General features: G+C 40.6%; 3 protein-coding genes across 5 annotated transcripts in view; 1 reads left to right on the top strand and 2 right to left on the bottom strand.

Moving 5' to 3' along the window:
• The first annotated feature begins 13,166 nt into the window (after positions 1-13,166).
• Positions 13,167-52,420, top strand: LOC149285949 (serine/threonine-protein kinase tousled-like 1). Its single transcript, XM_089494637.1, has 21 exons — positions 13,167-13,290; positions 37,646-37,764; positions 39,620-39,691; positions 40,058-40,133; positions 41,439-41,485; positions 42,190-42,282; positions 43,321-43,410; positions 44,082-44,174; positions 46,050-46,160; positions 46,710-46,846; positions 47,277-47,465; positions 48,107-48,173; positions 48,600-48,697; positions 49,300-49,381; positions 50,189-50,280; positions 50,353-50,442; positions 51,002-51,171; positions 51,309-51,444; positions 51,830-51,941; positions 52,039-52,146; positions 52,244-52,420. Exons 1-21 carry the CDS (start codon positions 13,167-13,169, stop codon positions 52,418-52,420), a joined length of 2,283 nt encoding a protein of 760 aa, XP_089350763.1.
• Positions 52,421-56,687: 4,267 nt separating this feature from the next.
• On the bottom strand, positions 56,688-64,050 carry LOC149285948 (Golgi reassembly-stacking protein 2-like). The gene is made up of 10 exons (XM_089494667.1): positions 63,988-64,050; positions 62,216-62,296; positions 61,564-61,767; positions 61,019-61,105; positions 60,326-60,456; positions 59,906-60,038; positions 59,294-59,417; positions 59,051-59,134; positions 58,501-58,572; positions 56,688-56,938 (listed from the first exon to the last, which is right to left on the bottom strand). Exons 1-10 carry the CDS (start codon positions 64,048-64,050, stop codon positions 56,688-56,690), a joined length of 1,230 nt encoding a protein of 409 aa, XP_089350793.1.
• Positions 64,051-71,737: 7,687 nt separating this feature from the next.
• LOC149285947 (glutamate decarboxylase 1) overlaps positions 71,738-72,089 on the bottom strand; it is a 24,319-nt gene continuing 23,967 nt past the window's right edge. For all 3 annotated transcript variants that reach the window (XM_089494746.1, XM_089494747.1, XM_089494748.1), the window contains one exon: positions 71,738-71,911. In XM_089494746.1, coding sequence (XP_089350872.1) covers positions 71,738-71,911 — 174 coding nt within the window. The remainder of the gene's footprint in view (positions 71,912-72,089) is intronic.

Here is a 72,089-nt window from a genome sequence, read left to right as displayed (position 1 = left end):
ATCGCTGTTTGTAAAAACATCATAAAAGAGTCCTGTTTAAAACACACAGCTTTCTTGAAACCACTAGAAAACCAAACATGGCAAATGGTTACAGTCTAGATGCAAAAAGACGGTTCCTTTTAAGCACTTGTGTAGTATGGATGGCCCTGTACACTGTATAAAGCAAATGTAGGTTTGCGAGACAGCTGTTGGAGTTTAGCTGTATATGGCTGTATGCGTACAATGATCAATCAAACAATTTTAGCATGTTCCTTTCTAAATAATTCATCTGCGCACAAAGAAATCTTGTTCCTCTCATCTTGTCTGTAAATGGGACCTTCTGTTAAAGAGAAACATGACCTTTAAGGGCTTTTAGCATAACTACCTTAATGTATCAAAATTGCCTATTTTTGTTTTGGTTTTCAGTCTACGTAATTATTTGTATTTATTAAATATTATTTATTTATTATTGTGTACAGTACCGGAGATTGTATCTCCAGAAGGATAAAGAGAAGGGCTACTAAAATGGTTCATGGATTACAGGATAAAAAAACTTACCAGGAAAGGTAAAATGATCTTAACATATATATAGCCTGGAAGAAAGACATGACAGGGGGGATATGATAGAAACATTTAAATACTTAAAGGGAATCAACACGATAAAGGGAGAGAGTTTACTTAAAAGAAGAAATACTACTACAACAAGAGGACATAGTCTTAAGGTAGAGGGACAAAGTTTTAAAAGTAATATCAGGAAATCCGTAGGGTCATGCAGGCGACCAATAGACTCACTTGCACACCCCTTTAACTACTGAACTTGGCCTGGGGAGACCCCGCTTTAAGAGTTAAAGGTCCGTACGAGCAACTCTATTGGTCGTTCGTACGGATGTTTAACTCTTGGAGCAGGGAGACCAGTGGTCTTCCCTGGCCAAGTTGTGGCACCAGGATTTTAAAACTCTGTACGAGCGACTCTATTGGTCGCCGACAGGGGGCTCGTCTGCCATCAACCAATAAAGTGTAGGCCAGGGACTAAGGAAAGTATTCAGAGGTTGGGCAGACTACTTGGGCCGAATGGTTCTTATCTAACGTCACGTTCTGTGTTTCTATTTTGGTGATATTTAGTTTGAAATTAGCTTCAAGGAACCTGAGATATGTGGCATACGGTGGTCAAAATAGCATTATTAAATCAATCATTTTTTAAAGATTAAAAATAATATGAATAAGGAATATGAGTTGGATGTTGCTGAGGACACCTCTGGGTGTACACGGAATCAGATGAATATGTGACATTTGAAATGTGCATTTCCCGGAAAATGAAATGTTGGTGCACCTGTCACTTGGCTTATTTAATGAGGAATCTCTTGCATTCCTGTATTCTTCATAGCATTCTCATTCTATATTTGACTTTAAGACTGAGGCTTATGCTTTGATTACCCAAGCTTCACTGCCACTGCCTGCAGAATAGAATATGAATAAGTAAAACACGTATTTGCATAGTAAATGCTTGAAACGTGTGTTAAAAAGTAATATGTCAGTCCTTTAGCACACCACTTACCAAACAGGTCATCCACATCGAAAAAGTGTCATCACCACATCGTGAGTTTTTAGAATCTCCAGTTTTACTTCTGATTTATGATCAGTATAATAGATTGAAAAGGGCAAGGAATGAATAGTAAGATAAGCCAATAACAAAATCAAATTAGTCGAAATTATGTTATTAGGAGCATCTATGAACTAGCCATAAAAAGTTTTCCCAAATGTATATTGAAATACTTCAGTATCTGGTGATCAAACATTTATGGTTGTATGGATGTATGCCTTCATCTATTTATTCTTTCTGTTATTTAAAAAAAAACCATAGAATTTCATAAAGCAAGGTTTTATACAATTTATTATTTATTGTTTTATATAGCGCCATCAGATTCCATAGTGCATTATGAAGGGTAGACAAGACATAACATAACAAGATGAAAACAGTAACAACAGGTAAGGAGGGCCCTGCTCAAACCATTTTACATTTTAATAAATAGAATATAGGATAACGCCAGAGGAAAAAAAGATGAGTACTATTATATTCATGAAATCTTGGTCCTCCCATAGAGCATACTATAGTTAATATATGAGGAAGAACTCAAGTTCTCATGGAGACCTGTAAGAATACATAGCAGTTTCATTCTCGTTCATCATAGTGACAGATATTATATGATGAGTAGGCATATATTCAGAAATATATACATTCATAAAAAGTGAAGGCTGACAGAATAAACAATACAAGTCAAACAAAAAAGAACAAGTAAGGTCTTTAGATCCATAGTGACGTGGGGGCAATGTAATAAGTGGCCATAGCACTTATTTGAATGAGTTGAGTAGCATCTTAGTGTCTCTACGTGTCACTTCTTGATAGGGGTGGAAAGTGTGATCAAGAAGAATTCAGTAACCGCTTTAGTCATTAGTATAGGGGAATGGTGTATGTTCTCCTCAAAATAGATCAACTGGGATTTTCTGGTTTGTGTCATCTGTTCATGCTGTAATGAATACAAACAAATTCCAGCATTCAATAAAGGTAATGTAGTTATCTAAAGGAACAGCCAAGGGCTTGCTAATGTATTGGCACTGTGCTGCGTGCATGCATATTTAAATCATCCCAGGGCCCCACCCAGGGCCGGCCCGACAATGGAGCCAAGTGGGGCAACCGCTCCAGGTGGCACTTTTGAAGGGGCGGCACTTTGCCGCCCCAAGCCCTTTTTTTTTTTAAAAAGCGAAAGAGAGAAAGGGGCGCCGAGTGGTTTTCGCTTACCAAGCTGTCAGTACCCGCTCGGCGCCCCTCTCTCTCTCCTCTGCGACGAGTCTTCCTGTTCGGTCTCGGTGCCGGCTTGTAATGCTGAGTGCCGGAAGATTTCCGGCGCTCAGCATTATAAGCCGGCACCGAGACCGAACAGGGAGACTCGCCGCAGGACTGCTGAAAGGTAAGTACAAGGGGGGGGGGGGGAGAGGAAGGGTAGATAATGGGGGGGGCGGCAGGGACGAAGGGAGAGGAAGGGTAGATCATGGGGGGGCGGCAGGGATGGAGGGAGAGGAAGGGTAGATAAGGGGGGGGCGCCATTTTAAAATTCGCCCCAGGCGGCATTTTGCCTTGGGCCGGCCCTGGCCCCACCTAATTATGACTCCTGAATATGGGGTCTACAGTATTGTTTAATTTTTTACACAATGCATGAATGACATAATGGAAATTGATGTGAAGGGGTGGGGCTAGCCATGCAAAGGAGGAGGGAACTGGGGCGGGGGTAGTGGTTGGGAGCAGGTGTAGCCAAATGCTGATCTGCTGCCCTGAGAAAGAAGAAAGTGACCTGGAGAATTACCTGGTATACCCATGACTCCACTAAAATTACCGGCACTAAACAACATATCTTATATGTATTAAATTGAAAACTGCCTCCACTTATGGGAAGACTGATGTCATGCCCAAAGCAAAAGGAAATACATGAAGGAGACCTAAAAAACACGATACGATCATGCCTATGGAACAGGGGCTTAATTAGCAACTGCTGAGCCCCCCAACTTCATCATGTGCCATGTTTGCCCCAAACAGCTTGTCTGTGCCATCATTGTTCCTTTCCCCTCCCCTCCAACATACACTATGGCCCCCATTTGTAAACATGCTTACACAAATTTACACATGCTAACACACACACTTACTGGCCCTCACACCAAAATCATGGTTATTAATATGGAGTTTTGCCCTCCCTTGCAACTATTACAACCTCAACTCTTTTGAGAAGACTTTCTACAAGATTTTGGAGTGTGTCTGCAGGAATTTATGCCCATTCAGCCAAAAGAGCATTTGTGAGGACTCAAGAACTTCTCCTCCACCAAACTTTACATGTGGTACTATGCATTACCGTAGGTAGTGTTCTCCTGGCATCCGCCAAACCCAGATTAATCCGTCAGACTTCCAGATAGTGATGTGGGATTCATCACTCAAGAGAAGACGTCTCCTCTGCTCCAGAATACAGTGGCGGTGCGCTTTACACCCCTCCAGCTGCTGCTTGGCATTGTGCATAATGACCTGAGCTGCTGTTACTTCTAGACGCTTCCACTTCACAGTAATAGCAGTTACAGTGGACCGGGGCAGATCCAGCAGGACATTTCAGGAATGGACTCGTAGCAAATGTGGCTTCCGATGGCGATTAAAGTCACTGAGCTCCTCAGTGCGACCCGTTCTACTGCCAATGTTTTCCTATGGATAAGGCTGCCTATGCGCTTGATTTTATATGCCTGTTAGCATTGGGTTTGGTGGAAACACTTAAATTTAATAATTAGTTGGGGTGACCTCATATTTTTTGTTATTTAGTATATTTTTATTAATACTGATTCTATTACATTATTTTAAGCAGCAAAGTATCAAACCAGGAAATTACAAAGGAGACTCGCCACTTATCAGCACATATCAGTTTACATTCTGTATGCTACCATTTATGCTTTTGTGTATTCTTTTCCAACACGCGCTTAAGCTCCACTTCCATACCGGCTGCTAATTTTCCATCTTTCTTATTTATTTTACAGGTGGTGCAGGAATCAGCATAAAGAAAGTGTCAAAGATCTTTTGATAAATGTATTTTAAACATTTTTTGACTTTCATGAGGTACAAGATGACTTAGATTCAGGAGCCATAAACTATTCAATGCATGTTTAGATTCTCTAACCTCTACCATTTCTCTGGAAGGCTGTTCCATATCTCTACCACCCTCTCAGTAAAGTAAAACTTCCTTTCATTACATCTCAGCCTCTGACCCCGGGATTTTAGCTAATGATCTCTACAGTTTCCCCTAATTTGAAATAAAACCTGAATCATGGCAGCTACAATGGACAACAGGACAGTGCTTGAAAATCAGGACTGTTCTGCGAAAACTAGGACACTTGGGAGGTATGTTATCCCATTTTTGCTTTACTGAACATGCTACCCTTGAATTTAGGCCACATCGTCCATTCGGTTGACCTTGGAAGTAAACAAAGGATTTACCTGGGACACTATGTCACGGTCCTGAATCAAGCCCAGCCGTTAGTCTTAGGATATTGATAAAAGGTGTCAGCTTTGATCTCATTGGAGGATGGCTTAGCCCCGCCTACAACACCAGTTATTTGTTCTGGGTAATTTAAATACATTAAAGAATTTGCTTTTAATGTAATTTGGTTAAATTGATTAAATGAACATTATTTTTGATCATGCATAATACTTTAGGAGTATATTGGATTTTAGCTGGGTTGATTTAACCCTTTCTGCTGATGAAAGGACCGATTGCATCACAGCAGTTATCTGCTGGTTTAGTATCTGCCAGGAGTACCTTCCCCGTAAACCCCGCATCCAACTCGCTGGGACATTTTTGTTTTTTTTCTTTCTTCTGTGCCGTTTGATGGTTCTTTGCACTTTTTATATTACCTCCCCATAGCAGTGAAAATATTTGGACAATCTCTCTTTTTGATGCCGAAGTGCTATGACATCATAAGAGCGTTAGCCCTGTGTTCCATTCACACTCATGTTTTGATACGGTAAGAACAGATTCAAATGAAAACACACAAGAGTTTGCATTAAAAAAAAAAAAAATGTATTTAAGTTATAACAGAAAACAGCATATTGTTTCACACTAAAGAACAGAATAAAACAGTAAGCAAAAAAAATTAAATGTCCCTGAATTGAAAAGGGAACGCAGAGCCTCACAAACATTCATCAAGAGCTGATAATGAGTTGTGCTCCCCGAGAGCGAGATGGACGGATCCCCCAAACCCTAACTCATGATTCTTTTGGCCTAACTGAGCTCACAAACTGCTGGCTCCTGCTATTATAGCTCCAGTCTATTATGACACGGCCAAGCTTTATGATGTAAAGTGGGTGTGGCTCTAGCAAGCCTTATATGGAAAACCTGCTTATATAACTCCAGCCTATTATGATACACTGAGCTTTATGAGTTAAAGTGGGCGTGGCTTCAACTTAAAAAATAATATTCATGTGCTGTTGTTTTAACCCAGTTAATAACCAATGTGGGGAATTCAGCTCCCTATAGCACTGTTTGCCTCTAGGACTCCCTCCACAAACCCACAGATTAAATTGTGTTTTATAATTAAATATTTAAGAGTCTGGGCCCAGCTTCTTCCTTTATTTCTATATTACAAAAGCAAAGCAACAATGTTTAGATTAAATCAGAGAAATCTTTTAGATGCATATTTACCATCTTGTTCACTGGCATATTTTCCATACTGTCTGTGTGTGTGAGTGTGCGTGTGTTGCTGTGTGTATCTAAGTGCAGGGGCGTAACTAGAAACTGCAGAGCCAAGGTGCCAAAATTGCCCCTGGGCCCCCCAACTTCACCAAGCAAAATGTCCCACAGTGCCACCTTGTGAATACCTCGTTTGCCCCAAGCAGCTTGTTAGTGCCACATTTGCCCCAAGCAGCTTATCAATCGGCCCAAACAGCCTGCCTGCGCCATCTTTACTCCAGCTTGTCAGTGCCCCTAAACAGTTTATCTGCGCCATCTTTGCACAACATACACTATGACACACATCTGTAAACACGCTTACACAAATTCTCACACTTATTCCATCTCACACCATTTACTCATACATGCTCACACAAGCTGGATCGAAATTGTTTAGAAAGGAAGGGCCTTTTTTGAACAACTTTGAAGCAGTACGGAGAGACCCGCACAAGGAGACAGGAACAAGTGGTTGCAGGGGTCGCCCGGGCCCTCTAGAGAGCTGGGCCCTGTCACAGTTGCGACTACTCCTGTAGTAAATCCGTGGAATTAGTGTTGAAAAAGTTTGTTGAAAACTCCTGCCCATAATCTTTCCAATGTCTCCATTATTAAAAAAACATCTTGAGGGCAGTTTTCGTGTGCCTTGTTCTCCTCACATTATTTAAACGGAAAAAAAAACACATTTAGGTTATAAATGAAGAGTTTCTTGGATAAAAGCAATAATACTGCTTAAAATGGATTTGAGTGCAATCCAGGAAAGTTTTAAAAATTGGTTTAAATCATGACAAAAATATGAGGATAATATTAAAATAATCTAGTTTATGCTTCTAAAATAAAAATGATCATGTCCTTGATCTCTAATGTCTGAAGTTACAAAAGCCCAAATTTCCATTTGACCTGGGCTAATATTTGATGGAAATACCATTCGCATTCTAATGCATGTGAAGTGAGTTACATATATATGGAGTACGAAGACATTTGGCCAAAGTCATGCAACACATGCCAGTGCTTTAACCATTTGAGTGTCGGGCGACTGGATACACGTTCCTTCCTTTGGGGGATGGGTAATATTTTTTTCTTTAGTTATATTTAGGTGACAACCTAATAAGCAGCAGGTCCTGGGAGTGGAAGCTTCAGTGCAGATGTCTGTGTCGTCAGCTAACTGACCTCCAGCCCCAGATCATGGTAACTGTTGAGGGGGCCCAAGGGACAGCTATTGTGGGCCTCTAAAGTAAGCCTAAGCTTATAGCATTAAAGATGGCGCAGAGTTGCCATATAGAGGGACACATATACACTTCACATGTTTTCTGACCAGCACATGTAAAGTGATGCCCTGCGGTATGCCAAGCGAAATAACCAATCTAACAACAATATTTTTCTGAAATACCCGACCACAACATGGGAGTCATGGGAGCTCCAGAACAGTTCATATGCCTTTTCTGCTGTTTAGTTAGAATGGGTATAAGCAGGGATTGGATCATTTTTCTTGTATGTCGGCAAGCTGATCTAGGAAGGAATCAGCATGCTACATTAAGCCTGTATAATGGTAGTCTCAAATGTGACACTTTGTATAAAGATCCATCCTTTGCCAACTATGTTTCGAATGAAAATGACATTTTTTAGGATAGAAGTGTCATCTTCCTGTATGTTGGCATTGCTTGGGGCAACCACTTGACCTGATCTACTTAATTTATCCTAATGACAATTAAAACGATAAAACATTATACGGGCTATATATAAAAGTGTCTCTGTCATAATTACAACTGTAAATTATATTTTAAGAATAATGTTGGCACTCCCTGTATTCATTCACTATCTTGAACCTTAACAGCACAATAGTGATCTACCATTAGATCATTAGGAGGACTGTGACCTACAGTGTCATTCATTTAAGCAGCATGTCACCGTGACCATTTCCTGTTTGTTTATGTGAAATCCGATAGGTAATATAAAAAAATTAACATAGAAAGAATGTCTCAATCTTTTTTTGGGAAATTAGTAATTTAGGATAGCTTTGCAATTATTGTTGTCTTGGTTTTTTTTAATTCTGCTTGAAAAACAAATGTTTGGCCCAATACCAAGTCTGATTTTACAATATAGTCTTCCAGAATGGCCATGTGTAGTTACCCCTCTAAGGAAGTTACAGATTCGGTAGTAAATTTAACTCAAACGTAAATAGCAGATACTAAACCACTGTGTGTTTAAGGAAGTGGAGGCTACTGGGGCTAAAAATAGTTTGGAGCAACAGATGAAATGGAATGCTATACAAAATGTCCGTCAGGTTTAAATATTTGCCTGGGACCCTCCTTTCAAGAAAATTTTGTAGTGTTCTGCTCTGCGTTACGTAGAGAAAGCCTATCTTAATAATGATTTCCTTCATAACTCAGCAGTCAGCCCTATTCTGGAATCAGTTATAAGGATCTTAGTCCAATTGCTATGATTTCGAGAACGTTCCCATTAAAGTATCCAAAATTTTTTCGTATATTCCGTATAATACACTGATAAGTATAGTTAATTGAAATTTACATTTTAAGAAAAGGTTTACAAGTGCATATTGACTAGTTTTTATACGTGTATATGATACGAGCCCCCTTTTGTGAAGAGTATGACCCCCTTTAGTGTCTTAAAAAGGTTCTCAACCTTCTCAAAAAGTGCCACTACATACAATGTTGGTAAAATATAAGCACTGCATTTATTGAAATTGGCGGGTGCGTATAGGTATAGATCAAAGGAGATAGACCAGAGAGGATGAGGTCGCCATAATAATTTATTGAATATGACACGTCTGCTTTGCATATGAAAAAGGAAATGAATCTGTATATTGTGGTCGTCAATCTTATATGTAACGTGTAGTTTTTCCTAAGGTATTTCAGTATAAGATTGCTATGAACTGGCCTGTGTGCATATAATTGATATGATTTATACCTCAAAAGCAAGGGTATAATTATTATTATTATTATCTTATTATTAAAAATATATTTTATTGACAGCACGCAGAGGTACAGAGTCCAATGTGCTATACTTTGGTGGGCATTGCAGAATTATGACATTCCGATACATCTATAAAAGAAAGTGCAGGGGCCCTGATCCCCGGGGCTTACAGTCTAAATGGGAAATGGGAGTTGTGTTGATGTGTTTTCAGGGAATGATTAAACATATAGAAGCAGAAGAGATTCCGGCTGGGTTGAATATTCCACATCCTAATGTATCGCAGTGCGATACATTAGGACACTACAATCTGCTGACATGTTACCTTTGTACAGATTTGCATTTAACCAGGAAGTTCCTGACACAAAAGAACTTACAATTTCATGTATGTATAGTTAGATACCTTTAAAGTAATTTAAACTATACAAGATCATTGCCTCTATTAAAACACATATGAAATGCAATTTGTTCAATTGCAATTGATTCATTTAAGTAACAAAATACGGTAACTATGTAACTGCATTAAAGACGGGTCCAAACTTAAACCATGGAGCCAAAGGTAACGGACAGTCAAAGATCAGTCATGGGATCCACATATCACTATGATACTGTCATGAACCTGGTTGACATGTCCCACATGATGGATCTCCTACCTGGTCATCTGTGTTTGATTGTTGATTTCTGCTCTTCATACCTCCTAGTGTTTTCTGTTTGACCTTGGCTTGCCTATGACCACTCTCTTTGCCCCGTGCCACCGTATCCATGCCTCCTTGTTCCACATATCTAGTGAAATGTGACAGATCCATGGGTACATGAGACAATGGAAAGCTTTGGTCCCCAATGAGACACGAAAGAAAAATTATAATTCTTTCCAGAAAAGGAAGTAACCACCAGTCATCAGATTCCAGAGTTGAAAACCAAACACGGTGAAAAAAAGCCATTGGAGTCTGTAACCAATCTGCATGAGCGAGAAGTTGAGCTAATTTGTATTATTTGATTACTTGGAATGATGTAATGAAAAAATTATTAATCAAGATTTGTGGATACAATGAACAGCTTTTCAGTAGGGGTAGAGGTTATCAGGAAGCAGGGATTCTAGAATGTTTGGGATATTATTAAGATTGGTGTGGTAGCCTATACTATGCAATACTTTTTGCATGGTTTTGTATTTTAAATTTACTTTGTAACATTATAAACAATATTGTAATTGTAATAGTGTACACCTCGGTTTGCTCATAACATTATTATGTTTGGTGTTTTATCTTATTATTTTAAAGGAAGCTAGCATCTTCATTTTTGTCATCTTAACAACAGAGAATGTTTCCAACAAAAGAGAAACTCAACAAGGAAGAAAGACACCTTCCTCCTTTCCTTGTGAAAATGACAGTGCCCCCTTGGGGCGGAAGTATACCCTTATATTTCTGCTAAGATCATGTTTCCAAAAGCTGTTCCATGTCTCATAATATCAGCAGTGTATATGTGTATAATCTGTTGGCTAACGCCAAATGTAATTTCCTCTAGTACATGGGGTAGGTGATTTGGTTTAAATTGCCGATTCGGTGGTTTGAATTGGCTCGGACAGCTGGCCGGGTTAGTGATGTGTAGTGGCACGTTGCACCTCCCCCGCTGCACGTGTTACAAGGCAACCACAGAAAAAGGTGAGGAGGTGGTGATAAGGTGGCAGACAACAGATCAGGAAGACCTTATATCTCATTGATCTATGCATGTTTGCATAATAGTTGTTTTTAATATGTAATTTGAGATTCACTGGGCCCTAATCCAAGCCTCTTGATGGCCAGCTGGCCAGGGAGCTACTCCAGCAAGCGCAGTCAAAGATCCTTCTGGGAAAGGCCAGGACTTGTCTTCTTCACAAATCACATCATCGTATTTTCACAGACACTGCAGCTCTGAATCTTGGGTTTCAAAAGAAATAAACAATATATATATATCGGTCCCCCTATAAATGGCCGCACTCCATTGTTGTAGCTTTTACGCGCTTTATTAAATATTAAAAATAAATCAACTCCAAACCACGTAGGGATTAATTTATGTCTAACAAATCCCAAATGCAAAGTTTATAACGGTATACCAGCAGTGTCATTAGTCCCCCTGGAACTCTTGCACGAGCCGGCGCTGGAGCTGGAGCTGTTTGCCGGTGAGTACAATGTGCATGCTGGCAAGCAGGGGATGCGTTTGGCAAGTCGAGACACTGGGGCATGAACCCATGAGTTCGCAATAGGGAAAAATGTTAATTTAAGAGGGACACCCCTCTAACACGTGTTCATATGATGGCTGGAGAATCACTTCTGTAGCAAAACGTTGACTAAAATTGTGCTGAAAACCTAAATTGCTTTCTGTATTGATCGCTTAGAACTTAGCACTTTGGTTAGAATTACCTGGTAACTCTCTGTGTTTTACCCAGGGACGCCGGAATCATGAAAACTCCGGATTGTGGGAGCAGCGCCCCTTTCCCCACCAATTTCCCAAACAACTGCGTGTCCCTCGACATCACCGGGACCCCCCACTGCCGTCAGCGAGGCTTGCTGCCCGCATCCCGCATGGGAGGGCATCGAGGAGCCTGAGCCATAAAGCTCCCAGGTATGACTGTACAATCGGTAAAAAAGCCATAAAAAGAGCAAGATAAAAAAAGGAAACAATCGACATAATTTTAATAATATTTTAGGTGTCGAGGGTGAGAAGTCCTTCAGGTTTTGCATGGGGTGCTAGTTTCCAGAAGTCATGTTTCCTGTACGTAATTGTAAATGTATCTAGGAGACCATCGGGGAACGTTGTTGAGACCTCGTTCCTATGAAGACAACTCCCTGATAGACCTCCCAGTGCACGTGTCAGTCGGAAATCAAGGAACAGGTCTCTGCAGCAAGATTTACAGGCCGAGGGAGGGCTCTGTGTGATTGCAAAATAAATAAAGATCTCAGCCGATCAAACAGATCGACGTAAACATAAATTATTAAATCCACAGAGTATCCTGAAAAATCCCCTAATTTAATATAACTGCTCAATATACAGTGTGAACATTAGAAAATGCTGATTCAAGTATATTTATAAAATTCCATTTATTTTTTCTTCTTCAAGATGATACACTGAATTTTTATTTTGCTCTAAAATCTGTATCTTTTCAATATTGGTTCTTTATTTCAAATGTACATTTTTTAATGTCTTATAAGACATTCAATATGTGCACAAAAATATAAAAAAATTTAATATTGTTTTACATTGAATTTGCATATTAAATTTAGCGGTTAAATCGTTATTATGAGATTATTAACACCCCCCCCCCCCCTCTGAAAGTTGTCTTCACCTCTATGTCCTTCACATAAAAACCCCCAAGCACTAAAATTTAAAATGTCATCCCCAGCCTCCTCCTCGCCAGGAAAAGAAAATCCAAAATGTCTTCTTAAAAAAAAATAAAAATGAAACTTTCCTCATGCACTTGTTCAAATAAAAAAAAAAAATGCGCATTTCAAAAGAGCATCCCACTCGTGCGAACGTGAAAAAAAATGGGAGAGGGTGGGAAAAAAATGGTGTGAGGAGAGGCTGAGTGAATGAAGTGTGCGTGAAAGTGTGTGGAAGAGAGTGTGGAGACGGCGCTGAGTGATGGAGGAGCGGGCGGTGGATGAGGAGGATACTCGTGTGTGATTTTTTGAGTGTGTGCGCTGCTCGTGTTGCCATTTTTATCAGTGGCATTTTGCCGGAGGTGCACGGGCCTCGCGATAGTGTTTGCACAAGCGGAGCGTGACGCCGAACTGATGCAAAGGTTACACAGGCTACTTGAAGACGCAGTGCAGAGGTGCGGGCAGGTTGTGTGATCAGCACCCGATCGGAGCCCAGCCGAGGGGGGCCCCGAGAGCCGGGAATCCGCTGCCCTCCCGCAGCTCTCCAGCCGGGTGGCTTACCTCGCGTGTTTATTGAGACTGTTATTATTACACGGGGAGACCCGGCCATGACCGGCCTGGCCCACCGGTGCCTCCCCCGATCCAAGAAAGTAGCTTGATGAGTGTCCAAAGTAACAGTGGAAGTTTGGAGGGGCCGCCATCTTGGTCCCAGCTCTCCACGTCCCCAACGCAGGGCTCGGTTTTCCTGCGGAATAATACACCACCTGGCAAGGCCAAAGAAGGTAAGGTGAGCCGGGGGAGATCGTGGCAGACTTTCCCAGGGGACTGAGGCCTGGTTTTGGGGGCGTTAGAGGGCATAGGGGATGGTGGGGGAGGCGGCGTGATGTGGGTGCCCCCGGGGGTGGAGGGGTTACTCCGAGGCCGCGGGGGTAACTAGGACTTGTGAACGGCATGTCAAAAGGTGTCTGCTGCACCGATCCGGCGCCTCGTCCCCCCGGCACCCATGACAGGCAACTTTTGCATGGGTGGGAAAAAAAATGGGGATGGGCAAAATTAATCTACGGCCCCCCCAATCCCAGCTACCGACCGACTACAACTCCCATCATCCCCGGGCAGGCGGTGGCAAGAGATGATGGGAGTTGTAGTTCAGCAACAGATGAGGTCTCCCAGCTGTATTTTGCGTGGAGGTCCCCGTGGAGGCTTCATGGCAGAGGCCGGTGTGTGCGCTGCGCTCCTTCCCATCCGGTCTTCAGCACAGCCGCCCAGCACCATCCTCCCCCTGCCTGCACAGACATCTCACATCTGGGAAGTTCAGTCCCCCGCAGAGTCTGCAGCGATCAAGGCCATCCATGCCCATCAGCTGTGATCATTTCACCGGAATACTTTTAATTACAAACTAACGCGCCTCTAACTTACATCTGCATGTTTTTAATGGGATTTTATCTATAAATCTGTTATTTTGGGCATATTTTTTTTATTTTTATTATTTGTATTGATTTAAAATGATTTCTTTGAGATTATTATTACTTTATTATTATTATTTTGCTGTGGGCATTAATATTCCAGTTTGCAGTGTGTTCACTTCCTGAACGTGCGGCGGCGGCGGCGATGCCTTTCTGACGGTACAGAATGGCTTTCATTCATCGGGCTGCCTGATTCATGGTCTGACCCATTGTCAGTTCCTGCTCTTTATTCGTTTAGCAGCGGAGTCTCCCGGGGAGGAGCAGATCTCACAGATTCCTGATCTAGTAAATCCACCCGCCCCAAAGCGGGGATTCAGGGAGATTGAAGTCCAGGATGCTTTCGAGTGTAGGAATGGAGCATTAATCAGCCGGTGTTCAGCGGGTGATTTAGGCCCAGCTGCCAAGACCTTTGTCCTCCCGTATATCACAATTTAACCAGTTTGCCGGCAAAGCACTGCTTTAGCCCCTTTGTTTGACAAGGGTTAACCCTTTCAATGCGACGGGGTCATAACATGGCATTAGGGCGCTGACCCTACTCATTAAAACGATGAAACTGTTGCTATCGCTTTAGCACCCAAGAAGAATGGCTGCGTATCGGACGTATATGAAACATAATGCATGCGCTACAGCTTTTCCTTCAACTTTTGCATCTGTTAATATTAGTGATTTTAATGATCTCCATGGCTTATGCGCTTTGGGTTTTCCTTGTGCTTGAAGTACTAGGAGTGAATTTATTTTTCTAAAATAAATAAAAATTATAAATATATATTTTTATATATAGGATACTTGTTACTTCTATAGATTGTATATAGAAGTACAAACTGAAGGTTTCCTAAAGATTTTATATTATGGCTGATTTAGAAACATTTTTTTTCCTCCTGACTCTAAATATCTATCTATCTTGTAATCGCCAAATAAATTTCAAAAAAACGTGGCGTTTCCCAAAATAATGGCTGCTGCATACTTTAAGCGCTTGTCATAGAAAAATATTTGACTCAAGGTAACGCTGACCTGGCGTTAAATGTGCTTTGCACGTGTACCCGTGATGCACTATTTGCACTACTACGTGCTGCACACAACCTATGGACTTGTATGTATAAGCCATGAAAACACGCGTTACCCGTGCATGCACTCTCCAAACAGTTGGCTTTTGTTTATTAATAGTGATCAGAATTATGTCGCCCAAACAAGGATATCGGCTTATTAGAGAGAGAGAGTTTAGAGGAGGGCGACCAAAACGGTAATCGTTTGCAGGGTAAAAAGATCAGGAAAGACTAAGGGATCTCCGTTGTATGGCTTATATACCTTAATGTGGTTTAACAAAGTCCAGGAGGGAGGAATATTACAAAAAGAGGCCATGGTCTAAAACTACAGGTTCAAGGTTTAGATATGATGTACTGATGATTATTTTACGGAGAGAGTGGTAGATAAATGGAACAGCCTCCCATCAGAAGCAGTAGATGCTAATACAGCGAGGGACTTTAAACACGGCTGGGGTAGGTATAAAGCTGCCCTGAGACAGGACCAACGACCGATGAAAGTCGCTTCCACGTCGGGGAATTATGGGCAGATTAGGTGCGCCAAAAGAACTTTGAATATAACACATTTATAACTAAATGCAGCTCTAGAAACATCATTTTAGTTAAATGTTAAAACCCTTCCTAGAAATCGGTATTCTGTTTTAATCATATAAATTTATATTTAAGTCTCATTTAATTTTTGCTGGGACACTTAATTGTCATGTGATGCTAATACAGTTACAGTTGCTATAGAAACAAATTTATTAAAAAGCTTCTGTGATGATGTCAGCAGATCTGATCTTTTCTTCTGGTTTAACATATTAGAGTACAATGAATCTTTTGTCTTAGTGGAACATGGCTTTAAGTGCTATACATCTCGCTCTTTATTATTTCGTGTTCTGAGGACCCTTACTTTAGCGTCTGCTTTTGGCCAGGTTGCCATTCAGGCTAACAGGTGTAACGTAACTATCCGTGGCTACAAAAGGTGTGTATAAGAGGTTATAAGATATCCGCATTAGGCCACTTTTTGTTAAAGCGGTATGTTAATGTTTGTGTTTATAATTGATCCTATCCCAACTTACATTGACCATTGAATAGTTTTTTTATTTTTACATTTTTATTTATTTTTTTTTAGTATCAGGGCTCTACACTTTGTGAAATATTTCCGCTGTTATGTATTATTATACATGGATATACGTGTATCTAGAACGGGGCGGACCAAGTTGTCGAGACCTAAACTGGGCAGCCCAAGTTTTTGGAATATAAGTAAATGTCTGATAGATTTTGTCAGTAGAAGAAAGCTTCTCATTGATTCACGGCGATGTATCCAAGGTGGTCCTACAGATGGTCCCTAAAGAGAAGCTGACACCATCTCAGCTTTAAGCTTAATTATAACTACCTATAGTTCCTGTAGACAATCAGTATATTTTTTGGAGATATTTGGTTTAGTTTCAAAAGGAATATTTTACTACTTGGATGTTCTTACATGTGTCTCAGGGTGGCAGGGCCAGCATTATCGAATACATTTCCTGTCCTTTGTCTACATCCTACCCTTACAAAGGCTGCCTGAACCAATCAACAACCAGCAACTTATCAATAGAGGCGGGATAATCATAGAAATCAGGGGAAGAGGAAATTACATTCCCCATTGCATAAATATAAGGTTGGTTTTTTAGCACATATGTATGATATATTTCAAACTGTAAACCCCTATACATGAGTTTTATTTAGGGAATAGATCTAAAAATTCTAAGACCTGGAAGAGTGACTCCTAGACCCACTACATTGCCATTGCTAGCTTCAAAACTTGAACCAAGTGACCTAAAATTCTCAAAGGTTCATCAGATTCGTCACTTGTGGTGTCGCAGGGGAGAGACCTAAGCTTAAAAAAATCATTTGCAAAAACGACCTTGTCTTATAATCAAAGTAGTCTTTTATTCAGAACTTAGTTCCATTGCACAGCCGACTAATCCTAAGGGCGTTTCACTCACACTCTCTCCTGCCGTCTCACACTCTCATTTACTTTCTGAATGTCTCCCTACGTACTTCCCTCTTGGTCTTCTGTCTCCGTTCTTCTTTCACTTCCCCTTTGAACCAGGACTCTCGGAGCACTTCTGCAAAAGGGGCGGAGCCTCCGGGCACACCCTTTCCTCTGATTGGAGGAACGTTGGGGAGGCTGTCCCTGTGAATTCACCCTTTTGTTTTAGTACTCTGAGGGGCCAGCATATTTCTGGCAGATTCGTGGAGAAAGAAAAGGGGAGAAACATTTGCAGTATTCTGACTTCGGTTCATTTGCACATATTTTTGGATACTTAAATATTTTAATATAAACTAATCCGTTGGGTTGGGGTGAATAAGGAAATCTAGTGGATGAAAGGAAATAGTCTTTTTTTTTTTTTTTTTTTTTTTTTAAATTGTGGCGACTTGTAAACTTTGCGTGTGTCTTGTCGTAATTTGAGTCGTGTATGAGGAAATTAGGTGCACTCATGGCGATTATTGTGGATTGCTTTGACTTGGCATGGTGGCACTGAACATTTTCTTCTCTCGGATGATTCACAAAACTTATGAGGTGAACCATTTGGGGGGTTATTGACTTGACTACGCTATATGAGCCCACCCTGGGAATATTTGTCTTGCAACGGAAGGCATGTTAGCCCAGCATAATGCATAACAAAATCGCTGAGATTTCCTAAAGTTTTTAAAGGAACAGTCTATGCCTGCATGGACGACAATGCCTTTTTTGCATGTCAAATATCGCATGCATGCATTCTTTTGTAATCATTCTTTATTATCTTGCTTAACATCTCCCCTGGCTGCCTGCACTGAAACCAGGAAGTAGACGCCATGCACATGCTCAGCGGCAGCGGCCAATCACATGTATGTGTGCACAATATCAGACCAGTGTTCTGATAGCATGCATGTGATTGGCTGCTGCTATTCCTGGTTGAGCTGAGCTGCTGCTGAGCACGTGCAAGAGGTGTACTAAGGTATGCTGCCTGCTTTCAGTAGAGGCATTTGATGGATGGTCTCCAATATTCATTTAACAATAAATGAAATGGGCTTATGATCTAGAAGATCTCCAGGAGTTGTGGATCCAGTGGCAAAGAACTATAAATGTGTATAAATATGCTTATGTGTTTAGTATGTGAAATGCTTGTTTCTGTACACTTAAAAGACAGCTCTGTGCCTCGGCAGATTAAATGCTTTCCGTGGTACGCACAAGACTCTTTTATTACTCCGCTTGTCGTGATCATGTGGTGGAAACGGGCAGCCTAATCAATCTATGTCATGTTATTGTCAATAAAAATAGGCATTGAAAGAGGTTATTATTTTGCTTAATCTAATGATCTGCATGCAACACCTCTTTAGTTGCTCTGGAGATGCTTTGAGGTTATTACGTTGGTGATATTTATCAAAATAACTAGGATTCGTGTTATTTGTCTTTTACCGTGCATTTATTAAAGCTGGAAAACACTAAAGCACTTTTAGGAGAAGCTACAGCTCCCCACCTCCTCCATGGCCCAACCTTCATGCATCTGATTGGCTGCTTGAAGCAGCCAGTCAGTGTCAGGAAAGCACACTCATAAAAGCGATTGGAAGCTCTGCGCAAGCACACTGTGGAATGTTTCCAGAACCAGCACTAGAGCTGATGGCGACAAGTATGTCAAGTCTGCAGAATCCCACCATGGGTCTGCTAAGGGGCGCCATGCACCTCAATGCTGTCACGTGCTTTAAAAAGTGCATATGATGGCTGGAGTGTCCACTTAATTGCAAAAGTGCTAAGTAGGTGGAGCTGAAAACACTTATATGAACAGTATCTATTATTATTAATTCTATTCTGTATGTCCTACAAAATAAGTGAATTGCTTGAATATGCATAGCTTAAGCCACCCAACTGTTGAGATGTCCCGAGGTAGTGACCCAAGTCTAAATACATTTCCCTTATTAGTTTATTTATCGTTATTATTGAAATATCACTCCTCCTGAGATTATATACGGCATGCGATTCCGGTCCGAAGTTTCAAGAGTGTTCTTAATGCCATAGCAACATGTGGAATAGACCAATTAGCTGGACAATGCATTTGGTTGCCATGGCGATAAGAACCTTTGCACAGCATTACTTTTCTATACATATACCCCCGTAAGCAGATTATTGATGGGTTTCTGCAGTAGTTGGGACAGATTCCCCATTGCAGTAGAAAGCAATTCTTCTGTATCGTGGATGGGTTTTACTCCAATGCCAGTAAATTACGTCGGATGAGCACTTTTTTTTTGTGTGTGCTGTAACTATGGCGTAAGGGAAAAGCTTCTATTTAAAACAAAACTGGCTATTTTAAAAACAATCGTATAATGAGCAGCACATATTGGTCTGGGATAGCGATGCAAGGAAAGTGTGAATATTTATTAGTTATGCAGCGTTAGATGAAAGCCAGGCCCACATAGCATTCACAGAACCTATTAATGTTCCAAGATATTTTTACTAATCTTCTTTTGCTCATAGTTTTGATATTTTAATGTTAACCGATTAGTTACCCAACATCACTTATTTATGTTTTATTAGGCATGTAACTTCTCTCCATCATTACGAAGGGTGATGGATCCAATCAAGAGCGGAGAGGGGCAGGAGCTAAACAATGGGGATAAATGTCCATCCAAACGGGGTTTCTTGGTTTCTCACGTTAGCTTTCTTATGAGATCCTGTGGGAAGGAAGCTATCTCCCACTCCTTTTTCAAGTTTCTGATTGTTGTTGATTGGTTCATTAACCCTGTAATGTGGGGAGGAGAAAAGTGAGAACTTTGGCACAGGACGCTGATGGTATAAAACTAATAATGTCACTTTGAGACCCAAATAGAAAACAAGTTAAATGCTACCGTTAAGATGGACCTGCCTCTTAAATTTCATGTAAACAGTAGAATGGCTCAGTTTTAATTACCCAGCCTGACACTCGGGCTAATGAAGGTCCTATGGAGGAAAGGATTTCATTGTACAAGCAGGACTTCATTAGCGTTGCCATAAAGTGTCAGCTCAGTGCAGTGTTTGAGCAGGGCAAGCCACCCAAAGTATTACGTGGCAATGGCGGCCTCCAGGTCTGACGGCAAAGGAGGTTTATTGGAGCAATATGGAGTCGGGACAAGGTTTTTGTCAGTCCTACCCTACGTTTCTGTGCACAGCCCAGGGACTTCACCTTTAAGAAGGTTACATCAACCAGAGGGACATAAAAAATCTTCCATTTCTAGTGTGGATGAGTAAACACTAAGTTTATCTTACAGGGTCACAAATGATGTACTCTTTTTAGACCATTTGTGGCCCTGTAAGATAATCATTGATATTTATAGTAATGCAAACAGGCCTTGCTCTGTTCCTTTCGGCAGAGAAGGACCCGTTCACTGTCTGCATAGGAGTTCTGTGCATAATACATTTGGGACCTAATAAACCAAGCACGTGATGCCTTATTGCAGGGTTGAGTAAAGGTACGAGTTTAGTTTATATGGAAGGAGGCTGACCTCCTGTAGAAAATCTGTGATTTATAGTTTTCTGCTATTTAATATGTTCATCAGGGAAGATAATACCACGTTTTGGGCTTTGGTTTCACCTACGTGTTTTGTATCGTTCCGTGTTTTTGTTATATATTCTCTTCGACTCCTGGATTTATATATTTTCTCTGACAAAATGAGTCACTCCGCGTTTTCTATGTCTGCACCAAATTGCCTTTTGTTACCAGGTAATCCTTTCTTGCATCAGACCTGCCCATGTATTTATTCCTTTTCCACCAAGGTGTTAAAAGAAAACAAGATAGAAAAATCCCTAAGATGGTTCTCGTTTAAAGGGGAAGTACCATTAAATATTATTCATAAAATCCAGTGCTGTATACTGAAATGTAAGTCGGCGTTGGCAAAAACTGTTTCTCGTTTTGTTCCAGTAAACTTCCTTTATCTGCAGACCCCGAGGCTGCCATTGTTAGTCATGTGATATCTTGGGTGACTTTCCCTGCACTGAGTTGATGCTTTATGGCAATGCTAATGAAGTCCTTTCCTCCATAGAGTTTCATTAGTTAGAGCATCTGGCTGTGTGATTAAGACGGAGCTATTCTACTATTCACCGTAAGCACTATAAGAAGTGGTCAGGTGTTTGTTGAAAAGATTGTGCCAGGATAATAGGGCTAGAACATATGCAGATGCCTGAAAACATTATATTCCCCCATGTTTGATGGGGAAGAATTTTGCAAGTTAGAGTGAGGGCATGAGGAGTCCCTCCCCCCGCAACTTATCTTTACATTAATTGCATGCAAAAAGTTGAATATATCTTAAATTGTCTGGATCTCTCTCTTCCAGCAAAAATAAAAACCTGTGTCTAATCAGCAGCATTTCTTTGACGGATTATTTATGAGCTGCTTCTTGATTGACTTTACTGTGTAAAACCTCACTAGCAGCACAGCCATAAAATTAGATCTGCCTGTAATTCTTCGAGAACAAGACAAGGGTCACACGAATAGGTTACAGGATCTTCGGTAAAAGGAGCATAATGTTTACCCGTCCAATAGTAAAAAGCTCCAGTCTATGGCACCCAAACGGGTCACAGTTTATTTCATCATAGAGGAACAACACTTACATCATTTTTTTTCTCAATAGATTTAAAATGTTGTGATTCTTTTATATATTTATATATAAAAGATCCAGGAGCATCTTCCGTAAAAGCATGTACCAGTATTTCTTTAAAGGCAGCCTCATAAACAAACATGAAAATACTTTGTAAGTTCTGAGTATTCTCATCACTGATTGGCTGCTTGAAGCAGCCAATCTGGCAGGAAGGCACTCCCATTGAGTGGGAGAATTTTTTTTGCACGTGGGCATGAGGGTCTCAATAAACTCTTGCCCACGGTGTTGATCTAGTCATTGCTGGTGGCAAGGGAGATGTGATTGGCCGAACACACAGACTATAGCAAAGGGTGGGCAAATGCTTATGGAGGCTTTCTGCTAATGCCAATGAAGTCCATCCCTTGCAAGACTTTCGTTTGTAAGAGCATCCGGCTGGGTGATTAAAGGGACTCTCCAGCCATCATGTGCTCTCAGTGCCAAGCAGGAGCTGGACAAGGCTCATAAAATATCACAACTGACAATGATGGCAGCCGACAGGTCTGCAGATAAAAATTCCTTAGGACTTCCCCTTTACAAACAGTGCATTGTATAAAGTACAATTTTGTAATATTGAGACCACATAGAGAAATGTTTTTTTTTCTTTAATTTTTATTGGTGCTGTTATTTTAAATTTAACCCATTCCTAATATCCGAGCAGACCATTAAGGAAGAAAGGTGCATTATCTCCCATAGGTATAAATGAATATTTGCATATAGGCTGCCACCCCTTCAGCTATAAGGATTTGCACTAGACATAGTAGAATTTATTTTAATTCTCTACATTGATACAGTTCTTGGCTGTTTATAACATGTATCTTTTAAAAAAAAATAAAATACATTATTCGGCCGCTTTTCTTGGGCGGAATAATGGTGTGTAATGAAATCCTATTCCTTAAATAGATAACAATAATGGAAAACCACAAGCTGGTATGCCAGACTTTCCTCGAGAGATTTGGCTTCTCGTTACGAGGAATAGACAGGTGTTAACGCAGGAGCTGAAGGCCGAGAAAGAGATGTGGCTTTAATGGCAGCAACCCCGGTGTGTTAACGAAGTCATTATGTGAATGTGCCGGTGAGGAACCCTATACTCATCTGATAAATAAAACCCCAAGCTTTATCTTCATACATAACAATTCTACTTGGCCCTAATGTCAGGGCGTTAAATGTGTTTCTAAAACAAGGAGGCCAAATTCGTTCCTAATGTCGCCATGGTAACCGGCAGTGTAGGCTCTTTGTTATTGGGACACGTATCCTTAAAGGCACAAAGCCGTCACAAGGATATCACGTACCTGTCCTCTCTCTAGTGACGCTCTTATGTCTTGTGAGGTGGTAACTAGCAAACGCACCCGGGAACTCCCTAAATGAGCTGCCCCGGAGACTCGTATTAACCCTTGACTTGTCGTTATTGGAAGATGCACTTAATCGAGTAACCTGCGTTCAAGTACCGCTATTCTATTTTCTGTCAGATTCAGTTATCTTGTGGAATTAAACAGATATTGGAATGACTTCCTCAGCCTGGTAAAATGTCAGTTCTGTGTTACCTTTGGAAACAGAGGTTCTCAATATCGGTTAGTCTGAGAGTTGTGAGAGTGACCAATATGGCGGCAGGGCATTGATAGAAAACATGGTATATTTTGCTGTATGTTTCTACAGATTTATTGTTTTAACAGGGAATTTAAATGAAATATAAAAATGGACAGCGCTCTATATATTTCACGATGTCCATTTTTTTTTCTTTGTCAGATCCATTATTAAGAGTTTGTGCTCCAAGTATTTTTTCAGTGTATTTAAGTATTCAGGGTCTGGCCCCTTGTGAAGAATAAGTCGATTTCATTATTTTTGCCTAACTGTTTGTGGGGATCTGTAAGGTTTGTCTTTTTATTAATTTATTTCATTTTTGTTTTGTCAGTGGTTATTTAGCGCTGTACGATATTAGATTTATTTAACAGGGAGTTTTCAGTTGTAGGTGAGTAACTTATTAGCAGCCTTTTGTTTTGGAGGAATATGTGGCGGGCACAGCGGGGGGAAATACCACAAAAGAATACTAGGTACGTAGCCTCGAGCCGTTTGGCATTGTGTGCCTTCATACATACACCTTTTGTCTCCAGATGTGACGCGTAAAGCATGACAAATAACGATACATCATGGTCACCACGTCGAGCGGACATGCGCTTTTCTTTCGCATTCGTACAGTTGGACGCAGCTGTTGAGTTCCACATTTTGTTGAAAAACCTTTTATATATTTATTATGGGTTTTTTTGTGGTCATTTATCTCTGTTTTGTTTGCAGAAGTCTGACTTTTAAGCAATTTTTGGGAATATATACTTGTTTCTAGAACACCCATTCTCTGGCTTTTATTTATTTTTTGTACTGAGCAAAATGGAATTGTGAGCCTCATCTTTTTTTCCTCTTCTGTGCGTTGGGAAATAATTGGATATGATTGAAAATGCAGTTATATTTTCGGATCTGTTGGGTATGTCGAAAATGGGGTTTCATCATCGGCTCGGTGCTGTGAAGTTGCACTCAGATCTTAAAGCACGTTTTCTGTTAGAATTGGTAATTGTGTGGCATACTTCATTGAAACGATGGGATAATATTCCTGGTGCGGAATAAAATCTGACTTGCTTTTTCTTCTGATGTTTAGCAGTATGACAAAGAAAAACAATGTGTTTATAAATGGAGCGCTTCAAATATATATATATATATATATATATATAAGTCTGAATATAAGACTACCCTATAAGAAAAAAGTTTTGTTAGTAAATATTCACATGTAAACCATTTTTCATATTTAATAAAAAAAAAAAACTGATTGAGAAAAATGCATTTTTTGTTTTTATTTCCTTTTATTTGCCAACCTGCCCCAGTTATGCACATCTGCCCCCCCAGATATGCCTTATACCACCCTATATGCCACTGCCTCCCTGATATTCCTTTTAACCCCCTACATGCCATTCGGCCTCCCTGATATTCTTTTTAACCCCCTATATGCCACTCTGCCTCCAGAAAACCCTTATACCCCCCATGCCACTCTAACCCTCCCCTGACTTACTAGACTAGTCCCCCCCCCCCCCGCCGCTGCTGCCGGCATTTCTGCCGGAGCATCTGTGAATGAGCACCGGAAGGTCATATGATGCCGGTGCTCCGTCATAGAAGCCCCGGCAGAAGTGCCGGCAGCAGTGGAGGTTGTCTGGGTGCAGACCTCCACCGGCTGCCGGAGAGGAGGATCCAGGTACCCTGCAGCTCTGCGCGGGATCTGGATCTTAGTCTTGTAGTCTATTTGAAGTTTGAGTAGAAGACGACTTCGAATATAAGACGATGGTTATTTTTAATATTATATATATATATATCTATATATATTTAGTTTTAGATGCCCTTGGAAGGGATAATAGAGAGCGCTCCAATCTGCAACTGATATAGAAAGCCTACCTCACTTTGCCACAATATATATATAATATAATATAATAAAAATAGACGAGTGGCATAAGGGATATACTGCTGTTGCTCTTCATATGATGCACCTATTGTTTTGGATAGCAGCCCCAGGGTAATTTTAAGCTGCTCCCCCCCCTACCATCGCAGGTATAAGTGACAAGGGGACTTAGCCTTAGGAGATTTCTTATTCCTGCTGTTGGAACTGGAAGTGAATTTCATTTCTCATAAAATTTCTCTTGGACGCTTTATTTGTCCTTCCATAGCCGTGAGATAATTAAATGCCTACGTCGGCGCATGGTGATTGGCATCTGCAAAATGATAGAAGGATATCGTAAATGAGAAAAATCAGTAGATGCTGCTCCTTAGTGAAATAATTCAAATTCCGTGTGTATATTTTGTTTGTGCTCTGTAGGTGATGCTTAATATTATACAGCGAGCACCTTTTATGTATAATTCTATTTATATGGAAGAGGTATTTTAAAATGAGAAAAATCCTGTGACCAAGTAGACGTACCTTACTATTTTACTGCTGGTGCCTCCTGGTTATATTTAATATTAATCTCCGGGAAAATGTTCTATATTGGCGTCCAGAATTTCTGTGTATGGCTCCCAACATCCTGCTCTTATACAAATATTTCGCTCCCCTCCCTGCCCGGTATGCCGTTTAATGTGGTGCTTTATATTAAATAGGCACATCGAAAATACTCTAGAATTTAATTTTTGCTGCCGAGGAGACCCCGTGACTTATATCTCTGCATCGCAGATCCCATAGGAGGAGAAGTGTTCGTAAGATAAATAGCCTTGATCATCGCGGCATTCTTTCCCTAACAAGGTATTATCCTGTGATATAAACAAGGGTAGGCATTCTTTGGATTCCCTAAAATTATCGCGGATATTATTCTGGGGATTTGATCGCTTTTGTATGGTGAAGAAGCATCTTGCTCGTGTTTCCTGATTGTGGTTTGGCTTTCATTTTATTATTATTTTTTTCTTTTTTTTATTTTTACTTTTTTAAAAGGACAAATGAAATTAAAAATATTTTGGTACAGGACCTATTAATGTAGCAGCGTGAAGTGGGACATACCTGTAAGACTATCAATATCTTCACTCCTATTGCTACAAACCATTAAAATCTTATTGTGGTTATACCTGTATGTGAAGACAAATACACAAAGGGCTGGGAAAATATTACATATTCGCTGGAAGAATTGAACGTTGTTGGGTGCGGCGTAGATGATGATAGGAAAAGAGAATGCGGTTGCATTCTTGTATCTTATGGCTTACATACCACAGCCATCATTTAATACATATAGCTGGGAGGTCCCATTAAATTTTGTGTCCCCCTTGAAAATACGTGTTGGGCTTCTGCCAAATCCCCCATGTGTATTTGGTCCTGTTTGTACCGGAATATACCTTCTTCTTTGTCGAGGGCATTAAACGGGCTCTTTAATACGAGATCGGTTGTTTTGTGCACTTCATTAATGTCTTCATTTTAACTTTTTCGGGCTCTGGGCTATAAAGGGCAATTCTAGAAATTTTAAGCAATCAGCAGAAATATTCTATTGGTTGCTATGGTGATTGCTCCACATCTACCATTTTGGACTAGAATTTAGCAAAATTCCATATGTGTGTATACTGAAGAACATTATTATTATTATGATGTTCAGTGTACTAAAGTTGTATGTAATCAACCTAAATATATCATTATTTGATAAAATTATTCTTAAAAATTGTGCCGCTTTACATGGAATGTTCCAAATTCATGATTAAGGGGTATTATAATAATCTAACATTGGAATTTAATGTGGATCTCCATTTTTTTTTTTTTTCTCCCGGCAATGTGGTTATAAGGTTAAGTAGACCTCTAGATTTTTGTCTTTTCAAATAAGCCATTTCTTTGCAGATTTTTCAACACAATAAATGGACCGACCGCTCTAGTTTTTGAGAAAATGGAAGCATCAATTCACATTTGAAAATGTATTAAAATTCTCATTTACTCTGAGAGAAGCTTCTGGACATCCATTACAATACGGCAGGGAAATAATATAACATACACAATTCCTATTAATACGTCATTTTGGAATTATTTTTTTAGATCACTATTTTTTTTTTTTTTAAGTTTTGTAAAAATAGTTTAAAGTTATTTAAAAATGTTTATCAAATGTTATACATGTTTTGCTCAAAAATGATGTATTAAAAGGAATTGTGTGTAATTTCATATTCTTTCTCTGTATATTGAAAAAGCTGCCTGCACTATTTTTATTCACAAACAATCTGAAGACGAGGGGTCCCGTCATTGGTGCTCAGAGCCGCCTCCGGTGGAAACTCTTCAAGGAGGGATCTCGGTGTTGAGATCCTAATAATCTTGTGGAAGTTCATATTGGAGCCCTGCGGTCATTAGATTTCTTTACACTGTAAATAATGAGAAATTAATAAACTGTTTCACCCCTCGTTTTTCTGGTTCACGTAAAACATTTAGTTAGGAAGAGCAGTTTGATTAATGTAGATACATAGATCTGATGTTTCTGGGTAGTCCACAAACCCTTTACGCGGCAGAGATAATTTGTTCTACAAACTAGTTTAGAATTTTTTACTTTGTTTTGCGGTCTAGATCTCATATTTGTCAGACGCTACATTTGACTGTTTTAGAACATTAAACCTATATAAGAAACCCACCTTATGTGCATATTATCAGTCTTAGTGTTCACTTTGGCATACCCCTCTCAATCAACATTTTAAATGTCCAAAGCATTGGGAGGTGTGGTTAGAGGTGGGAAAGGGGCGGGGATACTTACTTTACCAGTCCATACACGTTGTGATGTAATGAAGTAGAATGTCAGGGTTTGAGATCATACCAAAGTGCTGTCGTTCAATAAATAGCAAATTGGCTGTGTAGGATCTAGAGTTGAGGTCTGTGCTGCAAAGGTCTTAGAGGTACAGTCAGGGAAGATGTCCTGATCTCCCTAACCAGCCCACGATCCCCATAAGCCTGCGAAGGTGCCCAAAAATCAGGTCTCTCATACAAAACAGGGCACAAGGGAGGTATACTTATTCCTCCTTTCAGATACACCTTCAGGATGGGAAATCGATCACATATGCTAATATTGATACTTTTTGCTGGCTTCTCCATTTTGGCTTTATTTTTGTTGAATAAATCATGACAGTGTAATATGTCATGTGTTTATCTGAGGTTGTATTTACCTTAATTTTTAGACCTGCTAAGGAACAGGTGACTGTTATTATGGCATCATATGTAAAACCATAGAATTCAAAGAGGATGTACTTTCTTTTTCACACGACTGTATAAATATAATATGTATACGAATATATATTGTATCTTATTGATTTCTCTCCATCAACAAGTACAATAAAAAAGACACTAGGCTTGTAACGGATGGAACCTTAATTAGAAAAGTTATTTTTTCTTGCGCTCGGGTAATGTTCTGCCTGTCCCTCCTTCGATGGTTGTGATGCTTTGTATGCCATTCTCTCTGCACACGTTTGTTGGTTGAACCGACTCTGTTGCCATCATGTTCTTAGCCTGTGTTGATGGATTTGACTTGAAGAGTGTAGGTGGCCCAATCGAAATGAAATTGGCAGCCAAGTAAAATGTGTTTTAATACATTGTTTAAGCTCGCCAGGAGATGGGATTTTCTGTAGACTTAATGAAATGTGTACATGTTTTGGGTTCCACCAATAAACAGCGTCGCTTGTAAAACAATATTGCCAGGATACAGAATAATTACTGCCGTACATGTGATGTTTCAGACGTTCCTCCAGTGTATTGGGATTCCTCCCAGTTCCCACGGGACGTGTCTTTCTGAAAAAGGCACAAACGTGTCCTTTTTCTCCCAAGCTTCTATCAGGTGAAAACGAGTGCCGGAGGAACCACACGCATCTTCTTTTCTTGAAGACACGACAGACGAAACTGAACGCGTATTATCCTGTCTGTGCCCACAGCTAGACGTAGCATCTCGCGTCCTCACCCACACTTTCCTAGAGGCAGTAGCGGCTGAGCGGTGGTCTTCTAACCAGCCAGAGCTGTTTGCAGTCAGATTGACAGCTCCTGCCAGTCGAGGGTTTAGGTTGTAATACAAATTCAATAAAACTTACTGCATTCTTAAAAACGTACTGTATTAGCATTGCATAAAACATGTTTCTACCGGTGTGTGTTATATAGATATATAGATATATATCTATATATATATCTATATATGGTATATACTAATATTAGGATGTGTAAGGATATACATATTATGTTATGTGACCAATGTTATCCTTCCTGGCTTGTGATGTCCACGTGTTCTGCCTTGTGCTTGCGTGATACAGAGCTCTTGTCGCACGTTGCATGTACATGTTTGTCCTAAAGGAGGAGTAGTAGCAGTATGTTATATGCAGGCTGATTATGTGACAGGAGTCAGTTCTTTATCTGCTAAAAAATTAGCAATAAATGATGTTGTTTTATTCAGAGGATTATGATGTAGAACTGACTGTTTCTATGCGATAAACATTCAAAGTGGGTTTTAGTGTTCTCCTTAGAAGCGTTAATGTGATATATATGCGATATTAAAGTGCTGTACATTCACTACTGTACACTGCGGATCGTTATTTGGCGCAGAATCTCGTCATGGGCATAATGACACAACGCTGTTGGAGCTGCTATAGGTGAATTGGGTGGTCTTCAGTATGGAATTTCATGCCACAACCAATTTGTGCTTTATAAGCAGTTTATTTACATAGTATTTCTCTATAGCAAGAGAAACGGTTTCTGAATTATTTTTTTTGTTTTTTTATTTTTAATTTTTTGGGGACATTAGGAGACAAACTTCACGCAGGTTACACAGTGCTCAGGAACCAGACCCTACTTTCCTGATCACACCTTAATTGATCAGCCACAGGGGGTCATCGGAGACCTTAGCAGTGTCTCCGTTCCACCAACCGAATGCCTGAATTTCTGTATCAAGTGCCGTCACATAGAATCTGTCTGCTGAGAGCCAACAAAAAAGAGGTCGGGTTGTGATCAGTGCTACTTTTAACCTATGACGTACCAGGTACGTTACTGGTCCTATACTGAGTTTTTGTGATTATCCTCAATATATTGACATTTCTGAAGGGGTTAAAGTCATTGCCCCCAGCTGAAAAGTGTCCTTAGAAATAGGTTTCCATTGTTTGTAGCATCTTCTGCCGCGCGCAGGCGTCAGTTTGAAAAGGTAACGATGTAAAATAACCCTGAAGCCCTCCATATGCTGGGAATTAATTTGATTAATCTGGGAGTTTATATTTGAAACCATTTCTTTTATCGGCTCCATTAGCAGTGCATTTGTAACCTGTGGTAGGTGAACGGCTTCCAATAAAATATTCCTTACTGCAGCTGAGGTGGATTTTTTTTTTTCCTTGTGGTTCATTTCAGAACTACAAGAATGAATATCCCTCTTTATTACGGAGTTTTCAGCTCCGGCATGAGTCAGTAATGATTAAAAGACCATAAGACTGTAGCTGCTGGCAGCCATTTTGTGACCCATGTGAAAGGAACAAATGTCAGTAGAACAATTCCAGATGGATTGGAGCCACATTAAAGAAAACACAATCGCATTTGGCAGTGCCTTGTGTTATGAAGTGCACAGACAAATTGTTAGAAGACTGTTTCCATAAATCACGCTTCTCCGCACTGCCTCGACACGTTAAAGGAGAACCTAATTCATACGGTTGTAACTAAGTGGCTTAATTTCCCAGGCTATTGCGCCGGGTTTAGCGTAATGCCTCGGCGGTGCCTAGCACTATGCATTTGTGTTTAGTGTTCTGCTAATGTTCTAGCAACTGCTGTGCGGTTTATCACGCTAACACTAAGCGGTGCTTCCTTTGTTACTGGTTGTGTGGGTAGGTTGTACTGTCCGTCTGGAGCCTGCAGGCCAAATGTTGCCCTGATCTGGGCTTTATTTTTCTCCTAGTGAAGTAATTGGGTTTTTCTGTGGTGTATCATCATTTTTCATACTCCGTTGTGTTTCAACTTAAAAAATATCAAGCCTCGATCACATTTGTTTTCCTTCTAAATATTATAGTATGTTATAATATAGAAATGTTGCACTGTGGTATGTATTGGTCTATTAGCTTGTTGCCCTTCACAGTCATTGTTACTTATTAGCTCATATGTATTTATGGATCGGCGTGGAAGTGCTCTTTGATTAACATAACTTGTTTACAGACTAGTTGCCATCTGTTAAGATCTGATGCTCCACTCAAGAATTAGAACATGTTTTGTTCATCTTTGACGGCTATCCAACTTTTCAGATAGTAGGAAGTTTGCGATGCATTCATGTAATTTTTATGAGATTTACATTTCATCTGCACCAAAAATATACTTTTGTTTTTCCAAAGTTATGGATTTGCCTTATTTCAGGGTAGTAAAAGAAAAACCTCCAGCATAAGTTTTCTCTTTGTCACTTTTATACCAATACAACACAAATATGTTTATAAAAAAAATAGTGTTTTGTATCTTTTCAGATGACCTGCCTTAATCTAGTTTACTATATAAAACACATTCATTATGTTCTTGTCCATATGGTTTTGATAAGCAGTAGAATGTCTTAATAACCCAGAGGGACCTTCATCAGCATAAGGAGGACTCTGTTAGTATTGCCATAAAGAATGATCTTGGTGTGGTACTTGTGTACAAAAATCATAACTACCGGTAATTGTGATTGTATATTTGTTGAGTCAGCTGAACATTTTGCATGTTCATGGACTTTGGTTTCTGTTTTGCTTTTTGGTATTGTTGGGTTGACTATGGTTCCTTGGCCAGATACAAAGAAACTGCCCTGAATGTGTGTGTGTGTGTGTGTGTAGTTTAACAACCACCGGAGATAAACCTGTTGCTTACCAACAGTCTAAAGTTCTTTGTAGATCTTTTAGATGGTCAACGTTCCAGGCGAAGGGTAGTCAAGATTAGGGCCTCCAATACACAGCGTTCTAAGCATCTCACCCAGTAGAACACGACTGGACAGCCGGGTGCAGCCGCAATGGATGTCCCTTCCATCACAAAACGAATGAATATAGACCAAGCAGATAAAAGGCGCACTCACTTGACTGCCGTTTAAAATAACATCTACACAAGTCCAGTGCAGTACAAAATATCAATCATTATTCATTTTCGTAGACGCGAGAACAACAGGCTTAATCATAGACGTTGGGGCCTCTCTAATTCCTATACATAACATTTTAGGAGTCCATTTCAATTTTGTAGCCGTAGAGATCAATAGGACATAAGTTAGGTGGCAGTAGTAAAATGAGTACATAGGTAGATCTTATTTGAATTCTTTTATACACTGTATGGCACACCCCTCCGTAAAGCATATGACTGGAATTAACATGCCACAACTTGAATGTGCCTGGAGTTGGGGAATGCTATGAGATCTATGCAGTCTCTATGTTCGGGAGTTCTTTACGTAGTATAAGGGGAGGTATTAATCCTCCTGTTTTGGTTACTTGGCGTAGCTGAAGTGAGCAGTCGCTGGCCTTTGTGGCTCTGCGCATGTTAGTGCCGCGTCGCTTTCCCCTGAACAGCCCTAGGTTTGAAATGCAGCATATGGAGCTGAGATTATGCACAAGTTAAAGACGAGTTGTGCAATAATTGGCTGTGTGTAAAGCTGCCTGCGCTTGGCTCTTATACAAATGTATATTTCACAATATAAGAAATATAAAGCTCTTCATAGCCGTTAAGCCATATGACCTGATTTAAGAACTATTCATTCTTTAAACCCCCCAATTTTCATTATCACGTCTTTGTAGTATTTTTAGCCATGTGAATACTTGAAAACATCCACACATTTTATTTTTATTTTTTTTGTCAAGTTAAAATTTTTGAATAATCTTGCGTTATTTTTGTATCATTTATCATAGTCTCCTTACCTTACTGCAGGTTACTCCCTTTCTTACATTAAATCTCTAGTGGGACCACTATGACCAACTATGAGAAAAGGACTTTGCAAGGTCTTTCTGTGCTCTCTATCGCAAAACATTAAGCATGTGATGAAGCTCCGAGATATCACAACCTGAAATGATGAGCTCCAAGGTAGCAGATAAAGTCCAACATAATAACAAGAAGCAGGGCACATTTCATCAGAGGCGCTGGTTAAATGCTGAAGGGACCCCACCACCTTTCAACGATGTACGCCACATTTTGAAGACACTGATCACTAGTATGTGGCTTGGTCCTGGATTTGTTTATCTGGAGCCACATCACCTCGTTTTACCAAATTGTGAGCTTCTGATGTGTTTTCTTGTCATGTCCGTTCTTGACTATAGTTTTGTAGGCTAATGAGGGGAATTTAAATGGTTTCCGCCCGATATCTCTGTAGGGGTCATAATATGGTTGATGTTTCACTTGTGGACATTGTCAGAAAATACGATACAGATGAGTAGGTAGAATGGTCATGACTATAAAGCTTTGTAGCAACCTTCTGTACTATTTAGTTTTATATATGGCATCTGTGCACAGGAGAAATCTGCTTGCACGCGAGAGGTACCCCTTATGTGACACATGGTCAATATGTCTGAGTTTCCAGATTGCAGACGGGTTGTTGGAGAGTGCTGAGATGCAAGACAGAACACACAGTATATTCCAGGGGTTCTCAAACTGCGGCCCTCCAGCTGCTGCAGGACTACATCTCCCATACTCCTCAGCCAGCCCCTTAGCTGAAGGAGCATTATGGGAGATGTAGTCCTGCAGCAGCTGGAGGGCCGCAGTTTGAGAACCCCTGGTATATTCAGACGGCTTCTTTTCTCTGTGAGACGTTCGGCTATACCTCTGCTTTGTCATACAGGGTTTCTTTAGGTCCGTGTCCTGGTTGCCATTATATTTATTGATATAGCACCGTCATATTTCACAGTGTTGTCCGATGAGTAAACGGGACAAAGGGTGAGGAAGACCCAGTGCGAGCACAGAATCAACAGCAAACCCTCCAAGGCACATGCTCTACACTTGCACAGTTCTTGTTAGAAATGTCCAGAGTACCTGCAGCGGGTAGACTTTCCATCTTCCTGCATTGGTTTACATTTAAGAGTTCCTAAAATGGTGCATTTTGCAGTTGAGTAACGTAGAAACACAGAATTTGATGGCAGATAACCATTGGCCCGTATTGTCTGCCCAGTTTTACTGATTTAAAGTCTCAGACCTTAATCAGTTCTTTTGTCTACAGGAACCATATGTCTATCCCATACATGATTTAATTCCCTCTCCTCTACCTCTTCTGATTGGACGCTGTTCCATTTATCTAACCCCCTCTCTAGAAGAAGAATACAAGGACGTTTTATTTTACAAACAGCTGACTTTAGATTATAACTTCTTGTTCTAACGCCTCCCCAGTTATGCACATTTGAGCCCAGGCTTGCCACACTGCCTCCCTGATATACCACTTTGCCCCCCCCCCCCCGACTTACCCTCCGTGCTCCAGACTCCTTAGTGTCTAGTAGTGGCAGCCGCTGAACGTCTGCGAGATGCGCGTAGACAAACCTCTGCTGCCGGCACTTTCGCTGGAGCTTCTATGACTGAGCACCAGAAGGTCATGTCACGCTGGCGCTCCATCGTAGAAGCCCTGTCGGAAGTGCCGCCAGTAGCGGAGGTTGTCTGTGCGCATCGCACAGATGCCCACCGCCTGCGAGAGAGGAAGATCCAGGCCCCTTGTAGCGCTGCGGGGGATCTGGATCTTGGTGGTATTATCTGACCTTTGAGGTTGGATTATGAAACGAAGGGTATTTTTCAGAGCATTTTCTCTGGAAAAAAAACCCTCATGTTATATTCGATAAAATCGATTCAGCTAATTGATAATGAAAATCGTTGCCAACAAATTTAATTATTGATTATCTATTTAATGTTTGTAACCCTGTTTACTGTGTATAAAGCCGCGTTGTTTGTATGCCTGTTAAAGGGACGTAATCTCCATGTTTCGACAAACATCAGTCTGGCATAATGTTTTTTTTTACTCTTTGTCTCAGTAACATAGTAACAGGTTGAGTATCTGCTGCTGGCGAGAATATTTGAAATGCATGTCTGAAAGCAACGATATAGCAGGAACAAGGAATTTAGGGCTGCAACCCCCATATGTTTGAATAATAATAGTCAACCAGATTGATTAATTGGTAATTAATTGACTTCCCCAACAAACATGCAAACAACCTCCTCTGACCAAAATACTTCTTGTACAGCCTCTTAGGAAAAGAAATACTTTAAATCACATGTTCAGTTAGAGCCCCTCCGAAGCATAACGCTGCTCTTAAGTGTAATATTGTTCCCACAAGTTCTGATGTAGTCTCAAAGCTCTTATGAACGATCGTTACTTTGTAAGCCGGAAGAATGCTGAACACAAGGCTGCGGCGGATCCCAGGAAAGCGGTGGCTACGGTGAGGTCCACGTTTATCACATTGTTCCTGGAACAGTTGGAAGATCATCTAACGATACTGTTCTCTTACCTTGACATTTCCTATCTCTATGAAATGACAACTATAAATAAAAGGGAATTCAGAAGTATATGGGAAATCTGAAGGTCACTTGTTATACTCTTCTGGCTTTGAATACATTCAAATCTGGTGGTGGCAGAAGTATTTTTTCGCTTTTTCTGAGTGTAGTGAAAATGTTTTTGGAGGAGTTGTGCTTAAAAAGTAGTTGACAAAATAGGGTTCCTTAGAATTTGGTTGAATAAAGGTTTCAGTATTTTTTTCCAATCATGTTTTAATTTTCATATATTAAACATTTCAATCACATCTCTTCCGTTTAAGGCGATGCTTCACTATGCTAAGTCCACTTAATATGATGCATATATATATATATATATCTATATATATATCATAATTACAAAATATGTCCTATTCCAAAGATAAAGATATTTCATAAAATATGCGATAAATAGAGAAAGTTCTCCTGTCTCGCCTCTACATCTCCCAGGTGCCTCTAACCCTAGGCTCATCCCTGACACACATTCTCGATAATAAAGATGATAATGGTGTTGGGGGAGAGACTAGGGTTGGTGACACCTGGGAGATGGAGACGAGGGACAGGAGACGGCTTGATGGAGGTGCGCTGCGCAGGGTCAAACAGCATCACGGTATGCAAGAAAGCACCAAGGATAGATGAAACAGAAGTGGCAGCAGGCACAGTGAGCTCCATTCCAGGTAAAATCATGTTGCTTCCATTATGTTTAATGTGCTGAGGCGTTTATTAATGGACATTTAATTTTCTCCAACTGTACTCACTGTATCTGGCACAGTAGACAGGCTGAGTCTGGCACTATACATTTACACACACACACACACACACACACGCGGACTGACTGGCACTATGTGTATGCAGTACACACACACACTACCCCCCCTCCGCCTCGTGGCGACCTGCTGCATGTTACATGACCCGCGGGGGCGCCTCATGGCACCCGCTTCACTGCGCCACTGCAGCCAGGCAGGAGGGTCTGGTTTCCCAACGGTGTCCCTGGCCCTTCCTCCCACCTTGCCTTATAAGTGGCTTCTAGTCGTCATGGTGACCTGGCACCTGGGGGTTTGTTGAACCTGCCCTAGACAATAACTATATAGCTCTTTGTCGGGCTCGACGCGCTAACAGTATAGGTGATATGTAGCCGACGCGTCGTGTGATGCTGCTGGGCTATTTCTGTTACTTTGATTGCGATGGCTCCTGTACACCCAGGGCTAGGAAAATCCCAGGAAACACAGCAACCCTTTACGAAAAACGGCTTCTCAAATGACCGCCCAGCCACGTGCCTGCTACTGTTCCTCCTACAAACTCTGCCGACTTACCTGGATGTCACAAGGATGCCTGCACTCCATTTAAAATCCCATTTAATGAAATACTGCTTGCGTTGGTAATGTTCACGGACTCCAGCGTGGGTTGTCGTATTAGATGCTCGAAATACAAAGAGAGAGCTTTCCTTATGATACCTGGGAGTGTGCAGCACAGAGAGCGGCAAAGATAAATATGCGATAAAAGTTAATGCTTGGTGATATAGCTACTCAGCCGGAACATAACTCTTTATACTCTCTAATAATAAACACCCTTTCCATTGGCGAAGCTGCGGACGTTGAGACGGCTTGAGATCTAGCAACAGTAACATATGGTGAATGCTCGTGTTTAGCGAGTAGCCGCAGTCTCCACGGGCCAATTTTTCATGTAGAATAATGCGTTTGGGTCGGCAGTCAGTCGATAACCGCTCTGGATATCACCTGGAGTACTTCAGAGGTTGAGTGGAGATTTGCGCGGCATAATTCACTGGTGTAATTAAATCGAAGTACCTTAATTGTGTTCCGTGGTCTCCCGAAGGCTGCTATCCTTGATATTTGCCTTCATTTTGTAACCGCAATGCCTCTGCGATTCAGGGGGCTTCTTTTGATCTTGGTTCACGTAAATTATGATATAAATTAAAACGGGTATTGAGTTGTGCTGCAAACGCCGGTCCGTCGGCACATTTGTTGGATGCTTTGAGTCTGTGTTCTGCACCTAGGAAAGCCTACAGAATTTTATATGCAAGTTACCAAATAGAATCGATGATTACTGAATGCGTCATGGTGCGCTCCTGTTTTCATAGGTGTCATGGATGAACTCCAAAGCTTGGACCCAAGAAGGCAGGAGTTGTTAGAAGCGCGGTTCACTGGTGGTGTCAGTGGCAGCACTGGGAGCACTGGCAGTTGCAGTGTAGGAGCAAAGGTAAGTAGTACCCGTGCAATGTAAATCCATATTCAAAATGTGTGTCATGTATCTTGGCACTATGCATGGATAGTTATTGCATAGTGCAGACCTTTAGTCTTTAGGTTTGCTGAACGTATCGCCGAAAAGCTCTTCAAAGCCAGAATAGAAAATGTAATTGAAGATGTCCATAAATCGGCCATGTATAAAAGCCCTAATTCATATGTATTTCTATAAATATTAATGCCACCTGCTCAGAATACATGTAATCTGTAGGATAGGTACAGGCTGGCAGATGAGGTTGTATCCCTGTCCATCGATGGTATGAGGACATGCATACACTACTACATTATTACTGCCAGTCGTGAATCTGAAAGGTAAATTATTTTTTCCTTTTTTATAAATCCATTTGATGATTTCAGTTATAAGTTTACAGTGCCTTTACACCTTTTGTAGTTACGACACGCGCTGTGCGTTTCTGGATACAGCGTCTGTGAATCGAGAGTCCTGTTGCTCCCATAGCAGCTCTGTAGTTTCAAGTTATCAGACCACCGCTGCCCAGAAGCGTATTTTTCCTGGGATTCCTCGGTGCATACGTGAAACCCCCAGGACGTTCTTTGAGGCATCTTGGGTTGATATTACTAAAGATGTTCTGATATCCTTATGCATACAAATGGCTTCCTCAGGGGTGTTGTTTTATATGTAGTGTAACCAGACATTACCGCTATGGAGCTGTATTTCTGACTTGTAAGAATTACTTGGCTTTACTTGCCCACCCATGGGGTACCATTGGATTTTTGAGTTCTGGAGCACATACAGGCTTTGCCTATAGCAGATGTCTTGTGGTTTGTTATTGAGAAGTGGCACCTAATTTCTAGATCCATACGTTCATTGCTTGCTTTATATCAGCAGGTAAAATGTAATGCAAACATAACAAGAAAAACATTTTTCTTTAGTGTGGTTACCATAGTAAGCCAAGTAAAACTTACTCTGCTCTGCAGTGGATTCCCTTTGGGAATTTTGAAAATTGAGCACTTTGTTAAGCTGTTTTTCGTGCATCTACCCCAGCGTCGCACCCTCCCACATCCAATACCACAACATTCAGGATTTCAAAATCAATTAAAAAAATTCTGTTCATCTTCTGTGACCATGGAGGGGGGTCCAGAGCCTTGCCTCGGGAGGGGCACTCGCACTTACCCACACATACATAAACTAACGCACACATCCAAACACCAACACACCGAGACATGTAACTCACACACCAGACACGCATACAAACACTCACATACTCTGACACTAACACGCACATCTAAACACTCACACAACCAGACACTGGCACGCTCTGACACTAACGCGCACATCTAATCACTGTTGCTCCTCCGGTGGCCGGCGACCCTACGGTTTGCAAGGTCCTCAAAGTTTCACTGCCTTCAAACGTCACACTAGTTACTCCAGGTCACTTTAGCCTAATAACTGTAGATGTGAATGATGATGCGGGCAAGATCTAAAACATTATGGAGCTAATTATTTATTAGCTGGCAATCAATGGAAAAATAAATGCATAAGTATTATTTTTGCCAGCCGAGTAGCTGATCTTTGGTAAGAATGTTATAAGATTCCATCTGCTCTTGTTTTATTATTACAATAAAGGAAATGTCTGACATGTTCCAAAAGCTTCACTCAGACTACCAAATTCCTGCAAACATATCTCTGATCCATGTTTATTGGAAAGAATTAAATTGTGTGTGCTGGATCCGGCATACTTATCTCGCAATGTTAAAAGTGAGCAATAAACTGTACTTTTGCACCTGTGCTTCAAGGTTACCTTTGTTTTTAATGGTTTGATTTCATATATCTTCTTTCCCGTGTATAACAGGCCTCCACAAACAATGAAAGTTCAAACCACAGTTTTGGAAGTCTTGGTTCTTTAAGTGACAAAGAGTCAGAGGTAAGCTTTCAGCTATTGTGGATTATTTCCTCCTTGGATCTTGGACACTATGCAATATATATGGCCAGCCCTGGTGGCCCTTCAAGAAATCTCCGCTGTACATTTTGAAGGTTATCTCGGTGGTTGATGTACGCGTTACCTTGGGCCAGCTCAACCCTTCTTGCTGGAGAGTCATTAGAAAGGCCTCACAAGAGTTGAAGTGCTTCTTGACATCTGGTTCATGATATTAGCAAGACCTGCACGCTCCCGTTTTAGTGAATACACCCACATTAAACATCTTGCTTTCGTTGGCTCACGTTATAATATATATTAGCGTTTGTAGATATTTGCTGTGCTATACTGTCAGCTTTCGCAATCATTTTCTAGACGCCAGAAAAGAAGCAGCCTGACTCTTCAAGAGGAAGAAAAAGAAAGGCTGAAAATCAGAGTGAAAGCAGTCAAGGTAAAACATGTCGAGATGCTGATGGGTAGTGTTTGTATGGAGTGTCTGAAAACAACCCCCGCCCCCCCTATTTTAAGGCTTTTTTTTTTTTTTTTTTTTTTTTTTTTAGGACAATCTAGTCTCCATTTAATTCTCCATTTTGTTTTGTATGGCATATGAAGTGGCATCTCAAGCTTGTTTTGTATAATATTTTCCTCTTCTGCCTGCTTGGGTTTAATGTAAACGGGAAGCGTACACTTCCTGAACATGTGCTGTAGCACTCCCGTTGGAATAGCAGAAGCTAATCACACGTATGTTGGCTGAAGGGTCATAAAAAGTGGACTTGCACGTTGTCTTTACATACCTCTGCTCCAGTCCATCCAAGTGTTCCGTAATAGCCTCTGGATTCTGAGCGTATCAAAAGTCTAGGCTAACGAACTGTGCTGCCAAACACGGAGGAAGCTAAATTATAGAGCTTTCAGGTTCCAAAGTAATTTGGATGGGAACGGTGCCAAGGTTAACACCAGTCAAGATACACCTTGATATCTTGATTTCATGCTAGAAACACCTACTAAGCTAACGTGGTATCTCCTTGCATTGTGGTGCAGTTGTTGCCCAGTCAGTCCAGGCAGAGTGCCAAGTAGCTGAAACGGCTGCCAAAATTGTGAGGAATGTGGCTTAATGCTGTATATAGAAAGGGTGCAAGTAAACCTATTTGGAAGATCCTGGGCAGAAGTTTGAATAGTGGCTGGAAACCACACCTCATTAACCTCAACCTCTAATGGAAAGTGTGCGGTGAATGTAAATATATGGCAAATGTGTTTTTATCGCAGACGTTCTACAAGCTGGGTGCGTATCGCCCGTTTACCAGGGACTTCTTTCCTTAATTTAGACCGTTTTGTGTACCTCGTTAAACAGAGACAAGGTGGCTTGGTGGACATTTGTTGTTTCTGACCCGTAGGCTGTGCCAAAAGCCCCACATTTGTAGACAATAACAGATTTCATTTTATGAAGCAAGGGTTAGATTAAGACCAGGAACAAGTACACAGTTCTGATAACCTCGGGGAAGCTACAAAAAATATCCCACTGCTAGGAAAATGCCTTTTAAGCATGGCTTCCTTACCTATGACGACTGCTCAGAATGGAAACAGGGTTGTCTTTGTTTCCTGTGATTCTCCGTTCTTCGCCTGCCCTGACATCCTATGTCTCCCTCTGCCTGGTTATGTGTGTCTGTATGGATTGTATGCTTGCTCGTTTTGTGGATTGCTGCCAGAAGAAATCCATACTTTTCATAAGTAAGATTTCTTTTCTTTTATTTCTCTATAGGAAAAAATAACGGGGGACGGGGACTCAAAATTAGTGATTTTTTTGAGGTAAGATTCCATCAACATAGAATCGGTATGTCTGACGATTAAGGGAATTTGTTGCGATGCTTTTGTCACTCCTTACAGTCCAAACACACTTTTGTGAAGCCGCAAAAATTTCCTATCGTGATGTCTGCAGTAAGAAATAGCGTTGAGCCAGAAGGTGGTTATTGAGCACCCGCACAGTGCGGATTTAATGTACTAAGCTGCACAGATGTGCAGTATTATAAAGGGATTGTACGTTAAGTGCCATCGTATTAAGTACAATTGTCCAAAACACAATATTATTGTTATTGGGATACAATAGGTATTGCATACATTAGGAAAGATGGTCCCTGTCCCATAAAGCTTTAGTAGACGCATCAGGACAAAAGTGCATGTTCATTCAATGTTGATAGCGGGGATAGCTGTTAACGATATAGCATGTTATTTTCTTAGCTGAGATTTATTTTTATGTGATTGCCGAACCCTACAATGTGATATTACCAGCCCTTACGCTATTGCAGCTTTATTAAAATTGGAGTTAAGGCGCATCAACGACAGAATTCTAGGTGCGGGGCAGTTGACATGGAATTAGTATGGTTTCATCTTCACACATTGCATTATAATTATATAAATATAAGTGATGCTAACATACCATAGATGTGTATTTTATGTGTTTCTTGTGTGTCCCCTCTGTACACACTAAAACTGTGTCTGAATTTCCTCCTCAGTACCAAGCTGGGAATGGTTCCAGTCCTGTAAGAGGCATACCTCCTTCCATACGGTCTCCGCAGAACTCTCACTCACATTCCACACCGTCTTCTGTAAGTTACCAACACAATCAACGTTACTGCTGCTGGATGATACAGTATTATTAAGATCATGGACATCAGGTTCGCCTTGTGCTATGTTTTTGGACCCACTGCCCACGGTTGAAAGAAACACGTTTCATGGTTCTAGAGATATTTGTTTCCTTGTAACTCAGTTTAAGTCAATGGAAGCTGAAATTGCTGACAGTCTCTGGCAGAGCCAGCATTACCCAATTTCCTTAAACTGAAGAGGCCCCCCCCGCCCCCTTACAAAGGCTATCTGAACCAATTGTCAACAACCAGTAACTTATAAGAGGAAAGATAGCTTAACACCTTAGTGACACAGCCAGGTGACAGATGATGTAATAGTACGTCCTGGGTACGTTTCCACTCTGGCACAGGGGAGATCAGGGCGTCATTTCGGAGGACGAGCATCTCTAGCTTTCTGCTCATTGATCTTGTTTAACAACGTTCAGTGAGAGCACAGGTAACACCAGAATAACAGAAAATGCCCCAACAGAAAAAAAAATAAAAAAATCTAGTTTATTTGTAAAAAAAAAATCCTTTTTTGTCCCAACCCAGAGTTCAAAAATAATAAAAATAGTCTATGTAAGGGAGTAAAAAAAAAACCAACCTATCCATGTGGGGTATTCTGCTCAGGGGATGTTGTTTGAACATAAATCAGGGTTGTTTTTTTGTTATTATTAAAATGACCTAACTTTGCCAACATGTGGGGGGTTGTTTTCTATTTTTTGTCTGTTTCTTTATGTATAATTTATACTAAATGACATACTATACAAAACAAAAACTAGAAGAAGCCGTGTTTGTCCTTGTAATATGCTACAAATGGCACAAAGCTGCCGTCGCTTAGGAAAGTAAAACCCTGTGTCAGAAAGGGGTTAGTTGGGGGGGATATTTCTGACTTCTGTGTTTAAAGGGTCAGGGGACAAAGATTGATGTGTGTGTGTGTGTGTGTGTGTACGGGAGCTTCTGGGGGGAAACCACATTCACGAAAAATACATTTAATTTATTATCTCTTTACTTTTGCTTAAGGTCCGACAGAACAGCCCTTCTCCCACTGCTTTAGCTTTTGGGGACCATATTCTTACTCCTACAAAGCAGTTATCATATAAATTAATCCAGGTGAGTTAAACTTTCCCACTGTCTGTCTTTTTTTAAATGTTTTTTTTTTTTTTGAAATATTTTTGCCAGGATGATAAGGAATTAGTATGTTCTCAGGCAGCTGGTAGGACAGTAGGTTTATAACTCCCTCCCTGAAAATTCAAATAATGATTAGAACCGTTGTCTGAGTCCTTTGATAAAGACACAATAATTTAGATTGTTGTGTCTCTATGGCGAGTTGTACTTGATGTTATTTCTAAGAAATCGCTTTATGTTCTTCTTAAACAGCAGTCTTTGAAATGGAACAGTAAAGGCACTTGGTTTAGACACAGCCCCCCCTACGTTAAGGTGTATGGGTGTCCATGAAATCTCAAGACTGCCCATTCTTGTTACATCTGAGTATATTTCGGAGGACTCGTACAGACTTGCTTTGCGGGAGCCACACAGCTATCCTATATGGGAGCCATAGTGTTCATTTAATTGTTCCCAAAACCTTATTAGCCGTATACGTTCAAACGCTGCTATTTTCTAGAACAGGGAAAGATAAGACAAATCTTTATTTAAAGTCCAGATGTAACGGTGTAGAAGTAGTAGACTAATCAGCGTCCATGCAGTCAGGAAAAGGCGACGGGAATCAATCAGCGATGCTCTTCTCACAAATAGTGTGTGAAATAAACGTTTCTTCCTTTCAGACGGATCTCACGATGCTGAAACTAGCAGCCTTAGAAAGTAATAAAAACCAGGACTTGGAAAAAAAGGAGGGCAGAATAGATGATTTGCTCAGGGTAAGTTCTGTCAATAATCAATAATGGAACTTGAATAACTATAAAGTAGTGGTTCCTTTCTCACACATGAAGAGATTCATATGTATATGTGCTTTTTGGTTACATCCATACATTATGCAGAAAGACTTACTTGGGCTCTGAGCAGTCTTTTTGTCCATACTCCTTAATCCAAGATGTTTAAAACAATATTTACCATATTTGCCCGATTATAAGCCGCACCCCCTCCTTTAAATCTTTAATCTGGTTTTAACCCAAGGAATGCGCAATTTGTATCGCCCGACGCCCGGTACATTTAGTCCTGCTGCGTTCAAGCAGCAGGGTTAGGATCCAGATCCCCCGCAGCGCTGCAGGGGACATGGATCCTCCTCTCCGGCAGCCGGCCCACGTCTGCGTGATGCACGCGGACAACCTCTGCTGCTGCCGGCACTTCCGCCAGGGGCTTCTATGACTGCTTCTGTATCTGGGGGCAGAGGGACATATCTAAAACTAAGGTGCATTATGCATTAAGTGGGGTGCCTTCAAATGGCTATCGGTTTTCCATATTTCTGTTTGTATATAACCTATGCTGACTAACAGCATAATAGATACCAAAAATCTTAAAATACATGTATTCCTGTTCATTAGGTAAAATACTGTTTTACCATTCCAAAAATCAATTTTTCTTTAAAATAGCACCAAACTATAAGCATTCGGCTTATAATCAGGCCAATACGGTAATAGTTATTATTTGGTTACCTCTGCCAGGCGGTGTTTTCCTAGTAAAATATTTATTTTAAAGAGATCTTGGCTCATTGTCGGTGGTTGAACTTGTCGGCTGTAACGCTGATGTTAGGAGGCTGAACGCCGCAATATTTTAGCATTTTCCTTCATTTTCACATATAGATAAGGCGAATCGCCGCAGTTCTTGCCGCAAAGCTAATCTCGGGCTTGTGTAAATGTTACGAAATGCCCAGCCTATGCATATAATACATACAGCACGTCTCTAAATATCCGGCACATGGAAAAATAGAAAGACAGTCAGATTTTCTAGGTATGAGAAATCCGTGCAGGTCTTTGTTCTGGAATAATGGAGGATACAATTAACTGGTACTGCGTACCGTGCAATACAAAGAAAACATGGATTTCTGGGATCATCATAGAAATGGCTATTTTTATATCCATATTGGCATATAAAGCGATTTTTTTTTTTTTTATTTTTTTTTTATTTTTTTTTTTTATTGAAGTGGATGAGTACCGCACCATAAAACGTCAAGCATTAAAGACTTATGTGGAATGTAGACCCATCGTTCTTGCTATATTGTCGAACGTTTGTGTTATACGCCTCCATCGTTTACCGTATTCTGCTCTGACAGTTGCTTTGATGCAATATTATGTTTTCACTGAAAATTCATTTTAACTGTTTCTGTGACATAAACCTCTCGTCCATTTGAGCTGAAAACCAAGACATCATCAAATGTACCTGAAAATTAATCGGTGCATCAATTGTTTTAGGTTCCTTATATTGGAACTAAACAGAATAAATGTTCATCTAGATTCTAGAACATCTTTTTTGGCTTTATATACCCGTTTATTAAAAAGATTCATGAAATATTGGAACTGACGGCCCCTGGTCCAGATATTAAACTTTATACCCTATGGTGTGCTATTTATGACATTTTGAAAGATGGAAAATATCAATAGAATTTGTTTAAAAACTTATCTTCATTCCGAATTCATTTGGAATCATTCGCTGTTTGTGGCTTCTTTTTTTTTTTTTTTTTTTTTGTTTTGTTTTTTTATCTAAAAGGGCTAAGTGAAGCGTTAAAAGTGAAGGCGATTGCCATCTATCATTTGAATATGTGCTTGAATTAAAATGAATTCTGTCTCCCATTACAGACGAACTGTGATCTCAGGCGACAGATAGACGAACAGCAAAAAGTTCTTGAAAAGTATAAAGAAAGATTAAATAAATGCATCTCGATGAGCAAGAAACTTCTTATTGAAAAGGTGAGTATTGTTGTTTGCAGCTGATAATTTGGAATCATCCCAACATAACATATAATAAGCGTGAACATGTATAACACGGCTTTCCCTTCTGTACGCCTTACGTGCCGAGCGATGTACTCGGTGGCGGTTTCTGGCCGAGGTGGACGGGTCCCTCTGCCGCGTAACAGTAGGTAGTGTGTGCAGCTACGGGACATGACACTGGATTTACTGCAGCTTCACCGCACTGGGAAAATCGGAACGAAGGAGCAAAACTAAAATACAAAAAAAAACCCTTAAATACCGTATTTGCTTGATTGTAAGACCCTCGTCTTATATTCCTTGTCTTCTGCTGTATGTACTTTATTCCCATATGAACTCTTGATGGCATTTGGTTTTATGGACATGTCCCGGTCAACAGGGCAGTGCTGACCCTTCCAAACGTTCAGTGATGTGAATAAAGGATTCATTGTTTGGACTTTTGTACATTACTTATAAATGAGATGGGGGGGGGGGCGAGCTGCTTTAGCGGTGGATCCTGTAACCCATAGATGTAATTGTTGTTTTGAGCAGAGCACCCAGGAGAAGCTGGCCAGCCGCGAGAAGAGCATGCAGGACAGACTACGCCTCGGACATTTCACAACCGTGCGGCACGGAGCCTCGTTTACCGAACAGTGGACAGACGGTTTTGCTTTTCAAAACCTCGTCAAGTTAGTGTTTTCTTCTGGAATTTCTGAAATTCTTCTTGTGACTGGATGTATATAAGCGAGAGCCAAATGATGTCATCGTACTTTATTGGCAGAAAAGGTCCGCTAAGGAGAGTCTGCAGAATCTCTTTAGGGCTTTTGTGCAGAGAAACAATAAACGTGGCATATTCCAGTAAAAGTCTTACTGCAGGGCGTCTGGCCCTGTCTGTTAAAAACTTGGGCTGCACCGTTTTAAAGGATCATTTTGGAAAGTTAAGAACTATTATGCTTGGGTTGGCAGCGGTAATATCATTTAATACTGTGGTCAATTTGGAATACGATTCACCTGTGCCTCTAGGTTGAAATAAAAGAATAAGGCATTTACAAAATGAACAGGCCTTCTTACGGTGTCTTTTTGTTCGCCTATGTATTTAAGTCTACTTCTCTTTCACAGACAGCAGGAATGGGTGAACCAGCAAAGAGAAGATATAGAACGTCAAAGAAAACTGCTGGCCAAGCGGAAGCCGCCATCAACTAATAACGCTCAGGCGCCCTCCGCCAATTCTGAACCAAAGCAGAGGAAAAATAAGGCTGTAAATGGGGCTGAAAACGATCCCTTTGTCAAACCTAGTTTACCCCAATTGTAAGGAATTTTGGTTTATTATTTTGGTTTATTATTTTGGTTTATATCGCATGTGCATACACTTTCTCCTATCCACTGAGCATCATTGGAGCTGGGCTGCCAGGCAAACACAACCAAATCCCACATTTATCTTATAGTGATGACACTAACCGCCATTAAGCTCCTAGAAGAGATAAAATCTGCATGAAAGAGATAAGAACATTTATTTTATGTTGAAGAACAGGAAATCTGTCGTCCTGTTCCAGTGTAACAGTACAGTACAACGCGGAAAACCTCGCACTTCTCAGGGAAGAAACTTTCTTAAGAGCTTAAAAACACAAAGTTAAAAACAACTAATTTATCCTTGCAGAATGGCTGCCGTAAATTGTATGGAAAACGCAGTTCAGACACAACGCCGGTGTTCTTAAACTCTAAAAACTTCTTTATGTCCAGCAATAATTGAAAAAGGATTATTTAGATTTTTTTTATTTGTTAGATTCTCATTCCCAATAATTTTGTTACCGAAAAGAAGCGTCTGTTTCAGATAATCCTTACGCATTTTAAGAGACGTTATATCATTTTATGTAACGTCATCTTGAAACAATGCCAGGAATTTGAATCTTTTTTTCCCCTCCTCATCAACGTGTTTATTCCTTACTCAGGTTAACGTTAGCGGAATACCATGAGCAGGAAGAAATTTTTAAGCTTCGACTGGGACACCTGAAGAAGGTATTATGAACACTGATGAGATACGCGTAGCTCATGTAATTAAAAGGTTGCCGCTGAGTGGCTTCTTCCAATAGGGTTACGCGGGTTGAAGATGGCAGCGTATCGTTAGAGACCTTAGATCACGTTGTGACTCTCTGGCTCCCTCTAGTGGCACGCAAAGGGAGAAAACGTATCATCGGAGCGGGGTGGATAATCTGGGTATATGGGTGCTGTGGCGTCGGGCCAAGACACAATGGCCTGTTGCAGGGATCAGAAGATCTCTCCTTACTGGATCCTGGTTTGCTTAATGTTGGATTGTGAGCAATCCCATGTTGTATTCATTCTCACTCCTAAGTGAGTCTCTTGCTGCTCCCTGTCTTTATGAATGTGACGTATTGTGTATAAAGCCAGCACCCTCGCTAGATAGAAAGTGTCCCCATTTTCCAGGAGGAAGCGGAAATCCAGGCTGAGCTGGAACGTTTGGAAAGGGTGCGGAATCTTCACATACGAGAGCTGAAAAGAATAAATAATGAAGACAATTCACAGTAAGGCTTGGTCTTGATCTGAACATATTGTATACCATCTTATGATGAATATATAGAGAGGGGAGCTGAGATAGTAAGCTTCCTGGTCCAGCACAGGATTACTCTTTAACCAGATACGAAAGTCATTTACATTTTCTACATTATCTAAGGCATAAATATTGGGGATTCTGTTACACTATATAGCTGTCCATTAAAACGGTGTAATGAGTTCCCTGCATTAACCCTTAGATGCCTACCAGATGTTGGGTGTCTAGCATGTCTCATATACGGCAGGCACTTTCAGATCCCTGCAGGAATCCAAACTCAATTTTTTGTTATTCTGCGTGTAGCGGCACAATCAGCCACTAATCGGCAACATTTTTCTGTCCTTATCACAATGTTTTGAGTCTGTTTATATAAAGAATCATTTCTCACGCTTTCCGTCAGCAAGGGGCGGTCATGAAGGGGTGAATGCTACTGATCAGCCGTCTCTCTGAGCTGGTGCCCTGCTAAAGTGTTAAAAAATAAAGGCTTATTAGTTAAATGATGAGTTTATTGCTGTTATTATTTTATACACGATTACGTTCACCCTGAATGCTAAACTCGTTCCCTCTATTACTTAGATTTAAAGATCACCCTACGCTGAACGAACGATATTTATTGCTTCATCTTCTGGGCCGAGGTGGTTTTAGTGAAGTGTACAAGGTAAGGTTTAAACTAAATTAAAGCTCTATTTAATGTTTTTTGGTCCACTTTGAGTATTTAAGGATTACATTATATGCTACGAGAGTTTGTAATTTAGAGCTAATTTTTGTATAAACCGTAAATCTATTCATGTTGTGGATGTCCAATTTAGTAACGACAGCGGTAAGAAATACACAGGTCTAACAACCACAGTGTAACTAACTAATGGGAGAGTTTTAGATTCAACCCCCCCGCTTTGCTGTTCATTATGAACGTTGGCAACATTCTCCCAAAATACGGGCTGAGCTGGCCATGTATAAAGCATAATTCAACGTGTGTGGAGACTACAGAAAGCTCACTAGTTTCCCTATACATTATACAGGGCAGGCCAAGCTCTTCCAGCGTCAGGCTGGGGTTGGAGCTTCGTATTCTGTAGGGAAAACACAACTGTTCTGCCGTCTCTGCCTTTAGTGAATAAACCCCGGTACAGGCAGGTGCGACACGTAGGGCAGCTCATCTGGGTGAACCCCTACCCATTTATTATAGATCAATATCCCTTTTCAAGTGTCTGGTGAGCAGTGACCCCGCTGTGTATTAGTTAAGGTTTGGCGCCAGCGGAGTTGCGTGATTTGTCGTATTCTGTAGGACCGCTCCGGCTATTTCAGCAGCCTGTTGAGCAGATAAAATCTCTTCTTTTTGCCGTAACGCTTTCAGTGTCCGTGCGATAAGAAGGATCGTTTCTTACAGCTCTGAATTTTACAGTCAAATTTATTGAAATTCAGTAGCCGTAAAACCTACATTTTTTTTTTTTCCCCCTCTTTCTCGCAGGCTTTTGATCTTTATGAACAGAGATATGCTGCTGTGAAAATTCATCAGCTCAACAAGAGCTGGCGGGACGAGAAGAAAGAGAACTACCACAAGTAAATACTTACCTGTCTGTCCTTATAGCTGCAGCTCGTCACGCCGCGCATTAACCCGCTTCTTTGTTTTAGGCATGCCTGCCGAGAGTACAGAATACACAAAGAACTGGATCACCCCAGAATAGTCAAACTTTATGATTACTTTTCCTTGGATACAGACACGTAAGTACATTTTTATTTTTTTTATTTTTTTAGTGATTTCTCTGTATTTATTATCCAGTAGTATTTACCTTGAAAGACCTGCTGATTGTATGGTGTACTTCACAACTTGGATTCGCAACAGTTCCTTATCTTTGCGTCCTTTGTTTCGTTTTAAATCAAATTATTAAAATTTAAAGTAAAAAAAAATAAAAAATTCTGGCGTCAATGAGGAAACGCACAATGCAGTCTTAGATCAGAAAAGTATTCTACTTGCAGATTATTTTCCAACGATATATGCATAATAGTACATGAAGTCTTTAATATTTAAAGCAAACCTGTCCTAAAAATGATTTGGGTTACTTTTAAATGTAATCAGTACATGGTCATATATCACAGATTAATTTTAAATATTTTTGAGGAATTTAAAAAAAAAAAATAAGTTATGAGTGTTGGTATCTCACTGGTATCAAGGTCACTACACCCAGTACATGACTTCATTTGTCTTGTTGTAAGTAAATGCGTTCTGTATTTTCGCAGACTAACTGGTTCTGGAGAAATATGTTTTTCTTTTCTTTTGCAGATTTTGTACAGTGCTGGAATACTGTGAAGGCAATGACCTCGACTTCTACCTAAAGCAGCATAAGCTGATGACCGAAAAAGAAGCCAGATCCATTGTAATGCAAATCGTCAATGCACTACGTTATCTAAATGAGATCAAACCACCCATCATCCACTATGACCTAAAGCCAGGTACACCGCTCTACGTTATAAGCAACATTATCGCACATGTGGCGTTTTGGGTGGTTTCAAGTCTCTTTTTTTCTTTCAAACCTTTGCTGAATAGTCCAGAGTCATTTTTTCATCCAGAAATATTATTTTCACTTTAGGAAACATCCTTCTGGTCGATGGCACAGCTTGCGGGGAGATAAAAATCACAGACTTTGGCTTGTCCAAAATAATGGATGACGACAGCTACGGTGTTGATGGAATGGACCTAACTTCCCAGGGGGCAGGGACGTACTGGTACGTGTGTCCGCAGGGGCTTAAAGCATTTCATCTTTTCTTTACGTAGCAGGAAATTACATAATGTAGGCAATCATTCATAGTTTTGGGGTCTTTCCTCAAATTATTAAACTTTTTATTGGGACATCGTTGGAAGATTGAGATTCACATAAGTGTTTGGGGACCTCTACCAATCTTTTCTCCAGATGGAAAGTTTCTGAAAGTTTGTTAATGTAGTTTTTTTTCTGTGTTACTCTTATTCTTATATAGATTCTCCAACATTGTTTTTTTACATTTGGAATTGTGTATTTTACACGGGGTTGTATCTGTTATGAAAACCCGGTTCTTTATACTATCGTTAGAACTGGTCAGTTATGCACATTGTATAATTTTGCCTGTTTTGCAGGTATCTGCCCCCGGAATGCTTTGTGGTGGGTAAGGAGCCACCCAAGATTTCAAATAAAGTAGACGTGTGGTCAGTTGGGGTCATATTTTTCCAGTGTCTTTATGGTAGAAAGGTAAGAATAATCAGTTTCCTTGAGGAAAAACAAATATTTTTTAAAAAGATATTAAAAGGTAGTTTTTGGAATTAAAAATGCCTGCGCTGTTTTCCAGCCTTTCGGTCACAATCAATCCCAGCAAGACATCTTACAGGAAAACACCATATTAAAAGCCACAGAGGTTCAGTTTCCGGTGAAGCCTGTTGTAAGCAACGAAGCCAAGGTAAATGCTTTTTGTAGATTTTTGGTTTTTGGTATTATTTTAGAAGTATTCTATGCCTTTTGCATAGGTTGATTATTTTGTGTCTTGTTTCTTGCAGGCATTTATAAGACGGTGTTTAGCGTACAGGAAGGAGGACAGATTTGATGTCCACCAACTGGCTAATGACCCATACCTTCTCCCTCACATGAGAAGATCCAATTCTTCAGGAAACCTGCATATGGCAGGGCTAGCGGCATCTCCAACACCCCCTGCATTGAGCATTATTTCATACTGACACTCAAATCACGGCCGGCATGATTATTTCTTTAAGAGCTTTCAGGTGCAAAATTTAGTTCAAAGACAAAAATTAAGAAAAAAAAATATTTTTTTCCCAATCAAAGATGGAATTGAGAGCATTTTTGGGGTGGGTTATTCTTTATAGTGTTATTTGTGTGCGGAGAGGAAAGAAAAATGTGAAAAAAAAAAAATGTACCCTTTGACTGTAATGATGTTTGACGTTGGCTTCAATTCAATGTGTTTAAATGGCTTTGAGCCTCCGAAAATTACTTGATCTGCGTACAGGTGTTAGAGGGACTCCTTCACCTAAATGAGGTTTACGGTACATTACAGAATTGCATGACGGATTAATGACAAATTGTGTGTGTTCTAATAAATGTGTAAGCAGATGTTTTAATATGCAGGGGGGAGAGAAAGAGTGTTTAGTTTTTTTGGCTTTGCCCCCTTTGGGACATCGCCAGGCAGTCCCATATACAAATAAACTATGGTTTCATATGGTTCTGCTTGAGAACATCTCTGCGGTTGTGTTTGTCCTTGCAGACACGACGAGCAGACCGTTTAATGCTCTACGTTTGCCTTGTAAACACTGTTTGGGTCCAAGAGTCCCTGTATAAGCAGCAGGTCGTTGGTTTGGGGCCCAATGTCAAAATAAACATAATGCTGCACACGATATCAGGCTTGCTGTATGTCGAAGATGGATTTTTCTTTCTCTTCTTTCCTTCTATCCCTCCCTGAATGGGACTTTGTAAATACTTTTTGTAATACTAAAACACAATTGGTTGATACTGGAGAGTTCTAGCATGAAGGGCATTTTTCATTATACATATATATATATATATATATATGTAAAATAATTAAATTAAAAAAAATAACAAAAAAAACCTACAAAATCTAAAAAAATAACTTGCTTATAAAGGGAACATCTGCTGCCCAGAACTCCAACAATATTAAAGCCAAAGCAAAGACGTATTCATAATCACAGCGAGTCCATGATGGCTTCTCGGTCGTCAGATCTGTTCAGCTTTTCATGACGAAGTCTGGAGCCGGGTTTAATCCACAAACCAGCAGCGCTCTGGATTTTCTTTAGTCTGGATCATTCCTCCAGTACTAATCCTTTTATTATACACACTTAAGGCCTCCACAGTGGGTACCTGACGCAGGCAATCCTTATCCGAAATGGCCTATGCTAGATAATGAGAAATTCCCTTCTGCTAATGTAAATTGTGTACAGATGCAATTTTCAGTTATTCCTTTTTTTTTTCTCAGCAGCCGGTTTTGATCCTTGTACAAACGTTCAAAAGTATTGCTTTCTCCAATTTGAATATTGCATTTTTTTGTCTCCTTGATGGCGCTTTTATTTGCTGCTAAATAACATTGCTTTTACTATTGAAAAAAAATAAATAGAAGCACCTATTGTAAGAGGCAAGTTGAATTATGTCAGATACAGACCCGAATTATTTGGTTAAGCTCGTCTAACATATGTAAGATTTTGTACTGTACCCTGTTATGCACCTTTCCCGGGGCAAGTTGGCGTTTTGAAGACTCCAATTTGCGGGGGTTAGATCTGTAAAATCCATTCAAAAATACTTCTCTTGGCTTAATAAGCTTTTTTCTTCTTCTTTTTCTAACTGCCTAGCAAGCTGTGGACTGTTTCTTTAAGACGCTGTATTTCGTTACTGCACAAATGAAAGGAGACCCTCGAGCGGCAGTTTAAGGCAGCCATGCCCGTTGTTTGAATAGATCGCTTATTTCCGTAGCGTTAAGGGGTTGGTCCTTATTCACATTCACAATGTTTAAATGTGTAATTTCGTTCATGTTACAGAAGAGGAGACCGTGTTAACGCAGGATACCATTTAATATTGTACAGTTAACTGTGCCTCGTTTCCAATGTTGCAAGCTATTACATTTTTCCATTGTACATAAATATACATTGTCTCTTTAAGATGCTGCTGAAATTGTAGAGAATGTAGCCAAAATAGTAATAAATAATAAAAGTTGAAATTTCAAGGATGGTTGTTCTTTTAAAAAAAATGTTATCTTCTGGGATTCTAATTCTTGGGATTTGTGAACGGGGAGTAGGAGAGCCGCTTGCCTTGATGGAGCGGTAGAGGGTTCTGGATGCTAGATTACATGAATAGAACAAACGGAGGGGAGATATATTTTGGCCAGTGCATCCCTAATTTATCAGCCGAAAAGGGCATTATCGGCATAATGCCGAAATAAAAGGAAATGGCCGAAAATAATCTTCCGCAGGGGCTGCACTGCTTACCTGCACGTTGGTTGCACAGTGTGCGAGCAGCATCTCGCCCAGGTAAAGCAGGAACCCAGCAGATTCATGTGAATGCACATCACGTGACTCTGCTCCGTTCCTTCTTCCCCTGGGGCGGGCCCAGAGAAGTTGTTCGAGAGGAAGCAGCAGGGTCTGCACTAGTCTGTGAGTGAGAGATCTGCGGTTCAGGTAAGGTGGTGGGGGAGGGTGTATGAGCAAGTATGTGTGATTAAGGGAATGAATGAGTATCTGTAAATGAATGTGTGTGTATAGGGGGGTGGCATGGCATAGGGAGGCTGTAATAACACCTATCATGCCCAGGTTCTAGCATGTGCTGGTTGCCTGGGCATGAGAGGAGTGTGGTTGCTGTTATATATATATATATATATATATATATATATATGTCTGTCTATGTCATTGCATTTTTTTTGTCCAATTTTGGTGTTAACCATTTTTATTAAAAGTGAAGTAACACAACAAAAAAAATCCATAACAATATTATATGTAAATATTGTTATTGGGTTTTTATTAGAAGTAACACCAAATTTTACAAAAAATGCAATATATATATATATATCACACTCCTATCATGCCCAGGCATACCTAGATTCCAGCATGTACTGACTGTATTGTTATTGAAATCACACTCATATCATGCCCCGGTTCTAGCATATACTGGTTGCCTGGGCATAATAGCAACGTGATTGCCGTTAACATATATATATATTTTGTTAATTACATTTATGAAGGTCCAACTCCAGTGAGCTACTGCTGCAGGAACAGCTTGGCTGGCCCTATGTATTGTATAGTTAAATCGGTGAACCTTCTTCCGTCCCCTTACATAGTGACTTATGTGCTATACAGGGCCAGCACAGGCATTCTTGCTGGACAAGCCATTTGGCACTTCATAGTGAATCAAAGTGTGAGTTAAAACCACATTTTTCTGCCATTTTCTGTAACAGGTCACAATGTCTGTACGGGATGAGTAATGTGTGGCTTTTATAGCGTATGGTTTAGGTCTGTAAGCGATCTGTGTTAATAGAGTATGCTTAAGCCTGAGGTCTTGCGTGGTTAGATTAATAGGTATTGGTGCATAATTACTCACTGAATCCATGGAGGAGATCAGGTAGCGGAAGTGATAAAGAAAACTGATCTACAATAGAAGCAAAAAAAGGTATAGATACAGTGAGGCGATACACTGCGTAATGGCAGCGCTCAGTTACTAGTCCAGCGGCAATCATTCGAACCGCTCATTATCAGTACAATTTGTTTAGCCATGATAAAGGGATGTTTTGGAAATTTTGTCCTGCAAAGAGGTTTGTGTCACATTACAGGATTAAACTATATTACTATAAATGTCTAAAAAATAAACTGTAGCATAGATTGATATTGATCCAAGAGTCCTGGTCCAGCTCTGGGTTTATAGCGTTGTATACGCCTCGTATCCTTTAGAAGAAGAGCATAGCCGTCAGAGAAAAATGACAAAGTGCTGTGTATAATAGTGTAAAATTCCAGTCATTTATTGCTGTGTACATATACCCCGGATTAAACTAAAGCCGTTCGGTGTAAACTATAACATCGCTTCTCCGATACTCCCCGTAAAAGCTGTGAGCGGTATTAATGATCTATCAGACCGCAGCACATCGCTCGCCCGTCCGAAGCTAGAAAGAGCTTAAACCATTTAACAAAGAATTACAAGCTGAAAGGGAGCATAAACCATACACACATTGAGTGCACGTCTAACTTTATTGAAGACCACTTCAGATGGAAGTTCCCCTGTATTTAAAATAATTTACAACCATTTGAGAATGCGGCGTCTTCCCATCTCCACTTTCTACATCCTTCAGCGACCTCATCTTCATAGCTATCTTAATTTATTTACAGGTCTCCTACATTTAAGTACAAACTACTATGAAGTGAATGATTGATTGTATCCTGAAACAAACACTTTCTGTGGCTAAATACATTAAGCCAATCCGTACAAAAAGGTTGCCCTCTAGGACATTTCAGCAGCGTGTGTTTCTGTGCTGCTGACGGTAACTTTCTCTGTGACCGGAGGGGCCGCGTGGCTTAGGTCTTCGGCAGCGACCGTCACGCTTTCTGTGGTGGGAGCGGGGATGTGGTCCAGCGCCGACTGGATGATTTCACTAGGAAGAGGTGCCAGCGGAAACGCGGGAAGCTGAGACGGTACTGAAAGCGGTGGAAGCCCAGCAAGATTCAAAGGGCCGAGGGGTGGCAAGTTAAAAACTGTAAGGAAGATAAGTAAAACAGACGTGTCAACCTTTATAAAAGGAGTTAATCAACCTTTGTAAAATGTGCAGGGGGAATGGGTTCTTTTGCAATGTGCTGCATTTACTTTATTTAGCTATTGGCAGCTGGACACGTCAATTTGTTTCAGGTTTGTTTATGCAGAGTTGGGAACTCCAGGCGGTAAAGTCCTCGTGAGGGCATTTACAATGCTTTTTGAGAAACGATACACAGCTTTTGAAGTCTAAAACTGAGTCAAATGTTTATTTTAACTTGATCGATTATAAGACGACCCCCCAAAATCTGAATATTAACTTAGAAGAAAAAAAAAAAAAGAAAAAGCCTGAATATAAGACGACCCTAAAGGAAAAAAGTTTTACCAGTAAATGTTAATTCATGTAAACTATTTTTTTTAAATAAAAGCTATGATTGAGAAAAATATTTTTTTTGTTTTTATTTCCTTGTATTTTCCAACCTGTCCCCCAGTTACGCACATCTGCCCCCAGGCTTGCCACACCAATATGGCACTGCGGCCCATGATATGGCTTTTAACCCTCTATATGCCACTGTGCCCCATGGTATGCCTTTTGACCCCCTATGTGCCACTCTGCCTCCAGAAATGCCTTATACCCCTATATCCCATTCTGGCATTTAGGGGGTTAAAATGCATATTATGGGGCAGAGTGGCATATAGGGAGGTATAAGGCATTCCAGGAGGCAGAGTGGCATTAAGGGAGTTTAAAGGCATTGTATAGAGCACTCTGCCTCCAGAAATGCCTTATACCCCTATATGCCACTCTGGCATTTAGGGGGGTTAAAAGGCATATTATGGGGAAGAGTGGCATATAGGGGTATAAGGCATTCCAGAAATGCCCTATGCTCCCATTTAACACACACACTTACCGGTGCTTCCAATTTCCTGCTGTATTGCCGGGGCAGCGGGTTGACGTCTCCTTCCGCTGCAGCCGGAAGGTGGTGGAGTTGGCAGCGGGGGTTTGTCTGCGTCCGTCGCGCATACCTTCCCCGGCTGTCAGAGATCAGGGTTCCCCGCACCGGTGCGGGGAACTCTGATCTCTGACAGTCGGGGAAGGTATCCGCGACGGACGCAGACAACCCCCGCTGCTAGCCACACCTCCTTCCGGCTGCAGCAGACGTTGTCTACGCGGATCGCGTAGACGTCAACCCGCTGCCCCAGCAATACAGCAGGAAGCACCGGTAAGTGTGTGTGGGGGGGTGTTAAATGGGGGGGGGGGGGGACAGGAGGATCCAGGTCCCCTGCAGCGGTGCGGGGGATCTGGATCTTAGTCTCATAATCAGACCTCTATTTGAGGTCTGATTAGAAGACGACCCCGATTAGAAGACGAGGGGTATTAGAAAACCTTGTCTTATAATCGAGCAAATACGGTAATTACATATCTGCTGAGCGTCAGAACGGACTGCATACAAAATATACAAGATGCTGCATTGTTTTCTCGCATAAAGATACTTTTTCAGCTCTTCATATAAGTGTAAGCATATGAAGCAAAAAGTAACAAGGCTAGCGTGGTTTCAGTAAAACTTACCATTTTGTGTAAGGTTTGGAATATTAGGCAGATTTGTAAGCATAGGGAGTCCAGTGGATAATGGCATGAGACCTTGAGAAGAAGCAAAGTTCAGAAATGAATTAAGCCTCAATATTTCAACCATGATTATTATAGTATCGAGACGTGGAACAAATGACCATTCATGCTAATTGTCACGGTTATATGCAATAAATTAAAAAAATAAAATCATTAAATACGGACACGAGAATCTAATGATCAAACCAAACACTATGCAACGCAGGTGGGAAGTTTTGTACAGCTTTCTTCTACGGTCCTAACTTACTTTAACCCATTGGAGGTTAAAAAGATGAAACTGTACACAAAGTGTCCAGAATTCATACATTGTCAAATTAAATTTCACAATCCTTATTTAGTTAACAAGTCAAATACTCTATAAATGTCACCATCTATAGAGATTGCTGTAGCCTTCAGAGCACAGGTGCGACTCACAAATGTATGAAAAAAATTCATACATTTCATACAAAAGACATTCTCTAGTCAGATCTGTACTATCTTAAATTCCACTTACCTGGGAGGGAAACGGCTGGGTTTAGAGGAACAGATGCGAGGGAATGATTAATTTGGGGAGTTAATACAGGTACTGTCGGTAAACCTGAAAACAAAGAAATTTCAGTCTGTGGAAAAACTTTCTAAAAATCTTAAAAAAATATTTCCATATGCAAGCTAATAGAAGGCCATTTTCTTCATTTATTGGCATAACTGATTATGCTTAAATATTTTAAGTTTCTTTAAAATAGCAAGTGATTTGTACCTGAATTAAGAGCACTACTGACTGAAGGTGTGTTGGAACCGAGAGAGAGTCCGGAAAGGCTGGCTTCTATACCGGAGGCTCCAAGCGGTACGGCAGAAGGAGAGTTCACAGAAGATAACTGCACCTAAAAAATAGCCGCATTTACTACCGAACCCAAGCATAGTAACAACTCCTAATAATAAGATTAAGTTGCCATTCTGCCTGCACAAAACAATAACAATTCCCTGACCCACAACACAAGGAAAGGGACAGATCTTGTGTTAAACAGTCCTCTTCCTATCTATGCGCTCTTGTGTCATATGACTAAATGCAAACGCACATCATCCGGAGTGACATCATTCTTGTTAACTCTGTACTCCTCTCATTCTCATAACACTACAGAATTTGCTGAACACAATATATATAAATTCAATGATAATGTGTGGTTTTCAGGTGATTGCCCTGCTTGGAGGTACGTTTATTATAATGGCATAAGCCCAAGACATACTCACCTCTGGTAAAGGACAACAGTAACCTTCATGCATTTACCCAGATTAGGAAAAAAACACTAAATCTGTACTATACACTTTTAAGCATTAAAACAATCACAATATGGCAAAGCATGTAACATACCTCCGTAAACCCATCTTTTAGGGGACTCAGCTGTGCCCCAGGAGCTTGACTAGGCAAAGAGATTTTCTTTCCCTCCTCAAACGGCCGTGTTGGTATCCGATGTAGGTATCCATAACCAATACCGCACCCTAGACTACAAGAATCACAGGACACGGCTTCAGGGGACTTATTACAGACACAACACATTACATAACCCGCTCTAAAAATGCCGTACGTGTCAGGCCCAATGCTAGCAGTAAATAGAGATCTAGAATCAGATTATATGGCAGCTCTGGCATTCATTGTGCTTACAATCCAGAAGGTAATATAGGTTAAGGAGAGTTATGCAAAGCAAAAGGGACAATAATACCAAGTTTCTTTTAACCATATCACATTCATACGTAGAACAACCTTGGGCCGTGGATATATAAATCCTCTTACCTGCCCTCTCCTCCCCACGCAGAATTAGGCGTTATGACAACTTCTCTGCAGTTGTCTGTGTCCGTGTTGTAAACATAAAGTTTCAACGGCTTCCCCTCGTGAGTCTCAATGAGAGAGAAAAGATCCTCCGACTGCAAAAACGAATTCAGTGTTACAGCAGCAAGAACCATCAGCACATCCGGATCTAAACTCTCTTATCTGACCGAAACCACGCGACCTGAAAACTATCTGATCGAGAACATTAGGGAGCATCTCGCAATATAAAAAGAAATACCCAGTTTAATACCGGATGAGAAGGTATTTCTATTTTCTTTAAATTCTCTGAACTGAAGAACACAGAAAGGTAACTGGTGATTGCTCAGATAGCATATAACTGAACCGGCAACACCGCAGCCGGGGCTGATATATAAAACAATAAACAATAATAATAATAATACGGCCGCAAGTAAGAAAAACGGTTATCGAACTCGTTTTTTCAAATTATTAACCAAGATTTCATGTGCCCAAAACCACAGGTAACAGGATCATAATTGCAGCTCAACTATGTTCTGTATACACTTGTTATTGTTCTACTTGCAGTCATCTACGTCGTTGCAGCTAACCATGATATATCGGAAAGGTATTTCCAAGTAAGAGTCCGGATACACAAATGGCAATCGTGGTACAGAATACAGAGTAATGTAAAGCTCATACCTCATTCATTACAGTGTCCGCTCCAATGATGTAGTCGGTGTGGGGTCTCAGACCAGCCAAAGCAGCCGGAGAATTCGGTTCCACTTCCTGGCATAAAATTAAACAAACTACTAAGAACTCGGCACATAGTATACAGCAGAACTTTTACACACTTCCAACATCACTGACCAATACGCCATATAAGCGGTATATACAGTGTGTATACCGAAATAAGTTGTTCTATAACACACAAGAGGTGCGTGCGAGCGAGGCACGTCATTTTCAGGGGTCTGGTGACTTAAGATATGCATATTCTGCATTAGCATTCTTGAAAATAAAAGAGATTTTCTGTGGTCAACCAAAAACATAGGCTGCATTTCCTACAATTATGAATCAGTATTTCTAGTTGTTTTTTGTAGCACCTAATAGTGAGAAGATGTTCTGCAGATATTTTCCCAGAACATCCATGACGCTGGAGAACAGCGGTAAATATTTAGGAGCTATGATCCCCAGACACCAGGAATCTGTAATGGAACCCCCCCCCAAGGAAATAATGATAACCTTACCAGCACATGCCACACGTTCTCATTAGCTCCATCAAAGCTGCAAAAGCGTATGCTGACCCCCAGCAAGCCCTGTCCTCCCCACATATTGCTCGGGGTCACGGTCGTCTCCCTCAGCTCCAACGTCTTGCTGCTGTAAACCACCATCTTTACAGGCTTCTCAACGTTGGCTTTCAGGAGGTCCTTAAGGGTGTCATTGTCTTTATTCTAGGAGATCATTTTGGTTTTGAGCAATGAGACAGCGGGAAAAGAAAGTTACACAGAAGACTTCTGACTCTAAAATAGATTTACCAGACGCAAAACTCTCCCATGATGCACTGCTCCTAATCCGTTTTAACGGCACTGTACAGGATGTTCAGATGTTCATTCATCTCAATCAGAGGAAAGATGATTTAATATGATGGAATTAATGGCCTGCAACCCTCTGATGCAAAATAATTCTACTGACTTCCCAAAACGCTGCAGAGACGGTACAAATACTACACAGGCTACACTTATAAAGTTGGGTTTTTATATGAGTAAAGGATCATTTATGACGGAGGGGCTTCTTCTGCGGATGGGGATGGCTAAAGGAGGTGTTGGATCTTGAGATGCAAGCCCAATATTAGCAATACAGCAGAGACAGTAATGTCAGGCAAATCTACTCACAACTTACCAGTCTTATCTCGTTAATCGAAACAATGAAATCAAAGAACTGCTCCAGCCCGGCTCTGTGTCCAGGGGAATTTTCTTGTACCTAAATATGGAAAATATATTGGTAGAAACTTTAAATAATGGCCGACATCAAGAGAAATCTGTCCACAAAAGTATGGTTTGAAGCACTGATCAGCCCCTCGTTATAGCAGCTTCACTGTACAGCCCTGAATCAATCCATATTAAACTACTTAGTAATTACCTGAATATGTATTTTCAAAGTAACGCCCCACCAAAACATGCTAAATACACAGAGAGAATGGGGGGGGCCTTATATACATTTGCATCCATAGGGGATAAGAGGTGCTGACTCCATTAAACAGGTGAGTTTCTGCTCTATCCTTATATGCAGCCAAACCCATTTAATGACATTTCACATGAGAAGCAATACCCAGACCCTAGAAAACATGCTAAACACACGTCACCATTACGGACTTATCTATCGGATAAAACCAAAGCTTTTCACTGAAGGAAGCCGCAGCGGGTCGCACGGTAACCTGAATATACACGGCCCGGGGGTTGGGCAGAGTCTGGACAGAAGGGTCTAACAATAGCCAGACTGCAGCATTACCATACAATATCTATATGCTCTACATGGAATTAAAAGGTACCCTTACAGCCATCATACACACTTTAATGCATAGGATAGAGGAGTGTCCCCTTTAAATACCCCCCCCACCCCACCCCACCCCACAAATGTATAGTGAGATTGGGCAGAATCCCCCTATGCATTTACCTCTTGTGCTCTCCTGCCAGCCATAAAGGCCCGGCCAGAGTGACCCGACAAATACTAAAATCCTAGATTGCGGCTCATATTTTGCTCCGCTTGTCCGGGGAAATGTTTTTTATCTCGGTGGCGCACCGAGGGTTACACATTGGCAGCTATGCAGCAGTGACCACAATGCAGACGACGCATCCAGTCATTACACGCTGCTTTGGGAAATTAATAACTGATTATTATTTTTTTCACAATAATAACCGCCTATTTGGTCCTGCTGATATTCCCCGGGTAAGCGCGATGCGATGTACTGTACGGTACATTTACAGATGTATTTTATTATAAGGGATGCCCCCGAACTTCTAAACGTCGCGTTAACTGGGACTAAAAGAGTGACATTTCTCACAGCTCCCCAAAGTAGTTATTAGGAGATCGTGTTTTTTAGTATAATGCATTCCAGTTGAAGAACCAACCCCCCCCCCCCAGAAGAAGATTCCCCTCTAATTACCTTATACTTCTCGACACCCCATTCCCTCTGGATCGCAAGCTTGTGAGTCAGACCCCTAACGCTTGTCCGTCAGACCCTTTGTACGGACTGTAAGGAGCGCTGCGGAAACCGCTATATAAATAAAATGATAATATGATTGGGGAGGGGTACATTTACTAAACTATGAACACCGGGTCCAAGTAGCGGGTACGTTACGAAGCCCTTTATTCATATTATATAGTATGATCCGATGGCTGCTATAACACTCCGGCTTTACTGCAGATGCTTAGAGGATATGAAGGGTGCAGGGCAGTAATGGCTGTGGGATGCTTGCCCTGCAGGATGCATTACTGAGAAACCCCCATAAATAAGGGGTGACTATGACACTGCCTGTCAGAAAGCAATACACTATAGAGGATGCTAATCAGCGCTGTGCACAGGCCGGCACATTGACAAGTAGGCAGTTCCTAGAGGCCTACAGGGATGCAGCAACCACCGCCCGCAGCTCCGAAGCGACTGACACACTTACCCGCAGGACATGATAGCCTTCGGTCCCTCCTCCAGGGATTTCCACGCTTTGCGAGCCCCCCATGTCTCGCACCCCCTCCGGCAGACAGGACTAGAAACTCCCGGTCCCTGTCTCTACCTGTGACAGCGCACTGAAGCGCAGCTTGTTACGTGGCAAACTGGCAGCACCGAAGGCTTCTGGGAGCACGAAAGACCCTGACGATCCCGCGACAGCGACATCTAGCGGCTGCCGCCCAGACTGCTGCAGAGTGCGCGTGTTCGCGCTACTGGCAAACGGGATCTTTGGCTCCCCCTAGCGTTACTGTTTGTTATCGCCATAGCTGCCCGAAAGCGATTGTGTTGAGAGTAAAGAATCTGTTAAAAAAAGTGTACATTTTAACGTCACTGAAAACGTCGAAACTTTAATTAAAGTTTCATACACATATATAGCTATGTAGGTGTTTGTTGGATCCATTGTTTATATATTGGTTAATGCATTTTGAACATTCACATATCACATATCCACATGTCACATGTCAAATGCCTCTTCCAATATTTTTTTTTTATTATTTATTTATTTATTTTTTAATCATTATTAATCAAGTCACCTTTATTTATAAAAAAAGAGCAGCGAAGTGTAATCACAGCAGTATAAGATAGACATACAGGTATGTGTCAGTGAAATTCCAACGTACAACACCTCTGAGCTAGGGGAGAAGTGGCCTCTTCCAATATTAACCTTTTAATAATCATCCAGTTATAGTTATACAAGGAGTCCTTCTGAAAAGCATTTGCCGTTAGGAGGAGGATATACACCGGCCAGTACATGGATCACAGCGTATTATGTATTATGTGTATAAAGCCGGTGGGGCGGAATAACTGGTGTATAGAAAGAACATATAATATGCATTTCTCAGTGAAACATCACTTTTCCATTCAATACTATTCTGAGGCGCCATTCCCATACAATAACCCTTGTACGGTCTTCCATCCACTAACATCAAAGGGGCAGGCTGTGGGGTCGGTGAAAAGAATTATACTTTATTGCTTCTCATAAGGCAGTATAGTAAGAACTTAATGTATATGACGAGTAGTTTATCCTACAGTCATCCCCATGCCAGGTGACTGTTAGGCTCCAGTTACTATCATACAGTCATTATTCTGATTATTAATTGGTTGATTTCTATAGTTCCATTATAATTCACAGTGCTGTATAACAGGAGTTGATAAAGGTAATCAGGGGAGCTCCGAATAGATCTGGTGCTAAAGCCCAATAGGAAGCTGACGTGTGCTGTACATTGTGCTATACATTGTGTTGTACATTGTGTTGTACATTGTGCTGTGCATTGTGTGTCGAGTCAACATTTTACCTACCTTTTTGTGATTCTTTATACAAATTCATGTAATAAAACATAATGTTTAATAAATATGTATGAATATTTTGCATGTAAAAATGAAGCTATCTAATATAAAGCAGAAGCAATATTCTTTAATATTCTTTAAGCTCCGTATACCTTTATCCAGCTGCTTTTTTACTTGATTGTTGCTCTTAGCTCCCCTACCATACGGTTGGTTCAGTCCACACGTTCTAACACACACTCACTCCGACCCCAAATACTCACACATGCACGCACTAGACCTGTACAGGACAAGCAAAAGGGCTTCGGACAAAATGTTTTATTTGTGTTTGGACAACAAATTCCATTTCCTGACGTTCAGAGGCCTTTTTTGATTTGGAAATAACATTTCGGGGGGGGGGGGGGCTTTCCAATGCGTTTCACTTACAGTAGCATCTCGAGGTTTAAGAATCCAGACTCGATTTTGAACTGCAAGACTGCCGACCCCACAACAGCAGCAAGGCACCGACGGATACACGTATCCAGCAGCAAGCTTCAAAAATGGACCATCTCGATCCCTCAGAGTAAGGAAGGCGATAAAGCAGCAGTAGTAGTAGGCACTGGCAGAGACACACATCCAGCCCCATGGTACAGGACACTAAATTTCCCCCAAAATTAGAAATATATTTAAATAATTGAGGGCAAAGGGCAGGCACGGGCAGACCGGTATACCAGGGGTCATCTGAATACTTTTTTTTATAGACACCTTCTGTCACCTCTGCCCAACCCATGAAAACTGCAATCACTCCGTCTCACAGACATTTCCAAGTTGATTGCAGGAAGAAAAGTTCCCCTCCCTGCCTAATTGGCCACCAGTATTTCTGGATTCAGTATCTGTGTCGTCCACCAGTATTTCTGGATTCAGTATCTGTGTCGTCCACCAGTATTTCTGGATTCAGTATCTGTGTCGTCCAATATGGAGAGGTTTGCTGGTAGTGTAAATGTGCGGATGTCTTAAACCCCATTCAGTATCTTCGCGTGTTGCAGTCCCCTGCGCGGCCCAATTTGTCTCCGATATTCCTGATTTATTGTTTTAGGTTGTGAGAAAATAGCAAAGGCTCTGCTGTTAGTGTTACTGAGGCACAACTTAATAGAAACATTGGAAAATATTTAAAGAATTGCCTCCTAAATTATGTTTTACATTGAAAAACAAAAAGTCTGGGGTTGTCCAGAAGAGGGCTGAGGAAGGAAGCAGACTGCAGCTTCAGAGACTTGAGGTTGCCCACCAAGACACTAGGGGCTTTAGCCCTCCTTGGTGACCCTTTTGCTGGTGCTGGATCCATGTTCCGGATCAAGATACATTAATAACACTACCATCAAAATTCTAGGGGCTGCCCCTCAGGGTAAAACGCAGGTCCAGAGACATCAGAGATATATCACTCACGGTGCCTAGAGGGAAACCAACAGCACCTCAATGAAGAGACACATAAAGGCCAAAACATACGTCTGAGACTGTTGGCTGCCATGTGCAGAGGAAACAAGCCTCCTATTCCCACTCTTTACTAGTCATGTGGGTAGAATTAATCCGATATACAGATGGGGATTTTCCTCTGGGCTGACACAGAGGACAGAAGAAAGTAGAACAGCACATTTTCTTCACTATCGTCACACAACAACAAAGCTGTTTTTTTTTTTTATTGTTGGTATTTAAGTCAGAGCTTAAATGTTTAGTATCCCATACAGCCCTACTTTGTACGTACTTTAACATGAATTTGTTAATAGGGGGGTGAAAAGCCTTAGCTTTAGGAGTAGCTGCAGTTCCAGAGCTTCAGCACATTGACCTTCTATGGTCCAGTTTTCATGGGAGATGAACACTTCAAGTTCCTAAAATTGCTATACATTACAAAGAGTGCACCACAGTGAGCTTTTTAATGAAAGAAGGCCTGAACTGGCCCTTTATAAGCCCTTTTATCAGCGAGGAAGCCATTAAGCCATTACCTATGCATTATGCAGGACCAAGGCAGACTTACACAAGGAGCTCACTGGGGTCTATCCATGATGATGCATAGTATTTAACAGACCCCTTTGTGTCTTCAACAACCAGGGATGTATATTTTATATAATATCCAACACCATATTCATCAATTACACTAAGAATGGAATAAACCAAGTTATCTGACCTAGACTTGTGAAGTTCTGGTGGTACTGTGGTTCTTGTTGGCTTTTAGATGATGGGAATTGAAGTCCAATAACAGCTATGGAATCATCCTGTGTAACTTTTAATATAAGTGGGGAAATCAAAGTGGTAAAAGTGATGCAATGACATGGAATATTTAACGTGTATCTATGGTAAATGCACCACTTTTTACATAACTATGCAAAAACACATAACTGTGCAACAGTACTTGTTTCATGTGGTTTGCAAAATTTTTGATGTGTGTCACAAAAGGGAAAGAAGTAAAAATGCTGATTTAACATAGACTTTTATTGAAAAATTAAAACCGCATTGCATATTATCTTTAATATTTTATAGTCACATAATGCGGACCATTTTATCGTGCCACACCATATTTCTTTCCAAATATACCGCGCCCTGATAAAACTATGTGAAGCAGTGACTATCGCCACAATCCCTGACTCTCTGACTCCTGAGTCCAGCTGAACATTTCTGTGCTTTTTAATTTCCAGTACGTACATCCGGAATAAGTGAAGAATTGGAGGAAAAGCTGAGGTTTCGGACCATTTTATGGAGTGAGCGGAGGGAATGCGGGTACGGGTAAATGGAAACCCCATCTGATCAGATGTTTGACTTCCGGGGCAAAAAAAAGTACATTTAAACAAAAAAATAAATCTAAAAAAGATAGAAATAATGTGCTTAATGTTTAAATATATAATTGTAGACTTAATTCATATATCCTGAGGATGTATTTGCAAATTAAATCTACCGTAATGTATTCATTTCCAGTGGGGTTTATAATTGATCCAGTGATAGCAATGAAGTTAGTTGTATAGAACAATGTCCCACGTCTGCATTTACTCTTAATAAAGTGAAAATTCACATAATAAAACTTCACTTTTAGCGTAACTATGGGTAATGCCTCAGTGCCTAGTGCTGCGAATTGAGCTATTTACAGATATTATTGGATCAACAGCAACATATTAACAGATATAGGAAAGGCTGACCTTGATGGACGCATGCCTTTTTCAGCCTATATAACTATGTAACTATGTAAATCAAGTGAAACCTCCCTGCGCTACATGCGGGCATTCAGAGAAGTAGAGGGGACACAACTGCTGGCGTCAGAAGAGGTGGACGGTGGTGGGCACTTTTTGGGGTGGCTGGATCTCTGGTATGAGGTGTAGATAGGCTGAATTATATTTAATCACATTCCTCAGTTTAAAGCTGGCTTGATTTGGAGTTGTATTGTCAACTGTAGGTGAACTAATGAGGACTGGGATACTCTTCTGTAGAGTAAACTACATTACATCTGAAGACGGGATCGCCAAGGTCTTGAAAAAGTACATGACCTTTTATCTTAATCTTTGAGAACTGATCCTCTAAAGGGTTCCACAAGCTTCTCGAAGACCAATATGACAACATTTTATTTTTCAATTATAGGTGAGAATGAATGGGCTCAGTAGAATGCCCTGTAAGCAAGTACAGACTAGCCAGGTGGCCACCTGTGATGATCCCCAACATTAATAAAAATGACAATCAAGGGCAATATTCAAACCACTCCACCATTTAGGGAAAATATATAATTATTGCATCCGTTTTATCTGAAAATTGATATTTATTTGTTTCATTTTTGTATTCTGTCTTCTATACAGAGGATAAAAAAACACCCTCTCTGATACCAGACAAGGCTGGGAAATGCCTATGAGACCCAACCTGCCGGTTCATACACCAAGAATGATGACAGATTTGGTCCAAATGACAACTGCTTGTTTTCAACACATTAACCTGTTATTTCTTGTGTGAATTTGTCTTTCTTAGAGCGCCTCATCACTTGCAGCTCCACTTCACAAAAGCAGCAAGCATATAGTGAGTGTGTATAGCAAGAGAACAGCATCTGCATTTAGAGGTCTGGAGCAGTAGAACAGGCAGAAAGCTGATGGTATAGCACATATATTTACAGAATCTAAAGTATGGTGCTGCTCAGTCTTTATATATGCTATAGAATATCCATAGATTATATATTAGTAAAGGTCAATAAATTGAGACACATCACACATATCGTACATAAAGTTCACATACAGTTCAATGCTTAGAGAAGTAGTGCAAATGCAGCAGGGAATAATAGGTTTAATATCTGGTTAATAACATGAATCAGCCATACATTATTCTAAAAAGTACAGGTTTTTTTTATTATTTGGGGTTTTCCAATAATGCTTTGTTCTCGGGGGGCCTTGAGGACACTTCTACAAGCTAAATGTGTAATCAGAAATGGATCGTTAGCTATGACGCATACTATGGTCTCACATGGATGGACTATAGTGTCTTCATACCAGTGGGCAAAATAAATGATCTCCTAAGACCCTCTACACAAAGCTGGTGCACCACGTGCCAGAGCTAGGCTCTTTTCTTTGTTTTCCTCATTTTTTGGGGGGGGCCTAATAATAAGATATTTTCTGCCTTAATTCAATTATTTCTTGCCCTGTGGTAAGTGCGCCTGTTGACCCCTTGGGGACCTTTAATGGGGTGTGATTTTTCAACAATGGAAGGAAATAGAATAAGGAGGACTTACTAAAAAAATTGACATTGTGGGTACCTGTAGGAAAGCATTGATTTATTGAGCTTTAAATATAAACCTTCACTTGTAGGAAATTCCCAGAATCTGGGAAATCCACAGTTCTGTCCCGGCCTACGTTTTAATGTTAATTATTGTGTTTTTTGACTCTCGGATCATTAGAATAATAATTACAATTTCCACTACATTCGTCAGATTTCTTTGGCTCACAAAGACACTGGATTACAATTACAAACATTATTTAGAACTTACTTCAATAATATATATACTATATTTTATATATATATTTATATGTATATAATATAAATAGAATACAATACAAATGGAAGAAAATACAAGACGCCTCTTTAACATGGTAAATTTCTGCATATAAACAAGTATCTTCTTTACCTATCATTAAACAGTTAAATTACTGTAAAACTATGACATTTATTATCAAATCACATAGTCATTTAACAATAATATACACAATCTACACAAATTAATCCCTAGAAATACAGCAAGAATAGGACCTGTTACGACAACTGTGCAACTATTACCCCCAGCGACACTAAAGAGGGGGGCACAACTACTTACTGGATAATGCTTTTCAGGCTTATTCTGCTACTAAGAAAAGCACCAACAATAAGGTTTGGTATGGTTAGACAGGGTTTATACAAACAGGGAGTATATAGTTAATATAAGATGTTTCATATGCAAGGAAATATATAGATTCTTCATCTGACTTCTATCACACTTCCCGAAGTTCCAGAATTCCAAATATATTATGGATTGTATTCCATACCCCCCTTTGCTGATGCCATTAGGTAACCTCCTTATTAGGGTCCCTCTATGCATTTAAAGAGACAGTAACACAAATTTGTTAATGTGTGTTTATGAAGCTGTTATCGACCGGATATTGGCCCAGTTGGGTCATCCGAGTTTGAAAGGTTTAGGATACATTTTGGAAAATGACCTTTATCGTGGATCTTTGAGAAGTGGATCAACTTACATACGGAACAATTTTATATCAACTCACCAAAAGGTCGTGCCAGAAACCTACACTTCATTTGCATAATTGCCACAATATTTGCAGTGTTTATTAAGTGTTTATATACCGGCAATTTTATGATGTGCGGAGCCAGTTCAGAACTCTTTAATAGGGGAGATGAGAGTCCGTGTCCAAACTCTCACGATCAGGTAACATAAAGTGGTTTAAAACCCCCAAAAATATTATAAAAATTTGAATACACCCTTCAATCGTCCCTACAGCATTTACCAGAATGCTCCAAGCAATAGATCTAACCTTTTGTATTTTTGGACTTGACCCTTAGAATCCTGCTCTCCATACACTTGCATACGAATATTGGGACTTGTAAGTGAGCACCTACTGATTATTTAATGTTACAGTATTTAGTTCCATTGGTTTTTCACGTAGGTTTCTGTTACCGTCTAACAAGCACATTTATACAAAGTTTCACTGTACACATATTAGACAATGTTATATATCTATTTATCTGTGTTTTAATGATCTACATATAAGTGTCAGCAACCTACATTTAATAAGGTGCTAGGAGAGAATTGTGCATACACTTAGGAAATACTTATATTTTGAAACCTTGCTTGACTCCAGCACTGGAAAATAACCCACTAACCCTCACGGTGCTGGAGTTGTCTGGTGAGCACACACGGGGTTAACCAACTATTACAAATCCTGCCCCAATCTCTCAATTTCTTCAATAAGAAAGTCGATATCTGACTTAGTGGCCGCCGGGTTGGAGATCACCATTCGGAAAAAGTTGGCTTTATCCCCCTGAGGTTGGTATCCCACCATTGTTGTCCCTGATTCCATCATTAGAGCTTTAATTTTCGGAGCAACCTTTAAAGATAGAAAGAAATAAAAGCATGAGATATTGGGAAATGATTACCCTTTTAGTGTACAAAACCGGTCGGTGTCTATCTATCCATCCTGTATTAACCCCTGCCATCCTGTAGCTCCTGTCTGCAGTTTACCTGGATCCACTGGTGCTTTGCCTATAACATTCAGTACCGAACTT

Source organism: Sceloporus occidentalis, unplaced genomic scaffold, assembly GCF_023333645.1.
Source record: "Sceloporus occidentalis isolate IW3139 unplaced genomic scaffold, rSceOcc1.0.p SCAF_74, whole genome shotgun sequence".
Taxonomy (NCBI): Eukaryota; Metazoa; Chordata; class Lepidosauria; order Squamata; family Phrynosomatidae; genus Sceloporus; species Sceloporus occidentalis.
The sequence above is the reverse complement of the archived record's forward strand: the minus strand, read 5'-3'. Positions and strand labels throughout refer to the sequence as shown.

What these genes read in the sequence shown, in the direction of transcription:
- LOC149285949 (XM_089494637.1), top strand. Translation starts at nt 13,167, where the DNA reads ATGAGTGTCCAAAGTAACAGTGGAAGTTTGGAGGGGCCGCCATCTTGG. An exon ending in ACCTGGCAAGGCCAAAGAAG is followed by an intron (nt 13,291 to 37,645) that starts GTAAGGTGAGCC and finishes CTGTTTTCATAG; the next exon opens with GTGTCATGGATGAACTCCAA. An exon ending in AAGAAAGAGAACTACCACAA is followed by an intron (nt 50,281 to 50,352) that starts GTAAATACTTAC and finishes TCTTTGTTTTAG; the next exon opens with GCATGCCTGCCGAGAGTACA.
- LOC149285948 (XM_089494667.1), bottom strand. Translation starts at nt 64,050, where the DNA reads ATGGGGGGCTCGCAAAGCGTGGAAATCCCTGGAGGAGGGACCGAAGGC. An exon ending in AGAACGTGTGGCATGTGCTG is followed by an intron (nt 61,106 to 61,563) that starts GTAAGGTTATCA and finishes ATTTTATGCCAG; the next exon opens with GAAGTGGAACCGAATTCTCC. An exon ending in TCCAAACCTTACACAAAATG is followed by an intron (nt 56,939 to 58,500) that starts GTAAGTTTTACT and finishes TCTTCCTTACAG; the next exon opens with TTTTTAACTTGCCACCCCTC.